We start from the raw sequence: 72,089 nt of genomic DNA on the forward strand, positions 1-72,089 counted from the left end.
CACCACTGCCCATGTTTGGAGTGATGAGTCCTTGTTAGCACCTCTGCAAAAGACTCAGAAAAACAGAGAGGAGGCTCACAGGAGTCCGTTTTGCTACACATCTGCAATTTTTTGTCAAAGGTTGGTTGAAGAAAGAGGTCAAAACTGATTGTGCAATAAAAGAATTCAATCATCTGTTTGGCTCTTTTGTTTATGGACCAGCAAGACCTAGCCTTACACTTAAGATTAAAGTTACTTTGGGTCAAGGGTCCCAGTGAGATGAGCAGGTGAGCAGATGAGAAACACTGTACTTTGCTTTTTATCACATCTCCTCTTTTAGTGTAGATGGTAGAGCAAGAGCTTCTTCATAAAACAATGCATTTGAGTGTCTCCTTTCATCCCAGCCATCCAGTGTGCAGAATAAAATCTCCCATGAAATGACCCCAACTCATCTCGTCCCTCCTCCGGCCTCCCCTGCAGGGCAGCAGCCCTTCCAACTGCACATCGTGAAAGGCCACATCCCAGCATTTCTCTCACTGATTCTTGGTCTTCAAAACCCCTTCCCTATTTGTGGTTTGATCACTCAGTCATGTCCGACTCTTTGCAACCCCATGCACTGTAGCACGCCAGGCTTCCCTGTCCTTCACCATCTCCTGGAGTTTGCTTAGATTCATGTCCATTCAGTCAGTGATGCTATCTAACCATCCCTATGGCTGAGTAATATTCCGTTGTCTATCTGTTCCATATCTTTTTTATCCATCTCTATCAATGGACTTTTTGCAGCAACATGGATAGACCTAGAGACAATTGTTGTAAGTGAAGTAAGTCAGAGAAAGACAAATATCATATGATATCACTTGTATGTGAAATCTAGTTTTTAAAATGGTGCAAAGGAACTTTTACAAGACAGGAACAGACCCACAGATATCAAAAACAAACTTATGGTTACTTAGGCTTCCCTGGTGGCCCAGATGTTAAAGAATCTGCCTGGAATGCAGGAGACACAGGTTTGATCCCTAGGTTGGGAAGCTCCTCTGGAGAAGGGAATGGCAACCCACTCCAGTATTCTTGGTGGACCATGAGGTCGAAAACAGCTGGACACGACTGAATGACTAACACACATCAAGACTTCAGTCCAGTGATCCTCGAGCTTGGACAGTCATCAGGAGCACCTGGAGGGATTCTTAGGATGTGGACCACTGAGCCCTCCCCCATACCCACCCCACAGTCCTGAGTCAGTGAGTAGGAGTAGAGAATTTTCATATCCAGCCGGTCTCCAGGGGGTGAAGCTATGCTAATGCTGCTGCCAGTCAGAACATACTTTGAGAACTGCTGCTGGAGTCCCATGTTGTGGAACTCGCACCCTTAAATTTCATCCTGAGGCTTAAGTGTGGAGCCTTCCCGATCTCCATAGAGATATCAGCCTCAGGATAGTGAGCATATTGACAGAAAGCTAGGGACACCAATGAAAGTGACCCAAAATGAAAACAGGAAGGCAGCCGTGAGAACACTGCCCTGCTCCGCTAGAACTCACAGAGTCTTAAAACTCAGCCCAGGCTCTCAAGATGTTATCGTCCCCAAAAAGGAAAGGAAAAAGCTTTATCAGACTGAATGTCTATACACATAAGCAAAGCTGATCTCCTTCCTTTCAATAAGTAGCTGACAGCTCAGGACACCAGAGGAAGGGAGCGTGGGGCCAGCCTGTGGGTCCTGAGAGCAAAGGCTGTAATTAATCTGGAGGGAGAAGAGGGAATTTGGAGCACACATGCTGTGAAACAAGAGGAATGTGAAAGAAAGAGGGAGAGAGAGAATGAAAGAAGGAGGCATGGAAGGACAAGGGAGAGGGAGGAAGAGAGAGAGCAAATGAAAAAAGGAATGAAAAATTAAGCAAAGAAAAAAAAAGGCTGAGAGCAGCCCTGCGCTCGGTGTCACTCTGAAATAGTTTATCTTCTGACTTAACGGGCCAGAGACCAGTTACAGCAGGTCTAAATGTGACTGCATTTCCCACAGCCCCACAGGGTGGCCCCTATGAACAAAGATGTGGTTCTTTCTCCGAGGAGCTCAGGTGAGCGGTCGACAACAACCACCTGGAGTGGGGGCCCACCGATGGCTTTAAGAGAAAAGGATTTGATTAAAATTCAAAGGCAAAAAAATCAGCCGAGATGATTTAGAAAGCATTATGCATTTATTGAACAAACACTGCTAAAGACATTTCAGCAAACTGTGTGCTTAAAAAGTAATAAATAGCTATTGTGCTTACTTCATAAACTTGTCAGACTGTCTTCATTTTATTTTCCTGAACAAACTGAATTTCTGTACTGCTCATCCCCAGCCAGTTAATAAATACATCACCCTAAAAAGTGCTGTGGTATTAAATTTACAGCAGATAAAATATGGATGAAGGTGCTATGCTTCAGGTATGTCAAGTGTGATTTAATATCTCACACTCCTCTCAGGAGGAGTAAAAGATTACTAGGGCTGCTTCACCCGCCAGGGAGCGACCTTTGCTCCCAGGTAACAGCCACTCAGCAAATAGAGCCAAATGAAGACAGAGAATAGCATATAGATTTGCCATAAGAAAAAATTGATCTAAATCCAAGTATCAAATCTGCTGATCAGAGCTCTGGAGCAAGCTGGAGAAGTGCCTTACAATCTTCATGTGCAATTGAAGAAACGTTGGGTAGAAGGGACACCCTGAAAATGTGTGGGATGATTTGTGGTGCTTCTGAAAATTTTTTCTTTATTACTATTATTATCGGGCTTCCCTGGTGACTCAGAGATCAAGACTCCTCCTGCCAAAGCAGGAGACTCCGGTTCGATCCCTGGATCAGGAAGATCCTCTGGAGAAGGAAATGGCAACCCATTGCAGTATTCTTGCCTAGAGAATCCCTTAGACAAAGGAGCCTGATGGCTACAGTCCATGGGGTCAAGAAAGAGTCAGACATGACTTAGCAATTAAACAACTACTACCGCTGCTATTATTATTACTATTTGCCTGTTGGATCATTGAAATAAAATGTCCTTAGAAGAAAATACTCCTTGACTTCAGGTCTTAGCAAAGAGTGTTTTCTTCTCTCTGTAGGAACTCTAAGCTCTCACTGAGCATTTCAGAGATCAGGAGAGTCTTATAAAAGAAGGCGCTGCTCCCCAGGCAAGTTTCTCAACAAGCTGATTTAATTTATATCTTTTTTTAAAGTTCTGTTTAAATGACAAAAAAAAAAAAATCTCCAAGGAGAACATTTGTTAGCTCAGAAAATAAATTCTTATGATTAACATTTTGCCATCCAAAAGGGCTGGTGACTAAGAGAGTCCTCTTCACTTCAAAGGTAGGAGAGAAATGAGTTTTAAAACAAGGGTAAGAAAGAAGCAAATTGCTGCTGAGCTATTTTTATTTCAAATATATAAAAGTGGAGTTGGTAACTGCCATGTATAAATCTTCAAAGTGCAGATTGCCAAGGGTCTTCCTCTAAAGACTGCTGTGAAAAAATAAACTCGGGCAATTAAAGCAGCTTTTTCCTTTCGCCAGGGAGGTAAGGGAAGTGGCCCTGTGTCCCAGGGGCTCCTGGCTTCCTCTCTGTTCCCAGGGAGCAGTGTGTCTTTGCTCATTTAAAAAAAAAAAAATCTCTCCAGCTCTGGGCCTCTGCAAATAAAAGCTTTTGTTGCTTCCCCCGAAGTGATGGCTCCATGGTTTGAGTTTTTTTTTGTTTGTTTATTTGTTTTTCACTGGGCATATTTGTGCTCAACTGGTAATTGGTTTGAAGGAGCCAGAGGGGGCTGGGGACAAGGTTGTTTATTTCAGATTTCTTCAATGGTAAACAGTGAGGCCTTGGCTCTACCAAATAGGTTTGCACAAAAGCGCTGATTTTTGAAATAGATGGAAGTGGGGGAAATATTTCAAAACACGTGAGAGAAAGGATTGAGCGGGTGGTTGGAGAGGCGTGTGTGTGTGTCTGTGTGCCCATGTACATGTACCATAAACAGGAGACTTCAAAACGAAAACTCTCTTTAAAGTCAGTTATTGAAAAAAAAAAATTTTTAATGGAGCACATTCAAGAATATCCATTTAGCTCTCAGCAAGTGAAAATGAGTTTAAAATTTCTTGTTTGGAAACATTATCATGAAATCTAAACATTTGAAAATATGAGTACATTTTAATTTATTGAGCTGTGACAATAAAGGAAGAAAACTTTAAAAATCAGACAAATGGAGACCCCTGGTTTTCTGAGTTTCTTTTCAGTTATAGACGTTTCTGTGTTGGAATTTTGTTAAAAGCCGTTTTTTATACCAGAAAGGGCACTAGAATTTTTTTATGAAGTCAATTAGTGAGACAGGCCTCCCCACTTCCCACACCAGCCTCATCTCTCAGACAGTCAAATAGGGGTCCTTGCCACATCCTTCTGTTATTCAGTCACTAAGCTGTGTCCAACTCTTTGCGGACCCCATAGATTGCAACACACCATGCTTCCCTGTCCTGCACTATCTCCTAGAGTTTACTCAAACTCATGTCCATGGAGTCAGTGGTGCCATCCAACCATCTCATCCTCTGTCACCCTATTCTCCTCCTGCCCTCAATCTTTCCCCAAATCAGGGTCTTTTCCAGTGAGTCAGCTCTTCGCATCAGGTAGCCAGAGTATTGGAGTTTCAGTCTCAGCATCAGTCCTTCCAATGAATATTCAGGGTTTTTTTTTTTCCCCTTTAGAAGTGACTGGTTTGATCTCCTTGCTGTCCAAGAGACAAACAAACCCTTTTCCCATTCTGACTGTGCCATGGATTGGCCAAGGCAGACCGACATGACTGACAGAGGTGCCTGCCCTGGCGTCAGCGACTCCAGAAGGAGCTGAGACTGTTCCCTTCGTTTGGCTCCGTGGGGAGAGTGGTGAGGTGGGTGGGCTAGGAAGGAGGGAGAGACAGTGACAGGGAAGAGAGAAGAGGGGACACTAACTCTGTTTTCTTGGGGTTATTTTTTTTAATATATATGTGTGTTTTGTGAACTCGGGGAGGAGAGCTGGAAGCAACTGGCAAGGAGGTAGAGGTCGTGCGGGGACAAGAAGGGATGTACAGGCACAGTTTCAAACCTCATGAAAGCTTCCTTATAGGCACCTCTTTCCCCAAATGACCAGACAGGGAAGGGTTAGTGTTTAGCTAACACTTGAAAGGAAAATAATGCCCCAATTTAAGTACCATCATATTTTCCAAAGGCTAATTCCATCTTACAATGCCACTTGTGTGCTTATTCTGTATTTCCCTTCTGTGTCCAATTTATAGATCATTCTGGCAAATTATTTTTCAATATGGAATCTGGTTTTATTTTTAAACGACTGGGAAATGTCTCCCACCCTGCTGAGGGAACTCTGCCTGAGGAGGTGGTAAGGAAGGCTCTTCAATCAAGACCCCTTTTGGGGGTGGTGGTGGGGTTGCGGATTTAGTTGCTCAGTCACGACCGACTCTTGCGATCCCACGGACTGCAGCCCGCCAGGCTCCTCTGTCCATAGGATTGTCCAGGCAAGAGCACTGGAGTGGGTTGCCATTTCCTTCTCCCAAGACCCCTTTGTTTCCACCTAATATCTGTTGAAAAGGTCTCCATATGAGCAATGTCACTATGGGTTTTAAACAGGGTTTGCAAAACTGGAGAAATAAACTTGACTCACTGGAGAGGATCCCAAGGTAATTCACTAGCATTTCAAAACAACTACTAAGTGGCCATTTATTTTCAAATTTTTAAAAAAGCTAACAATACCGTTTACTGTCCAGTTTATGAAAGCTGGTAATAGCTGTTGACTTGCCACACACTACTACCACACCCCCAGGGATGGAGCAGCCCTGCACACCGCTTACTTTTGCCTTCAACAGGCTACCAAGTAGACCCTGAAATTCTCTCAAGAAAAGGGGGTGACACGTGTCACTCAAAATCTTACAGCTCCTGGTGTTTGAGTCACCAGCGTGGATTTCTGTTTCCTGCTGTCCCCTCTGATGGACTCTTTCCTAAGAGGTGCCCCCTTGATGTCCCTGTGTAACTGAGAAGGAATAGTCTTGGCACTCATCTTTCTATCTCAAGCACTTATACCCCATGTCCAGAGCTGAAGTTAAGCTGTAATCATTGTTTTAAATTTAGTTTAGTTTTTTAATTCATATTGAAACCCAGATCACATCCTGGTGCATTTCTTAATAGACTTTATTTTTTTTAGAACCGTTTAAGATTCTTCCTGGATTTGTTTTCTAATATTGTCTTTATGTTTGTAATTCTCATTCAATGAACATCACGAAAAATACTGGGAAATTATAAACCGTGGCTTTTGAGCTGCATGGATTAGCATTTTTTATGCCCTTGAAACAATGCTAAAGAAGGAAATGTCATTCAGAATTGTATTGGTGGTATAACTAAAAATAAATTTACCTGAAATGTTACCAAAAATGAAGACGTAGAGGTAAAGGACATTAGTATTTATAAAGAAACTAGTTAACTAGTTTGTTTAAGTTGTTTTCCTCAGAAAATATATTATAGATGAAATAGCTGGATGAAAAAAATATATATATTCTTAGAGTACTTTTGTTTATGTACACACACACACATTTACATCTGGATACTCCTAAAAGCCTGTACCAATTAATACTCCTCACATTCAATTAGGAGGGACTGTCTTTTTTCCCCAGACATGGAAATGCTGATTATGCTCTTTCTTTTAAATCTGTGATAAATTGCGCCATTTTTGTTTGCAATCCATTGACAGCCACAGTTTGAAATTTTCACATGGTTTTTCCTCTGGTGGATCCTTTATGACCTTCTCATGGGTCTATTGGGATGTTCAGCTTTTTTCTTATTGATACAGTAAAGCTCTTTATTATATGAAGCATGTTAACTTTTATTATTTAGTTGTAAGAATATCCTTCAATTTTGTTGTTTGTTTTCTATTTTTTAATGTTTTAGTTTGTTATAATGATATAGAGCCTGGGAGTGTGTTGCTTAATTTGTGTTTATTTTAACATAATAAGGACCTCCTTGGTGGCTCGGTGGTAAAGAACTTGCCTGCCCATGCAGGAGACTCAAGTTCCATCCCTGGTCTGGGAAGATCCCCTGGAGAAGGAAATGGCAACCCACTGCAGTATTCTTATCTAAATCCCATTGACAGAGGAGCCTGGCAGGCTACAGTCCATGGGGTCCCAAAATAGCTGGACATGACTTAGCAACCAAAGAACAAGATCAAATGGTAAGTGTGTTGTTCCCCTTCACTCTGTTTGTCCTCAATACTCTGCTAAGGTAGATTTTGCACTCACCCCAAAACTGCCTATTTATCTGTATTTTCTTTTAACAGTTTATCTCAATAATCTGATGATGGCTGCACCAGGCCCATACTATCTTCAGCTTTATAGTATATTTTAGTATCTGTTAAAGCAAATCTCTCCTCATTTTTATTTTCCAAATTCCCTTTGCATTCTGGAGTGTTAAGTCTTACCAATGGATTATTTAGAATAATGGTAAATTCCAATCTCTGAGATTTTATTAAAATTTTATTCAATTTACATTTTTTTTTTTTTGCTTTGGAAGAAGTGAATGTTTTTATTATTACTGAGTCTTCCCATCTCAGAGCCCTGCAGTCTTTTCATTTATGCAAGCCTTTTTTTATCATGTCGCTCAGTAGCTTTAGTCTTTCATGTCAGCCACTTACTTTTCTTTCCAAGCATATTTCTGGATATGAGATTATCATTCCATTTTTAATACTTATTATAATTCTAGGAAAAGTTATCGCATTTGATTTTTATTTTCTTACCTGCCAAAGCGTGTTACTAATCCTGATTGCTCGTTGTCCCTGATTGACCCCTTTCAGTTTCACCAGTCCCCAGTCACTGTTGTTGCTACTCAATCACTAAGTCAGGTCTGACTCTTTGCAATCCCGTGGACTGCAGCATGCCAGGCTTCCCTGTCCTTCGCTATCTCTCAGAGTTTATCCAAGTTCATTTCCACTGAACTGGTGATGCCATCCAACCACCTCATCTTCTGCCGCCCCCTTGTCCTTTTGTCATCAATTTTTCCCAGCAGAAGGGTCCATAATCGTATCATCGACAGATAATTTTCTCTCTCCTTTCTTAGTATTTGCATCCCATATTTTGATTTATTACCTAATTGCATTCATTGACTTCTTGTGAAGAATAAAAAACAATGGTACTGGTGGGTAGCCTTGCCTTCTCCTGTGCTTAAAGAAATACTTTCAATTCTTCACCACAGAACACAATGTGTTTTATAGTTTGAGATATTCTATGCGCGTTTTGCTGCAGGTTGTTATAATCAAGCACAGTTCACTGGACCTTGTAAGATAATGTTTCTTCTTCTTCTATGTAGTTGTTATTCTTTAGTTGCTCAGTCGTGTCCGACTCTCTGAGACCCCGAGGACTGTAGCCCGCCAGGCTCCTCTGTCCATGGGATTCTCCAGGCAGGAATGCTAGAGTGGGTTGCCATGTCCTCTGGGGGATCTTACCAACCCACGGATGGAACTCAAGTCTCCTGCCTTGGAAGGTGGGTTCTTTATTGCAGAGCCATCAAAGAAGCCCCTTTCTCCTTCTATAGACATGAGTTATACTAAAACATGTGAAGATATTTTTACATTCCCAGAATAAACCTTAATTGGTCAAGGTGGATATGTTATTTAAATACTGCTGAATTCCTTCTAGTAATAGTGTACTGAGGAGTTTTTCATTTATACTCAAATGTGATATGGATATATTGTTTTCTCTGTTTTGTTCAACTTTGGGCAAGATTTGATTAAAAGGTTATGCTACCTTGATAAAAAGAATTAATAAAAATTTGCTTCATTTTTATTCTATTAATACATAACAGTGTATATAAACTGGAAAATAATTGTTCTTTGAAGTTTTAGCAAGACCCCCTTTGGGCCCAAAACTAGCTTTTTTCCATTCTTTTCCTCTTGGTTACTGACTTTTTTAATATTTCTAATTCTTACTGAATACTCTTTTATAATTTGAACTCTGAAAAAGATATCTACTTTGTTCAGTATTTAAAATATATTTGTATAAAGTTGCACAAATACTCTCTTATAGTTCTTTAATCATCTATAGCCCCTGTTATGTACTGTCTATTCCAAAAAGCCAGCTATTGAGTTCATTTTTCACTTTTATTTTTATTCCATTGAGTTTATTTATAATACTAATGTCTGTGTAAAATGTTTATCATTTATTTACTATACTTTCACATTTTTACTTATGGAAAAGCATAAAAAACTATGAATTTTTACCTGAGTACAATTATGGCTATGTTTTGTAAGAACTGATGTGATGTAATAACGTTATCACCACTATTTTAAGATATTATACACGTTGTTTGATTTTATTCCTCTGACTGCTTTAAAAAACTAACCAGGATAGTTTTTATAGTTTCATTTTTAATTACAAATTTTTATTGTACTCTTATCAGATATAATTAGCAACACTGTTATCCCAAAAATTATTTTTTATGTTGATGTATTTTTTATCTTTATTTGCATTTATACCTCTCTTGTAAGCTCTTTGTGTGAAAAGATAGAAAAATAAGTATACCAATATTCCTTGCTATTACTGTATTTTCTACATTTCTCCTTCAGTTGTTAATAATTTTTTCACATATTTCAGTGCTATGTGATTTTACAAACAAAGGTTCATAATATTTAACATTTCATGTTACATCATATCAAAATTATTATACTTTGTCTCATAATAAATGCATATTTTGGTATATCTTTAGCCATCTTTAACATAACATTTTTTTTTACCACTTTGTATTAGGTATAACTCATAAACAACATACAATTAACATTTTAACCTTTAATTACGGCTTTATTTGTATTAAAATGTGAGTTTTCCCCTCATATTCAAGCCATGACAGATAGACTTACCAACATATTCCTCTTACGTCATATTTTGTATCTTTGGTTTTTTAATGCTTTCTTGATATTTTCCTGCTTTCTGCATTTTTAAAATCTGGTCAGTATTTTCTTTAATTTCTTCCTCTTTATAATTTTGGAATTATGTATCTATCTTTAGCCACTGACACTGTAAAATTTTTAAAAACCCATGTCTGTTTCAGGGATCATTCTCCAGAAAAATAAACTGAGCATTACCGTAGGTCTTCCCACCTCCCCCAGATCCCTTCACAGGTTTTTTTCTCCTCCGAGATTTTTATCCAGACTTATTATGCTTCTATTATTGCATCTTTCTTCTTTCAAGCTTCATAACATTTGTATTCTTCTGTCCCTGATATCAAAATGTGCTGCTCATTGATTTGTTTAGGTGGTATTATGTTTACCACAGGTTCTTATGCATTACAGCTTCTTAATTCACAAGTTTCAAAATGCATCATGTTTAATGTCTCAGTTGACTTTATTATATTCTAAGTACTGTTTTCAGAAATGAAACATTATTGATAAACTTCCTCCTAGGTTCCTTCCACATCTGAGAATGTCTTTCTGTTCCTTTCGTACATAAACACAGTCTGGTTGGTGTAGAATTTAGGAGTCAGATCACTTTTTCCTCAGACTCTGCAGACAAAGCCCTGTTGGTTTTCTGGCCTTTAACATGTGTAGAATATCATGGCTAGACCGAGACTATTCACGTTTTTCCAAACCTCTTTGTATCATATTTTACAATTTTTCCCTGCTTGAATGACTTCTAATGGCCTTAAAATGCAATTGTTTCAGCAAAATGTTTCTAAGTTGTAGTGTTTGTTTGGTATTTCACTTAAGCCTTTTAAAATCAAGATTATTAAAGATGCAGGAGGCTGAAACGCAGACCTTCAAAGCCTCCAATGCCTTTTTCAGTCATCACGGTTCCATTTTAATCATTTGAATCCCTTTTAGGGTTCTGTGTATCATTCCATTTGATGGAAAAATGTCAGCTGAGAAAAAACATTTTTACATCCAGTTTCTGATTAAAACTTTGAACAGTGTTTCCCTTCCAATTCTGCTATTCATTCCATTTCATTTCTTGGCCACCCTTTATATATATAAATTTGTTCTTCATTACCTTGCCTTCATTTGTATCATATTATTTTCATATGGTTGTTCTTTACCTCTGTATCCTGAGGGATTTTCTAAAATTCATCTTCCATAAAACTGATCAATTTTCTGCAATATCAATGTTCTTAGCTGTCCCCCATTCTGCTATGGCTATGGCAGAAAATATTTTCTTCATCTCAATGAAATAACTTTTTAATTCAATGTTTTCTTATTCTCTCATCTTTTACTTCCTATTTTACAGGCACTGTTATTTTTAAATTGCTATTGTTATCCAAACTTTATCTCTATTTCTTGAAAGTATTTTTCTTTTTTCCCAAAATATTCTCTCCTACTATCTCTTGTATAGTCTGATGATCTTCCTTTTTAAGACTGCAGAATTTGTTTAGAGAAAGTCTGATTATTTATCTGTGATATCGTCTTTGTGAAGCTACTTCTGTCACCAAATGTGTGAGGTTTTATCAGACATCAAATACTTGTCATTTTTTCACACCAATTCTCTGACACTAACTAGTGCTCATCCATTCAGTTCAGTTCTGACACTAACTACCCAGACCTCATAGGTTAAGGGCTTAACTCCATAAGACTGACCTCGCTTCAAAAGCCGGTCAAAAGTCCCTGGGGACTTTTGACCCATACTTTTGATTGACTGGCTATAAATTTAAGGGTTTCCTCTACCCTTCCTCAGGTTCCATAGTTCACTAGAACAACTTACGAAATCTCAAGGAAGCATTTTATTTTACTATTAGTGATTTATTACAAAAGATTCAACTCAGAAACAGTGAAATAGAAGAGATACATGGGTCAAGGTACAGAGTGGGGTGGGGTGGGGGTGCAGAACTTTCGTGCCCTCTTGTCCATTGAGTCACCATCCAACCATCTCATGCTCTGTAGCCCCCTTCTCCTCCTGCCCTCTGTCTTTTCCAGCATCAGTGTCTTTTCTGATGAGTCGGCTCTTCACATCAGTTGGCCAAAGTATTAGAGCTTCAACATCAGTTCTTCCAATGAATATTCAGGGTTGATTTCCTTTTGGATTGACTGATTTGATCTTCTTGCTGTCCAAGGGACTCTCAAGACTCTTCTCCAGCACCACAATTTGAAAGCATTAATTCTTCAGTGCTCGGCCTCTTTTCTGGTCCGACTCTCACATCCACACACAAGTACTGAAAAAAAAAAAAAAAAAAGCAGCTTTGACCATACAGACCTTACCAGGCAAAATGACGTTTTTGCTTTTTGACACACCGTCTAGGTTGGTCATAGCTTTCCCTCCAAGGAGCAAGCGTCTTTTAATTTCATGGCTGCAGTCACCGTCCACAGTGATTTTGGAGCCCAAGAAAATAAGATCTGTTGCTGTTTCCACTTTTTCCCCAACTACTTGCCATGAAGTGGTGGGGCAGGATGAGAAATGAGCATGAATGCTAATAATAACATAAGGTAGTGTTATAGAGCAATTATTGTGTACCAGACACTATGTTATATACTTTAAAACCATTATCTCATTGAAACCTCTCAAACTAAGATATAGGTATTATTATCCCTCTTTTTAAAATGAGGAAATGGAGGTTCAGAAATGCTCAGGGTCGTCCCCACAGTAACATAGCAAATTAGCAGAGAAACCAGGTTTCTAACATGTTCACCTTAGCTTGGATCTACGACATCTCTGTGTTTGAAAGAGAAAGACTTTACATCGTTTCCACAAAAACAGAAGCCAGGGTGCGAACCACTGAGATACTGCCTGAGTCTAGTGAAGTGGCGTGGAATAGAAAGTTGGAAAGCACACCCTGAGGCAGGGGCTCAAGGGCACAGTGTTTATTGGGATGTGCAAGAAACATGAGTTGTGGAATGAGGACAGGAGACACAGAGGGCAAGGCAGCCAACAAAATTTTAAATAACCAAACAACCGCCATTATGGCAAATGCAGCTTAATCCAATAGGAAAGAGCTACCCAGGTGGCTCAGTGGTAAAGAACCTGCCTGCCAATGCAGGGTATACAGGAGACACAGGTTCAGTTTCTGGGTTGGGAAGAGCCCTGGAGGAGGAAATGGCAATCCATTACAGTATTCTTGCCTGGAAAGTCCCAGGGACAGACGTGCCTGGTGGGCTACAGGGATCTCAAATAGTCAGACATGACTCAGCATGTGCAAGCACACGTGTGCATGCGCGAGCACACACACACCAATAGGAAAATTATGGAAAAAGAAGTACCTAGAGTTATTTCAACAGAGCAGTGAAGAAGATGGGATATGTATAGACCCATTCCAACCTGGTAGTTGAGGGCTGTTTCTGTGAATTTTAGTTCCCTGGACCTCTGGACAGGAAACTACCATGAGGTGGAAAAAGCACCCAGACAGCGATGCAGATACTGCATGCAGAGCTTAGTAACAGCACCACAGAGTCATGTAGGGCCTTAGACGGATATGAGCGGGCTCCCAAAGGGGCTGCTGTGGAAAGAGCCCGCCAGATGCGCTGACTCTAGTAACAAAAGTAAGGAAAGGTCTGGTAAAGAAGACACGCTTTTCCAGTTCAGAGGGTGCAGGTTCAAGCTCTGGTCAGCCAAAATTAAAAAGAAAAAGAAAACTTTATGGAGACTTCCCTGACAGTCCAGTGGTTAAGACGCCACAGTTCCAAAGCATAAAGTGAGGTTCAATCTGTGTTCGGGGAGCTAAGATCCCATATGCCACTTGGCACGGCCAAAAAATGAATTAAGAATAAATAAGGAAAAGCCTTCGAAAATCTGTTGACATGAAATCTCGCTCTATGAAAGTCACAGGTTCTCAAACTTGATTATACCTGGAAAGGTCTTGAAAAAATGCTAATGGGACTTCAATTCTGGAAAAATCTATTTTTGCTTGCTCAGTAGTGTCCAACTCTTTGTGACCCCATGGACTGTGGCCCACCAGGCTTCTCTGCCCAAGGGATTTCCCAGGAGAGAATATTGGAGTCGGTTGTGATTTCCAGCTTCAGGTATCTTCCTGACCCAGGGATCTTCCTGACCCAGGGATCCTCCTGACCCAGGGATCTTCCTGACCCAGGGATCCTCCTGACCCAGGGATCCACCTGACCCAGGGATCTTCCTGACCCAGGGATTCTCCTGACCCAGGGATCTTCCTGACCCAGGGATCCTCCTGACCCAGGGATCTTCCTGACCCAGGGATCCTCCTGACCCAGGGATCAAATCCACATCTCCTGCATCTCCAGCACTGCCAGTAATCTTTACCTCTAAACCATAAGAGAGGCCCAAGTTACATATGTGTAATGTGTAATAAAATCAGCAAAATTTGTTGTTTTTCAGGTGCTAAATCATGTCCAACTCTTTGCAACCCCATAGACTTCAGCACAGCAGGCTTCCTTTGTAGGATGAAGCTAAAGCAGTTCTTAACATCTGAAAACAATTCAGCTCATGAGAAATATAAAAGACAAGAGATGAAATTCTTCACTGAAAGTCCGATTTCCTACTCTCACTGTCCACTGCCCTTTCTACCTTTCTTTAAACCCAACTTGTCTAGTCAACTTGCTAGAAGTCTGGTCTGAGTCCCACTAAAGGGATAGAAAGTCATTTGGGATAGAAAGTCCAAGGGGGACTCATTTTTCTCATTAGCATTGCTAAGTATTCAAGCGCTCACTCATTTCCCACTAAGTTCAGTGGAACAAGGTCTGAAAGAACTCGAGTGGAGCCAGATAGTCTCTAAGTGTATTTTAAAATCCTAAAATTCGTTGGTCTTGCATTTACCTGATTTAACAAATGAGCTCAACTGATTCTCAAAAACTGAGAAGTGTCTTGAGTGTCTGAGTATACTACCCAAAGCAATCTACATATTCAAGACAATCCCTATCAAGCTACCCATGGTATTTTTCACAGAACTAGAACAAATAATTTCATAATTTGTATGGAAATACAAAAAAAAAACTCAAATAGCCAAAGCAATCTTGAGAAAGAAGAATGAAACTGGAGGAATCAACCTGCCTGACTTCAGACTATACTACAAAGCTACAGTCATCAAGACAGTATGGTGCTGGCCTAAAAACAGAAATATAGATCAATGGAACAAAATAGAAAGCCCAGACATAAACCCATGCAGCTATGGAAATCTTATTTTGACAAAGGAGACAAGAATATACAATGGAGAAAAACTAATCTCTTTAATAAGTCATGCTAGGAAAACTGGTCAACCACTTGTAAAAGAATGAAACTAGAACACTTTTTAACACCATACACAAAAATAAACTCAAAATGGATTAAAGATCTAAATGTAAGACCAGAAACTGTAAAACTCCTAGAGGAGAACATAGGCAAAACACTCTGATGTAAATCACAGCAGGATCCTCTATGACATACCTCCCAGAATACTGGAAATAAAAGCAAAAATAAACAAATGGGACCTAATTAAACTTAAAAGCTTTTGCACAATGAAGGAAACTATCAGCAAGGTGAAAAGACAGCCTTCAGAATGGGAGAAAATAATAGTAAATGAAGCAACTGACAAAGAATTAATCTCAAAAATACACAAGCAGCTCATGCAGCTCAATTCCAGAGAAATAAACAACCCAATCAAAAAATGCACCGAAGAACTAAACAGACATTTCTCCAAAGAAGACTTACAGATGGCTAACAAACACATGAAAAGATGCTCAACATCACTTGTTATCAGAGAAATACAAATCAAAACCACAATGAGGTACAATCTCACACCGGTCAGAATGGCTGCCATCAAAAAGACTACAAACGATAAATGCTGGAGAGGGTGTGGAGAAAAGGGAACCCTCTTACACTGTTAGTGGGAATGCAAACTAGTATAGCCACTATGGAGAACAGTGTGGAGATTCTTTAAAACACTGGAAACACAACTGCCATACAACCCAGCAATCCCACTGCTGGGCATACACACCGAGGAAACCAGAATTGAAAGAGACACCTGTACCCCAATGTTCATCACAGCACTGTTTATTATAGCCAGGACATGGAAGCAACCTAGCTGTCCATCAGCAGATGAGTGGATAAGAAAGTTGTGGTACACATACACAATGGAGCATTACTCAGCCATTAAAAAGAATACATTTGAATCAGTTCTAATGAGGTGGTTGAAACTGGAGCCTATTACACAGAGTGAAGTAAGCGAGAAAGAAAAACACCAATACAGTATATTAATGCATATATATGGAATTTAGAAAGATGGTAACGATGGCCCTATATGCGAGACAGCAAAAGATGCACAGATATAAAGAACAGACTTTTGGACTCTGTGGGAGAAGGCGAGGGTGGGATGATTTGAGAGAAGAGCACTGAAACATGTATATTGCCATATGTGAAACAGATCACTAATCCAGGTTCGATGCATGAGACAGGGTGCTCAGGGTCAGTACACTGGGACAACCCTGAGGGATGGGATGGGGAGGGAGGTGGGAAGTGTGTTCAGGATGGGGAACACAGGTCCACCCATGGCTGATTCATGTCAATGTATGGCAAAAAACAGAGCAGGAAATGGCAACCCAATCCAGTATTCTTGCCTGGAGAATCCCAGGGACAGAGGAGCCTGGCAGGCTACAGTCAATAGCATCGCAAAGAGTCGGACACAATTGACCACGCACACGTGGTAAAAACCACTACAATACTGTAAAGTAATTAGCCTCCAATTAAAATAAAGTAATTAAGAAAAGAAAAAGAAAGACCCTGATGCTGGGAAATACTGAAGACAGAAGAACGGGACAACAGAGGATGAGACAGTTATCTAGCATCACCGACTCAATGGGCATGAGTCTGAGCAAACTGCAAGAGACAGTGAAGGACAGGAAAGCCTGGCATGCTGCAGTCCATGCGGTTGCCAAGAGTCAACACAACTAAGCAACTAAACAACAACAGCAACTGAGCTTGCCTGCTCTCTGCTCCAGACTAAACCACCTTCATTTTAGCACCAGTATTTGTGAAACGCTGGTGGACTAAGCTGTTGGAGGAAATCTCCTTTTCGCTCCAGATGGAGATGCTGTTTGCTCTACAACGTCCTTGAAGAGATGGTCCAGAAGGAAGGCATCAATGCTTTTGTTCACATGATGTCCCAAAACACAAGAGGCCGTGGAGAACTGCTGCCCAGCCTAGATACTCTGAGAACTATGACTTGGAGTTCTAAGCTTTCCATGTGCTCTGAAACTGTTCAGGTTATTTACCTTTTATGGATGAAGAGTGGTTAAAAAAATAACTTGGGAAAATGTTCATTTAGTGTTTTATGTTTGCCTGTTTGAAACTATATAGAAGAGAAATTTGATGGCATTCTCAAAGGAAAATAGGAGAACTGGTTCACATCACTCTGCCAGTTACCAATGGCTATTTCTCAAGCTACCCACAACATAATGACTTAATTTATTGTCGTCTTTCATGGCTCATCTGAATGTCATTCGGAACCTCTCTCATGGTTGCTGCCACGTGGTGGCAAAGGCTGAGTTCTTTAGATGCTTCTTCACTTCCAAGTCTGACACATGAACTGGAATCAGCTATTTCTGTTTGCCTGTGGCCCCTTGATGAGGAGCTAGACTTGCTCCTGGCACGGTGACCTTGGCATGGTCAAACCTCCTTCCAGGAGGCTGCCTAACTTCAGAGCATGGGTACCATGACACTAACGCAGGTCTTCCCAGGATCTCAGAGTGAATGTCCCCCTGCATCATCCCCTCTCCTGCAACGAGTAACACAGGAGTCTATTCTTGGTGGGAGGGACTCACACTGGGTTTGAGAAACAGGATGTATGGCACTTGGGGGCCTTTTCATTTAAATCTGCCGATTTCGTGATGGAGAAGATGCTGTGTCTATTGTTACATTTGTGTTTTCATGGGATCTATTATTCACTCAGGAGGGAAGATCTATTTATCCGAACTCAGAAGCCCCAAGTTTGAATTCTGATTTTTGATACTTAGTGACTGTGAAATCTTTAAACAAGCCATTTGTCTTCTTGAAACCTGTTTCCCTCACTTAAGAGTAGAAATAACATTACCCCACACACAGGTTAACCATGAGGAATGCTTGAAAGCACTTTGAAAACCGAATAAAAATATACTGTTAATGCCGTAGCTTTATACAGACCACATTCCTCTCTTGACTTGCATAGTTTTGAAATTGTGACTTTTTCTTTTTGTAAGATGGAACATTCCCTTCATTCTATGCTCAGTTGCTAAGTCGTGTCTGGCTCTTTGTGACCCCACAGACTGTAGCCCACCAGGCTCATATTCTGTCCATGACAGACAAGAATACTGGAGTGGGTTGCCATTTCCTTATCCAGGGGATCTTCCTGATCCAGGGATCAAACTTGCAACTCCTGCATTGGCAGGCAGATTCTTTACCACTGAGCCACCAGGAAGCCCATGAGGAATTCATACAGGAAATCAAAAGAGGGCGGAAATGCTTTTGGGTTCACAGTAGCTGGAACAGTAACAGATCAGGCTGAGATTTTAACAATGTAACTCACCCCCTCCTCTGATGGCTCAACAGGTAAAGAATCTGCCTGCAATGTGGGAGACAGAGGAGACTTGGGGTTCGATCCCTGGATGGGGAAGATCCCCTGGAGAATGAAATGGCTACCCACTCCAGTATTCTTGCCTGGAGAATCCCATGGACAGAGGAGCCTGGCGGGCTACAGACCAGGGGTTTGGATAGAGTCGGACATGACTGAGTGACTAAGCACACACACAGGTCATCACAGCAGTGTTCTCTGCTAATTCCGACATGTGGCTTCTTAACTGAAAGCTGCACAGCCCTAAGTTGTGTAGTCTTTGTCTTTGCGATGGGACAAACCATTCTACTGTCCCTTCTACTGGACACATCCAAAAGTAGTTCAGAAAGCACGAGTGAACACGAAGATTGCTGTATTTCACAGAGCAGGGATTCTTCCCAGGCCTGAAGAGTCCAAACACAAGCAGGATACACTGCTTTCAAACTGTGGTGCTGGAGAAGACTCTAGAGAGTCCCTTGAACACCAAGAAGATCAAACCAGTCAGTCCTAAAGGAAATCAGTCCTGAATACTCATTGGAAGGACTGGTACTGAAGTTGAAGCTCCAATACTTCGACCACCTGATGCGAAGAACCGACTCATTGGAAAAGACCCTGATGCTGGGAAAGATTGAAGGCAAAAGAAGGGGATGGCAGAGGGTAAGATGGTTGGATGGCATCACCTACTCAATGGACATGAGTTTGAGCAAACTCCGGGAGATGGTGAAGGACAAGGAGGTGTGTCGTGCTGCAGTCCATGGGGTCACAAAGAGTCGGACATGACTTAGTGACTGAACAGCGATAACACAGGCTGAATGGGTGATGTGATGCTGAGCTCTATGAATCCTTGGGCGATGAGAGGGGGCAGCAGAGTACAGGCGGGGTGGCCAGCTCCAAAGATATGCGATCAAATTACGGTCCGTCCTAGGAAAGGGGTCTCTTGTTTCAGCACAAACATGAGTCCCAGAAACTATAAAAACCCCAAGCATTCTAAAATAGGCTGTCACATACAACACCAGAAGCTACTGCAGCCAAATTTTCCATCATCCACTCACTGTAGAACTTCACGCTAAGAAGAGTGGTCTGCCTGAGGGCGGAAAACACAAAACCAAAACCTCGATTCTGATTTCTTTTGATTCCCCCTCTTGCCTGCTTCAGGAGAAGCTAGAAGACAGCTTTATTTAATTATGTAACACCTTTTGAGTTTCAGGTATTTAAAAGCTTCATGGAGCAGCTCAGGATGGAAGAGAAAAGAACCTGTTTTGGGAAAAAGAGGGAGACAACCATGCTTACAGATGACTGTGTCAGAATAGTGAGGAAATCATATATAAAAGAAAATACAGAGAGCGAAAGATATATTTCCACCTTGATTTCTATTATAGTTTCAGGTTTGATTACTCCTGGGAAGTTGATCTAAAATGCAATACGAATCACTTCTTAGAATCTTTCCATCTATTCCAAGGAACACCCTGACTTTACTGCAGTGCCTTCTATGTGCATACAATTCAGCATCTCCTAATAGCTGATCAGATAAATAGCTGGCCCAGGAGACCCTGACACACTCACTAGTGTGACATATTTTACTTGGAGAACTGCCATTTGTTCAGAAGGTCTTAAACACTCTGCCAGGCTTCAGCATAGGAGCCAACAGCAGCCCCATCATTGTTCCCGGTATCCAAAAAAATCCCAAAGCCCAGCTAGCCACCAGGAGGCCACTGTGGACTGAATGTGAACCAAACCACTTCGTTTTCACCCCATGGTTATCAAAGGATCAGGGCTGAGTGAAAGAGTCCCATTATCTGTTTAGAAGAACTTCTTATCAGGGACTTTTTTAACAGCACCCATTAATTTCGATGTTAACTAGAAGAGCCTTTCTAAAATGAGAAACATACCTGCAAAATCATTTCTATAATTCGGAGGGAAGTTTTCATTTATCTTCAACCAGCAAAAAACCCAAGGTAACTATCAGACTGACATACAATTTATGCATGGATAAATAATAAATAGGTAGAAGATAGATATGTATATGGATAGATAATATAGATAATGCATGATAGATAATAGATAAATGATAGATGACAGATGATGATAGATGATAAATAGATAATAGATAGGTGATGGATAGATAATAGATGTGTTTGGGCAGGGGTGTGTGTGTGCTCATTTGTGTCACATTCTTTGCAACCTCATGGACTGTAGCCTGCCAGGCTCCTCTGTCCATGGGGATTCTCCAGGCAAGAATACTGGAGTGGATTACCATTTCCTTCTCCAGGGGATCTTCCCCACCCAGAGCTCAAACCCAAGTCTCCTGCACGCGGAATCTTTAGCCACCAGGGATGCAATATGAATTAAAAAAATAAATAAATAAATATGGTAAGCATTTTGCCATTCTTAAAGATTAAACGCCCTCTTCCAACAACAGAAGAGAAGACTCTACACATGGACATCCCCAGATGGTCAGCACCGAAATCAGATTGATTATATTTTCTGCAGCAAAAGATGGAGAAGCTCTATACAGTCAGCAAAAACAAGACCAGGAGCTGACTGTAGCTCAGATCATGAACTCCTTATTGCCAAATTCAAACTTAAGTTGAAGAAAGTAGGGAAAACCTTTAGACCATTCAGGTATGACCTAAATCAAATCCCTTATGATTATACAGTGGAAGTGAGAAATAGATTTAAGGGACTAGATCTGACAGATAGAGTGCCTGATGAAGTATGGAGGGAGGTTCGTGACATTGTACAGGAGACAGGGATCAAGACCATCCCCATGGAAAAGAAATGCAAAAAAGAAAAATGGCTGTCTGGGGAGGCTTTACAAATAGCTGTGAAAAGAAGAGAAATGAAAAACAAAGGAGAAAATTAAAGATATAAACATCTGAATGCAGAGTTCCAAAGAATAGCAAGGAGAGATAAGAAAGCCTTCCTCAGTGATCAATGCAAAGAAATAGAGGAAAACAACAGAATGGGAAAGACTAGAGATCTCTTCAAGAAAATTAGAGATACCAAGGGAACATTTCATGCAAAGATGGGCACAATAGAGGAAAGAAATGGTCTGGACCTAACAGAAGCAGAAGATATTAAGAAGAGGTGGCAAGAATACACAAAAGAACTGCACAAAAAAGATCTTCATGACCTAGATAATCACAATGGTGTGATCATTCACCTAGAGCCAGACATCCTGGAATGTGAAGTCAAGTGGGCCTTAGAAAGCATCACTACAAACAAAGCTAGTGGAGGTGATAGAATTCCAGTCGAGCTATTTTAAATCCTGAAAGATGATGCTGTGAAAGTGTTGCACTCAATATGCCAGCAAATGTGGAAAACTCAGCAGTGGCCACAGGCCTGGAAAAGGTCAGTTTTCATTCTAATCACAAAGAAAGGCTATGCCAAAGAATGCTCAAACTACCACACAATTAAACTCATCTCACATGCTAGTAAAGTAATGCTCAAAATTCTCCAAGCCAGGCTTCAGCAATACATGAACCATGAACTTCCAGATGTTCATGCTGGTTTTATAAAAGGCAGAGGAACCAGAGATCAAATTGCCAGCATGTGCTGGATCATAGAAAAAGCAAGAGAGTTCCAGAAAAAACATCTATTTCTGCTTTATTGACTATGCCAAAGCCTTTGACTGTGTGGATCACAATAAACTGTGGAAAATTCTGAAAGAGATGGGAATACCAGACCACCTGACCTGCCTCTTGAGAAACCTATATGCAGGTCAGGAAGCAACAGTTAGAACTGGACATGGAACAACAGACTGGTTCCAAATAGGAAAAGGAGTACGTCAAGGCTGTATATTGTCACCCTGCTTATTTAACTTATATGCAGAGTACATCATAAGAAATGCTGGGCTGGAGGACGAACAAGCTGGAATCAAGATTGCCGGGAGAAATATCAATAACCTCAGATATGCCGATGACACCACCCTTATGGCAGAAAGTGAAGAGGAACTAAAGAGCCTTTTGATGAAAGTGAAAGAGGAGAGTGAAAAAGTTGGCTTAAAGCTCAACATTCAGAAAATGAAGATCATGGCATGTGGTCCCATCACTTCATGCGAATTAGATGGGAAAACAGTGGAAACAGTGTCAGACTTAATTTTTTTGAGCTCCAAAATCACTGCAGATGGTGATTGCGGCCATGGAATTAAAAGACGCTTATTCCTTGGAAAGAAAGTTATGACCAACCTAGATAGCATATTTAAAAGCAAAGACATTACTTTGCCAACAAAGGTCCATCTGGTCAAGGCTATGGTTTTTCCTGTGGTCATGTACAGATGTGAAAGTTGGACTGTGAAGAAAGCTGAGCACCGAAGAATTGATGCTTTTGAACTGTGATACTGGAGAAGACTCTTGAAAGTCCCTTGGACTGCAAGGAGATGCAACCAGTCCATCCTAAAGGAGATCAGCCCTGGGATATCTTTGGAGGGAATGATGCTGAAGCTGAAACTCCAGTACTTTGGCCACCTCATGCAAAGAGTTGGTTGACTCACTGGAAAAGACTCTGATGATGGGAGAGATTGGGGGCAGGAGGAGAATGGGACGACAGAGGATGAGATGGTTGGATGGCATCACTGACTCGATGGACGTGAGTTTGAGTGAACTCCAGGAGTTGGTGATGGATAGGGAGGCCTAGCGTGCTGCAGTCTGACATGACTGAGTGACTGAACTGAACTGAAAGATTATTTGTGAATATGATGTTTTCTTTTTAATTTTTATGGCCTGCATTTTTATTATGATAAAGAATTCAGCAATGATGTTGCTTGAAAGTGTAAAATGAGATGAAATTTTAAAGCACATGACTGTCCCAGGCTCAATGTTTCACAGTTCTGTGGACTCCTGCTTTAACTGGCCAAATATAAAAACCATTAAGGCAGCAACAAACCTAGGCTAGTTTTTATCTTCAAGTTAAAGAAAGCTGAGCTGATGAGCTGGTTTTGAAGTCCCAGTGATAACAACAACATTGATAACTTGTGCACCCCACCTTCGCCACCACCACGGTGAATTCAGCATTCACCATGCCAGGCACTGAGCCTACACTCGGCAAGCATCTGTTCAATTATGATATTTTTAGGTTGCATTTTTCTGATTAAAGTAAAACAAATTGATTTGGAAATATTTGAACATATGTCATACATTAGTGTATAAAGATATAAGTAAAATCATTATTAATACATCCATCAATTGGTGAAAAAAGTTAACTTTTGCATATTTTTATAACTACTTAAGGGTTAGATCATGTTACAGCTGCTATTACGCATACCACTTTTTTGTTACACATAGTATCAAAGCCATTTTCTCTGACATCAGGAATGTATCAGTTTTGCTCAGTGGCAGTTTTGTAGCCAATGAAGTTTATTCAAGGTGGGATTATAGCTAAAAGAACATATCAAAAACATATTTTTAACGGTTTCTTCATATCCCATCACAAGCAACCATGTTCTGCTTAATTGTAGTCATTTATATTGTTTCCAATGTTTTTCATTATTTCCTACTAAAATCAACATTTCTTGTACAAACATTCTTAGAAAAATGACCATCATCTCAAATCACTAATATTTTATCCAAATTACCCCAGATAAGAAGAAGCCATGCTTTACCTGTTCAAGTCAGATGTTGTTACTCTAGGTAAGGACATTTTACTATGTCTCCTCCAAAACATGTTTTTCTGAGTTTTCAAAATGCCTACTAGTCCAGTTATCTATTGTCGCATAACAAACCAATGCAAAATTTGCTTAAGGGCAGGAGGAGAAGTGGATGACAGAGGATGAGATGTTTGGATGGCATCACCAACTCAATGGACATGAGTTTGAGCAAACGCCAGGAGATAGTGGAGAACAGAGAAGCCTGGCATGCTGCAGTCCATGGGGTCACAAAGAGTTGGACATGACTTAGTGACTGAACAACAAATTTATATTTATAAACTAATCATTAATTAGTTTGCATTTATGCCTAAATCATCAATTATAACTTTCCCAGGTAAAACAAAGAGAGCCACTGGGGGCCTTCAAACACTTCCATGCAGATGTGACTGTGGCCTGGTCTTCTGGAAGCTTTAGCTCTCACACACCTGGCATGGCCCCACACAGCCTCTTCATGTGGCTGCCTTGGGCTCCCCCACACCATGGCGGTGTTGGGATAATCAGATTTTTGGAGACACTGGCTCCAAATTTATTGCCCTCCGAGACCCAGGCAGAAATCCCAAGGCTTCTTATGACGTGGCCTCCAAAGTTCAGAAATGTCCTCTCTGCTGCATTCCTTGTATCGGTCAGGTCAGAATAGATTTAAGGGAATGGGAACAGACTAGACCTTCCCTCTCAGTAAGAGGAGCATCTAAAAATGTTCACTTCTCTTTCATCCTTCACATCTTCTCTAAGGGAAAAAAAAAAAAAAAAAACGTCTTCAAAAGGCTGGACTTCCTGTGATTGCCACTTACACACTAGTGCTAGATGTACAAAACAGGTAACTAACAAGAACGCACTGTATAGCTCAAGGAACCCTACTCAGTGCGCTTGGTGATCTAAATGTGAAGGAAATTCTAAAAAGAGGAGATATAGGTATACCTCTGGCTGGCTCACTTTGTTGTACAGCAGAAACTAATACAACATTGTACAGTAACTATATTCCAATAAAAATTAATTAAAAAAATAAAGGTTGAACTTATACACCCAACTGAAAGTTTCTTATTGTAATTTAAAGCCATTTCCTTATTCTGTCTTCTTGAAGATACTCAAGACATTAGTAGAAAGCTTTCCTTTGATACCAGTAGTTTCTATAATGAAAGGTGTTTGCATCTTATCTGGATTAGATTTTCCCTACCCACAAAATGAGATGCTAGAACTTAGGTAGTGCCTTTCAATTCCAGTGTTTAAGAGTTATTTGGGACTCTCTACTCATCTTTGTATGTAAAGTCTTGTACAAAAAGTCTAAAACTGCTTCCTAATAAATACTTATTTTCCATGACTGAACCCTAACCCCTCAAATAACTGACAAAAATTCCTTTCCCTTCATATGAACTACCCCTGAATTACTGTTGTCCAGATAGAAACAGTTCTGAATTTACACATAAAAGATAAAGTTATTACAGCACTTGGAAGAAAATCTTTGAAGCTAATTATCTAAAGATTAGAGAAAGGATATCTTTTAATTAATTTCAAACCCTGGATTGAGTACTAAGCAGAAACATGAAAGGAAGATTTCCAATAGGAAGCGGTGGTTATGGAAGAGACTACCTTCCCTTGAGGATTACCATTTAATTTTCAGCATTGATTTGAAATAAATGCTGGTATGATCTCTAAGGAAAGAGCCTCCGTTATAAACCTAATGAAGGAGCACACAGTGAAATAAGCAAAATATATGCTGGGCTCCTTGTTAAACTATCTTCCATAGTCTGTGCTGGTTTCATTGAGGGTACTTAAGTTTACACCTTTGCTGTCCTCTCAGATAAATGGCGTGGAGGCTGAGTCACTGAAAGCTGTGCCTTGGACCTTCACTAACCTTTGTATTTGCTTTCTCTCCACTCAGCATCCAACATGGCCCTTGGCACTTAAAGTTTTGAGAAGTGAGTTGCCACAAATATTTTGCTTTTTCTTCTAATAATGGAAAAACTTAAAATTTTAAAGTATCCAACTTAAATTATGAGAGCAAGGCCCACTCTGTCAGGCTAAGCTTAAAATTGTTATGTGTATCTACTCAGGTGTTCAGTCATCTTTTTGACCCCATGGACTGTAGCCCACCAGGTTCTTCTGTCCATGGGATTCTCCAGGCAGGAATACTGGAGTGAGTTTCCATTTCCTTCTCCAGGGAATTTTGTAGCTTAAAATTATCTACAGGTTATTGTTACAACTCAACAGCAACAATAACTAATAACCTGATTTGAAATGACCAACAAGTACGTAAACATCATTAATCACCGGGGAAATGCAAATCAAGACCACAATGAGCTATCTCCTCACACCTGCCAGAATGGCTGTTATCAAAAACACAAAGGTGAACATGAGGAGAAATTGGAGCTCTCGTGCAGTGTAGGTGTGAATGAAAACTAGTGCAGTCGTTATGAAAAATAGCATCGAGGTTCCTCAAAAAAAAAATTAAAAATTGAACTATCATATGATCCAGCAACTCCTTTCCTGAGTATTTATCCAAAAGAAATGAAATCAAAACTTCAAATGGATGTATACTACAACTACATAGATTTATAAACTCTACAGCAAGATTATGCAAGATTGCATCAAAAAATATAAAAAATTTTTAAAAATAGCCACTGGAAGATAATTCCTCAATTGTCATATTTTGTATCACACAGCAGAGATATTCTTTGGAAGTGCCCCTCATGTTTTGTCAACTTGATTTAAAGGAAACCATTGGCCCCAAAAGACAAGATCAAAGCTAATCCTTTCTTCACATTCCTCAATCTAATGCTGTAATTATTTATTTTTTAAAAAATATAGTCATTCACACTCTCTCACTGGAGACAACCTTGGCTAGTTTGGTATGTTGAGAGTCCAAAAAGTTGTCTTTCTCTCTTTCAACTTCTAAACTTAAAACCAGATCCAAACACTTGTAGAGACATCTGAGGCCAGCAGTAACAAAGACTTCAACATGTGTGCAATCTCCCGAATTCTCCCCAACTTGGAAACTTTAATAAGTAACATAGCTCTGACAATGGTTGATGGCCAAGGTTTTGAGCTGGGGCTTGGCTCTTTCCTTTTGGCCAGAAGTTTATGAAAAAGGAGACCAGTGAGAGTAGGCTCATCTGAGTCCTGAGACATCCTTGTGAAAACCTCTCTCCCCAAGGAGCTTGGTCCATGCCCTTGAGTGTCCCGAAGTCTGCAACTTTCCATACTTCATGTGCCCCATTGACAATTAGCAGTTGTCAAGTGGAAGGACCACACACCCCAGCTGGTCAACTGAGGCCACGTCTAGATGAAATTAATGGACACAGCTCCTGGTCTCCATGCGGCCATTTTGCAGACCAGCCTGGGGCTCATCATCTCTGCAGAGATGGACATGGAGTTCATCAGAGTGGAGTTGACAGTCACCCCGTGGTGCCAGCTGCCAAGGGTGGGCTTCATGCAGAGTGATGACAAAGGAAAGGCCTGAAACCAAAGCCTGTTGTCCACGTCCATCCTGGTCAGTGACTCATTTTGGCCTCAGGTCCCATCACCAAATGGTCCACCTCCAAAAGCATGCTCCTTATGTGATCTCTGAGAGCATCTTGTTAGAAGGATGCTTTAGAAGAAGAAGTTAGAAGAAACTAAATGAACATTACAAAGGCAAGAATCTCCTTATCAAAGATCAGCCATGATAGAAAAGGAATAGTTTTATTTTATTAACTTATTTTTATTGGAGTATAGCAGCTTTACAATAATATTTTTTATAATATTGTATTAGTTCCTACTGTACAGCAAAGTGAATCAGCAATATGTATAAGTGAATCAGCTTACATATACACATACCCCTCCCTTTTGGGTATCCTTTCCATTCAGTTTACCACAGAGCACAGAACAGAGTTTCCTGTTCTGTACAGTAGGTTCTCATTAGTTATCTATTTTATACATAATATCAATAGTGTGTATATGTCAAAGGAATACTTTTTTAAAAGCAGAAAGTAGTGAGTTTTCTCCCAACTGCCATCATGTGACATATACATATTTTTTAAGTTAAAGGATATCTTATTTGCTGACAGATTAAAAACCATAACTCCAGGTAGTTATGGAGTTTGCAAAATACACCACTGAGCCCAACTGCAAAGAACAGATGTTAACGTGGTTGTTGTTCAGTTGTGGCCAATTCTTTGTGACCCCATGGACTGCAGCATACCGGGCTCCCCTGTCCTCCACTATCTCCCAGGGTTTGCTCAAACTCATGTGCATCGAGTAGGTGATGCTGTCTAACTGGTGTTAATACACAAAGTTTAAGCAATGCTATACTTATCACTGGACAAGACCCTGATGCTGGGAAAGATTGAAGGAGGGAGGAGAAGGGAACAACAGAGAATGAGATGGTTGGATGGCATCACTGACTCGATGGACATGAGTTTGAGCAAGCTCCAGGAGTTGGTGATGGACAAGGAAGCCTGGCATGCTGTAGTCCATGGGGTCACAAAGACTCGGACACAACTGAAAGACTGAACTGAACTGACACTTATTTCTGACCAAGTGTTGTATTGTTTAGTTTGTGTATAAAATTGACCATTTATGAACCAATCAATATAAAAATTTTCTGCAAAAACAAAAAAAAATTAAGCTCAAGAAAACAAACAGCCATTTATGCATTTATTATGCATAGGTTGATGTACAGTATATAACCTAATCAAATGTCCCTTCTGAGCTTTCAAGTTGTCAAAAAAAATATTATATTCAGAAACACATCAGAACCTACATAGCACAACCTACAATACTCTTCAATCTCTAGAACTGATGCCCTGACCTTGAAAGTAAATGTGTTCATAATTTTACCTGAGGGAGAGAACAGAAGTCACTTAAAAAAAAAAAAAAAGATGCACAACTACTGATTAAGATTCAAATCTCCTCAGGAAAATACAACCAAAAAGCAAGCAAAACCACTTCTACACGCCAAGCCTGGAAACACACACATTTAATCTCCCCAAGTACTGGTTTAGTTTCTAGAAGTCCACCTAGAAACCAAAGGCTAAAACTTGAGGCAAACACAGCAAAATTGGGCATTTAACAATTACTTAATTTTTAAAAAATGCTTTAAGGAAAATTCTCAGTGACACACAAAACATTATCTACTCAATCTGCCCTCCTTGGGATAGTAATTTCTCCTATATAAAGGATATTATTGCAAATAGAAAAAGATATCCTTATCCGTATACTTTCCAGGATCTGCTTTTCCACCCCAAACCACTTTATTCAAAGTCGTGTCCGACTCTTTGAGACCCCATAGCCTGCAGCACACCAGGCTTCCCTGTTTTTCACTCTCTCTCTGAGTTTACTCAAACCACTTTAGTTGGTGTCCTATATTGAATTTAAAACTACAAAGTGCAATACAGTCACAAACTTAAAATGCCATTGAACAGATCATTCTGCCTTTGACCTAAACTTTACACTACTTAAAAAAAAAAATAACAAATCTCTTTTGAAGGATTTCAAAAATCAACACAAAATCCTCCCCTCATACATAAAATATTTCTGTGTAAACTTATTAGTAATCTAGTGCCAGGCTAGCCTTTGTTATGGATAGAGAAAACTAGTTATCAAAATCTTTTCTGTGAGCTTCCAGGGAGCAAAAGGGGGGAAAAAAAAAAAAAAAAACAGAGGCTGCTACAAAAACCTGCTCCAGGAAACCAAAGTTGTATGACGCCCCTCATCTCCAGGGCGCAGGCGATGAACCTCAAACTCCTCACCAATACACATGGCCCCACGCAGAAATATGCCAAAACAGCACTGTTTGGGCCCATTGTGTCCCAATTAATACTATAATGAGCTTCCTTAGGTAACCAAATCCTTAATCAGCCCTCTCAAAACTATGTCTGCTCCAAGAAAGACTCCTGTTAATTCTACTTAATGCCTGACAGTGGTTAAGCACCATTAAAACTCCATAATTTCATTGTATGTTATTGTAATCATATCAGCATATATCTCAGTGGCCAGGCAACACGCAATAGGCTGCCATGAATTACAGGTCACGTGACTCTGCTTCGGCACGAGACTATCTTCCATCACAGCCAGCCCTCCTCTGCCCTCCCCGCAGTCAGTAGCCTAAGCAGGTATTAATAAAGGTCTCCTTTTTTAAATTGCACAGCTCTAAATGGTCTTTAAGGGACCCAGCAGTAATCTCAAGATCCCTATATTTTAGCAGGAAAGCAGGACAGAGGAATTAATAAGAGCCCTTTCTGTGCAAACTGCTTCCTGCTCTAGGGCTCGAGCGCGATGTCAGGGCGCTAAGAGAATTTTAAATGCACAGGATGGATTGTTTGTGTTGCAAAAGCGAAACAGGGGGCAAAGGCTAAGAGACTTGAGAAAATTGAAAGAGTGCCAGGGAAGCTGGGATGCAAATAGCAACAAAACAGGGATAAATGCTCCTGTTCACATATGCAGGAGTCCTGCAGAAGGGGAGGGGGGGAAAGGTTATTAATTTTCACCAGGCTGTATCTTACAGCTGGTGGCTCAGCATCAGTTTTGGGTGTAATGAAAATGGTCTGAGCAGAAGATAAATGGTTCATAAAGTGGACCATTTAGATGCAATCGAGGCTCAATCTGCCCAGTGACTAATCACGTCCCCCCAGTAAAGCTGAATTCCACTAACAGACTTTTTTTTTTTTTCCCGGCTGTACCAGTGAATTGTAGCCGGGTCTAAGTTCAAGGCAGGCAGAGAATTATCTTGATTTATTAGCACACTCCCTGGCCGTGCCACTCGCCCGGCTGTGCCTTTGTGGGCTTCTGCCCTGTTGCTGTCGGAGCGTAATTTTTACTGTTCCCCTGGGAATGGTACACCGCATCATTGCAGCCGCTAGAAAAATGGGCTGCTTTTGCACCTGTAATTTTTCTTCTTTTGCTGCTGAAGGTATATAATATATCTCTAAAGTGCGTAATAAGTTTCTGAAAAACGTGTTTTTAAAAGAAATTGATTCCAGGGGTTTATAAGCCTGAGCAAGGCCACGTAAGGAAATGTACCAGATTGCAAAGGTATGCCTAGCCTGGTAAGGCAGCCATTTTTCCCTCCCGTTTACTAAATCCTGACTTGGAGTCCAGAGCATAATTTAAGACATTTTTCTATACAGTAGTTGCTTCTCATAATGAACTCTGATCAAATAAAAATGGTGTTTATATTGAGACTTTACAAGTCCTGATTACGTATAAAATGGAGTAGAATCCCTCATAATGACATTTAATTGTGAGAAAGAAAAGATTCCAATAGAAGAGCATTCAGCTGCATTTGTTCAATGTTCCTTTGCATAATGCCGTTTATAGATCGTTCAATTATGACATTATTCTGAGCTGGATAAGAGTAACTCACTGGCTCCCCGTATTTTTAGACCTATGGAAAATCAACTTGGGTGTGATTTTTCATGATTTCAACTGGGAGTTATTCACAGAAGGCCCTTGGTTTTTACAAGGATTGACAATACCCGTTTGGCTGATGAATTCTGATGCTTCACCCTGTAATCTTGGAAGCATCTTCAGATGGGAATTCATGATGCCGGGGACACCAGGAGAAGCCAAATCTCCTGATGGGCTCTCCAAAGTCTCTAAATGAACATTATTAATAACACAACCCATGGCTGAGGGAGGGGTCTGAGCCAGTTTACTCTGAGCCTTGCAAGCTTATTTTTTCTGTTTTCTCTAGGGCCTGATGGATATCACAGGGCAACTAGTAGGCAAAAAGCAGGGGAGGAAACCTCAGTGATCACACGCATCCTTAAAGGAGCCCAGCCTCTCAGATGTCATCCCTTCTATGACATCAGTTTTCTGAAGGCGGCAGAAGGTGTAGACTCATTACTTGCCGAGCAGCCTCTCAGACCTACATTCGTCTCTTTCACAGGGTGAGCTTTCCCCTGCCTTCCTCCATTTCCCATAGAGCTTTGACCGATGCAGCTGTGAACCGGCTTCTGCAGGAAAACAGACAAACCTGTGGGGTGCTGACCACGCCTCCAGGTTTAGCAGCAGAAAAAGGTGGTGGAGCATTGCAGTCGTTCTCTGCAGCCAAATACCTCAGCAGAACACGTCTGTAACAACACAACCCGAACAACCAATGCTTTCTGTCATTCATGTAACAAATATTCACTGCATATTTGGTATGTGTCAAATACTATGATGGCTTTGCGAAACACACAGATGAAGGAGGCAGAGAGCCCTTCCTCAACAACTTGTGATCTTGAATAACTGATGATGAAGGCTGTGAACACATAGATATCTCTAGCCTGGAGGATGCTAATACATCAGAAAGAAAAAGACCGATGGTCACTAACCTCTGCTTCTGACCAGAGCCAATGAGGACCAGTGTTACTTGGAAAAGTCACAGAGCATCTCTGTACTTTTGTTCCATGACTGTAAAATAAAGATCTTTGCTCCATCCATCACTCAAGGTGATTTGGGAAATTAATGTAGGGTATTTGTACAGTTGCTTTGATGCACCACGGAGTGGAAGGAATTATTATTACTATTGCCTGAAAGGTCAGGGGTTGTTGCAGGGTCATGGACACTATATCTGCCTTACCTTTTAAGGGTCTCCGATTGAGGAGGGGGAGGGTAAGTGGAAATACAGCCCCTTCCTGGTTCACAAAGCCATGTGATGGGACAGGGAATAAGGGGTATACTTTCCTCATTTGCACAAAGGCACCACACGAGGAAGCAATAGGGTGTGCAAATGTGCCAACTATGTCAGAACAGCTCTTGGAATCTCTCTTGGTAAATATCACATTGCACTTGAAAATATATGGGTTATTTTCAAACATCTTTTGATATTGATTTCTAACAGAATTCCACAGTGATAAGAGAGTAGACCCTATATTATGTCAATACCTTTAGACCAGGAAATTTTTTGCATCTTGTTTTAAGTCCCTGGATGTGTTCCTGTGTCTCCTAGTTTCTAGTCTATGGGAACTTCGAAAGAATGTGTACCCTGTTGGGTGAAAATTGTATAAATCTTAATTATGTTGAATCGGTTCGTGGTGCTTTTCAGGTCTACTATATCTTTCTACTTTTCTGTGTGTTCATTCTATTATTTTTTGAGAGTCTGATATTGAAACTCCAACTAAAAACTCTTAATTTATCTACTTAAAAAAATAATTGTAATATAAAGTAGAACTATGTGTAACTTTGTTCTGTATTTTCCAAGTCTTCTGTAAAGGTGTTATCATACTTTCATAATTTAAAAAATAAAAAAGAAAGAGAAAAATAAAGAACAGCTTTTGGAATCATCCCATTCCTGAGTGTTTTCCATAAATCCTTGAGATTTTACCCACTTCCATGATACCTTATATTGGCCTTTGACACCAATTTATAATACCTTAGAAAACTGCATCTTGGTTAAAGAACATGATTTTTGTTTGTTTTTATTTCATTAAGAGATAATTTAACTGGAATAGAACATCACTGAGAATGCTATTTCCTATTGCATTTTTTTTTTACTTTTTATTTTACATTGGAGTATAGCCAATTAACAATATCATGGTAGTTTCAGGTGGATAACAAAGGGACTCAGCCACACATTGACATGAACCCATTCTCCCTCAAACTCCCCTCCCATCCAGACTGCCACACAACACTGAGCAGAAGGAACTTGATTTTTAACATATATTTTTAACATGTATTTAGCCCATGGAAACACAGCCTTAAATTTTATTTATTTGTTTTAAGATTTTATTTATTTGTTTACTTTTGGCCACGCCACATTGCATGTGGGACTCTTAGTTTCCCTGACCAGGGATCCAACCTGGGCCCCCTACAGTGGAAGCTCATAGTCTTAACCACTGGATGCCAGGGAAGTCTCTAGCCTTAAATTTTAATTCACAATAATATAAATGTTTACGTGTGAGAAAGTTTTCATAAAGGCAAGTAAAGCTTACACTTTGGTGGGTGGATCAAATTCTTTGGAAATATTTATTGAGTGAATTGCCCCGCTGAGGGTTAAATTGGTCCAATGTAACCGCAACACAGGACCCAGTCAACTGAAAGCCAGAATGATCTATGTGTTCCAAGCTTTCCCCCACAGCCCACACTAATCAACCCCACCCCGTCACTGACTCTGCCCTTGCCCATCTTATTATAACACTGATAAACACTGAAACTGTACTTTGGGGGTTGTTGGCTTCTTTGTTTTCTGTTTCCCCAGGTAGGTGAGCTTGAGCAAGTCTTAAACCTCGGTTCTCTCACCTGTCCAATGGAGATGCCAACACCTTGTTAGACCATTAGGGGAGAGTGAAGATCACGACTCTAATAAAGACTAGATGAGTCTTTGACAGAACTAGCCCAAGAGCCCCCAGAACGCCTAGATCCTGCCTGAAACATAGTAACTCTTCCATAGTAGCTCTTCCGAGTCACTGAGGGACATATGTTTGAGTGACAGTAGCAAATAAAAATAACCCTCCCCCTCCCCACACCCTGTGAGGCTGGAGCTCAAATCCCATCTGTCAGACTAAGCTGCCTCCAAGGAGAGCAGCAGATACAAGAGATGAAGTGAGAAGGCGGAACCAGGTGTGTGTGTGTGTGTGTGTAATGGTGTGGGGGCAGAGTTGGTAGGGAAGGTAGACCAGTTGCCTGAGCACCCTTTCTGCAGCCAGCATGGGTCTCAGCCTTATTAATAATTTACAGTGGCCTTATCTGCTTATTTCATTCTACCATAAGACCAATATCTAACAGCTCCTTCCTGGAGGCAGTGAACTGGGGACAGGGAGGTGGAGGGCCGACGTGGGGGGTGGACCCTTTACCCCTACGCAGAGGTCCCCAGGACCTGACACCTGCAGGTACTCAGGACATGCCCGTGAAGAAATCACAATGATCTCAGTGTATTAATAGAACATTCTCCAAATAAAAGGGATCAAGCGAATTCACTTCTTTGAGCACCCTGAATGAGAGTGACCTTTGGATTACTATATCTGAGAATGTGGATTGTGGTCCTCTGTGAAGGGACTTCTCAACCCAAGCCAAATTTAGCCAGCATCTTAGTCACAAAACCACCCCTTCCTCCAGAGGCTGAGAGACTTCAACCACAGATGTTATTTCTCACAATTCTGGAGGCTGGAGGATTCAGGTAAAAGGCTCAGTTTCCAGTGAGACCCACCTGATGGGTTGAGATGGCTGTCTTCTCATTGCGTCCTCATGTGATGGAGAGAGCAGTCATCTTTCTTATGTGTCTTCTCTTTTTATTGAAATACAGTTGACTTACAATGTAGTTCTAATTTCTGCTATACAGAAAAGTGACTCACTTATATCAGTTCAGTTTAGTTCAGTCACGCAGTCATGTCCGACTCTTTGCGACCCCATGGACTGCAGCACACCAGGCCTCCTTATCCATCATCAACTCCCAGAGTCCACCCAAACCCATGTTCATTGAGTCAGTGATGCCATCCAACCATCTCATTCTCTGTCACCCCCTTCTCCTCCTGCCCTCAATCTTTCCCAGCATAAGGTCTTTTCCAATGAGTCAGCTCTTCACATCAGGTGGCCAAAGTATTGGAGTTTCAGCTTCAGCATCAGTCTTTCCAATGAATATTCAGGACTGAATTCCTTTAAGATGGACTGGTTGGATCTCCTTGCAGTCCAAGGGACTCTCAAGAGTCTTCTCCAACACCACAGTTCAAAAGCATCAGTTCTCCAGTGCTCAGCTTTATTCACAGTCCAACTCTCACATCCGTACATGACTACTGGAAAAATCATACCTTTGATTAGATGGACCTTTGTTGGCAAAGTAATGTCTCTGCTTTTTAATATGCTTTCTAGATTTGTCATAGCATTTCTTCCAAGGAGTAAGCGTCTTTTAATTTCATGGCTGCAGTCACCATCTACAGTGATTTTAGAGCCCCCAAAATAGTCTCTCACTGTTTCCATTGTTTCCCCATCTATTTGCCATGAAGTGACAGGACTGGATGCCGTGACCTAGTTTTCTGAATGTTGAGCTTTTTTTTTTTTTTTTTTTTGCATTTTAAAAATGTATTTATTTATTTTAATTGGAGACTAATCACTTCGCAATATTGTAGTGATTTTTGCCATACATTGACATGAATCAGCCATGGGTGGACATGTGTCCCTCATCCTGAACCCGCCTCCCTACTCCCTCTCCATCCCATCCCTCAGGGTTGTCCCAGTGCACAGGCTTTGAGTGCCCTGTTTCATGTATAGAACTTGGACTGGTGATCTGTTTCACATATGGAAATATACATGTTTCAATGCTATTCTCTCAAATCATCCCACCCTCCCCTTCTCCCACAGAGTCCAAAAGTCTGTTCTTTATATCTGTGTCTCTTTTTCTGTCTCACATATAGGGTCATTGTTACCATCTTTCTAAATTCTGTATATACATGTTAATACACTTTATTGGTGTTTTTCTTTCTGACTTACTTCACTCTGTATAATAGGCTCCAGTTTCATCCACCTCATTAGAACTGATTCAAATGTGTTCATTTTAATAGATGAGTAATATTCCATTGTGTATATGTACCACAGATTTCTTATCCATTAATCTGCTGATGGACATCTAGGTTGCTTCCATGTCCTAGCTATTGTAGACAGTGCTGTGATGAACACTGGGGTACACGTGTCTTTCAATTCTGGTTTCCTCGGTGTGTATGCCCAGCAGTGGGATTGCTGGGTTGTATGGCAATTGTATTTCCAGTTTTTTAAGGAATATCCACACTGTTCTCCATAGTGGCTGTACTAGTTTGCATTCCCACCAACAGTGTAACAGGGCTCCCTTTTCTCCACACCCTTACCAGCATTTATCATTTCTAGACTTTTTGATAACAGCTGTTCTGACCAATGTGAGATGATACCTCATTGTCTGAATGCTAAGTTTTAAGCCAACTTTTTCACTCTCCTCTTTCATTTTCCTCAAGAGGCTCTTTAGTTCTTTTTCACTTTTTGCCATAAGGGGGGGTGTCATCTGCATATCTGAGGTTATTGATATTTCTCCTGGCAATCTTGATTCCAGCTTGTGCTTCATCCAGCCTAGCATTTCGCATGATGCAGTCTGCATATAAGTTAAATAAACAGAGTGACAATATACAGCCTTGATGTACTCCTTTCCCAATTTGTGTGTGTATATGTGCATTCTATTTTAGTATTCTTTTCCATTTTAATTTACCCCATGAGACTGGATATAGTTCCCTGGGTTATACAATAGGATCGAGTTAGTTATCCATTCTGAATGCAATGTGTTTAGTCACTCAGTCATGTCTGACTTTTTCCAACCCCACGGACTGTAGCCCACCAGGCTCCTCTGTCCATGGGATTTCCCAGGCAAGAATACTGGAGTGGGTAGACTTTTCCTCCTCCAGGAGATTTTTCCAACCCAGGGATCGAACCCAGGTCTCCCGCATTGCAGGCAGACTCTCTACCAGCTGAGCCACAAGGGAAGCCCAAGAATTCTGGAGTGGGTAGCCTATCCCTTCACAGGAGGTTACTGACCAGGAATCAAACTGGGGTCTCCTGCATTGCAGGTGGATTCTTTACCAACTAAGCTATCAGGGAAGCCCTCTAAATGCAATAGTCTGAGTTTATTAGTCCTAATTCCATCATGAGGGCTGCACAGTCAGGACCCAGTCACCTTCCCAAGGCCCCACTTCCAAATGCCATCACATTAAGGTTTGCTGTTTCTGTTGTTCGGTCACTAAATCGTGTCCGACTCTTTGCAACCCCATGGACTGCAGCATGCCAGGCTCCCCTGTCCTTTACTATCTCCTGGAGTTTGCTCAAAATCATGTCCATTGAATCAGTGATGCCGTCCAACCATCTCATCCTCTGCTGTCCCCTTCTCCTGCCCTCAATCTTTCCCAGCATCAGGCTCTTCTCCAATGAGTCGGCTCTTTGCATCAGGTGGCCAATGTATTGGAGTTTCAGCTTTAGCATCAGTCTTTGAATGAATATTCAGGATAGATTTCCTTTAGGATGGACTGGTTGGATCTCCTTGCAGTCCAAGGGACTCTCACAATTCAAAAGCATCAATTCTTTGGTTCTCAGCCTTCTTTATGGTTCAGCTGTCACATCCATACATGACTACTGGAAAAAGCCATTGGAGAAGGAAACGGCAACCCACTCCAGTATTCTTGCCTGGGAAATCCCATGGACAGAGGAGCCTGGCAGCTACAGTCCACAGGGTCACAAAGAGTCAGACACGACTGAGTGACTAAAACAACAAACAAGCCTTCAACATATACATTTGGGGTGGGACACAAACATTGAGTCCATAGCATCCAACCTGGGGGTATTTTTTCTAAATAATTGACAAAAAGGAAAGACAAAGCTACACTCTCTCAGAATTCCTACCACTTTTAAGAACATGCAAAGCACAACGGCATAGGAAGTTTTGGCTGGTGTCTGTGTACTTATTATTTCCACTGTGGAAGTCTTAGAAAACTGAATGGCTTACAGGTTCTGTGTTGCAAATAAAATCAACACCTCTCTAGAACATATCAGCTTGTCTCCAAAAACACTTGGATTAATCTAGTATCTCCTTGTCTCCACATTAAGATAATCATGACAACTGGGTAAAATATTTATCAGTAGAAAGTGCAATCCAACGACTCCAAAACACTCACTGAACAACTTTTACAAACTGTTAGGAATTCAGCATAAGATCTCCATTAAAGCAAGCGTCTTCCCATGTTGTAAATATCGGGGACATGTTTGGTAAACTGGGTCTGAGAACAAAAATAAAGAGTAAGAATTCACATTGACAGGGGCTGTCATGTCAGCACTTTACAGGTTCACAGGCTCTGTATGTTTCCAAGAACCACTTTATATATAGTGTGGGACAATATATTTGTCTTGACAGTAGACGTGTGTCTGCAAGCGTGTGTTATGGGGGCTGGGGTGAGGGGGCATGTGTTCTTCACGCTGGGGCACAAATATACTAATTAACTATTTATTGATTAGATAACTAAAGATAATTTTTAAAGCCCAATTGACCACAAATCTTTGACTTTCTCCCCCATACTTAGAAACCCTGTTCTTTCCATAGAAAATCATAATACGAGTAATAATAAAAATAATTAGCATCACTCCAAAAGCTGACATCTCAATTTTGTCTTCACACACGGCCATGTCTAGTTACCCTCACATTGCTTAAAAATGAATTCCTATGTCTTTTCATTTCTTCCAGCTTGACAAATGACATTATCCAGGGTCCACTCTCTCTGTACCTACAATCAAGACTGAAAAGAAGGATTAACTGAACCAGCAGGTGAGAATTTAGGAAAACCTCCAGTTTTCAGGTTCTAGTTCTATTTGCCGTGTCTACCAGAGGAGGACTGACAATTCCATAGGAGTTGTTAGGACAAGAAGTGGGACAACATGGGGATTTTAATCAGATGCGCCTATAGCTGCAACTGTATAGTAATAATAACTGTCTACGCAGTAACAATAGTTAATACATTCAGTATTCTGAGTCCTCCCCTGAGGACAGACCTGGTGAGCAGGGAATCATAGGTGAGGGTCATGCCTTCCCCTCTGTATGTCCTGCAGTCATGCAGCCAGCAGGTTCAAAAACCAAGATGGGTCTTCACCCACCCACCTTGGTCATCCTTGTTTGGGATGTAGTGTTTCCTGTTAAAGCAGCAAAAAAAGGCATAGGTTGCTCAGATAAACTGTTCTTCTACTGAGACTTTGAAAGCACTGATACGGCCTGCACCCTGCATGCCCACACCCTGTTCACGGTTGTGGACCACAGTTGCAAGAGCTGTAGAGGATAAAAACAATCATTCCATTCGCAATCTTCGTTCATGTCTCAAAAATCAAACACTCAGTAGTGTAGGCACTGCCAGACCCTTAGACTGGGACAGGGAAGGACCCAAAGTCATGTGACATCTTAAGAGCATTCAGATCTAGCCCCTGGATACTCTTCCTGGCTTTAAAAGGGTGCATTTCTTTTTTTAAAAAAACCTTTTATAACTTTTTCAATTTTAATTATTTTATTTCTTTTTCTTTGCTATTGCTTTATTTAGAATTCTTGAGTTATTTTTGTGAGAACCCTAAAATGGACTTTCCTAGAACTTTCTTTGATTTTGGCCTTATGGGAATCTTTTTTAAACTTATTTTTAATTGGAGGATAATTATTTTACATAATTTTATTGAGTATAAGTTGGTTTACAATGTTTTAGGTATACAGCAAAGTGATTCAGCTGGTAAAGAACCCGCCTCAATGCAGGAGACCCTGGTTTAATTTCTGGGTTAGGATGATCCCCTGGAGATGGGATAGGCTACCAACCCACTCCAGTATCCTTACCTGGAGAATCCCCATGGACAGAGGAACCTGGCAGGTTACAGTCCATAGGGTCACAAAGAGTCGAACAAGACTGAGCAGCTAACACACAGTCTGATTCTTTTCCCATTACAGGTTATTGCAAGATATTGATTATGGTCCCCCCACCCCCGCCGCTATACAGTAAGAACTTGTTTATCTATTTTATATATGAAAGAGTGCAGTCTTTATTTATTAATTAGCTCATTGAGGACTTGGAGCCTGCAGTTCTCAGACTGAATTTTACTCTACCAGAGCATTCAAATGATGTGTGGGAGGAGCATCAGTGGAAAAAAAAGTAAAAATTCTGGAATCTCTGAGTTGTAGTAAATATTTTTAGGAACCCAGTTGCTACAACCTCACAAGGAACCACCCCCATGAGACTCCAAATTGCATATCTGAGCAGTTGCAAAATGTCCATTCTTTAAAAAGTTAGCAACCAGGAAAGAAAGAACTGAAGTTTTCCCCCTTGTTACCACTCAACTCTCCACATGGGAGAATTTATCAGATACTGACCTGAAACGCCAGTAACCAACGGCCCCTGTGCCTCTTTAGAGATGACTTTCCACAAACAGGGTCAGAAGAGATCTGCCCACATAGGGTTAAGTTCCCTTCTTCTGTACAAAGAGTAAAGGCTCAGCTCTTCTAAAGTCTGAACCAGAAATGTTCAGTTCCCAATTCCCAGCGCAAAGGTGAGTACTGGGGAAAGCGACACTCATAGCTTTGAGGTTGAAAATCACTGTTCAAACAAGGAATTGGACCCTTCCATCACTATGCTGTTAGTTGAGCATGTACTATGTATCCACCTCTGTTCCAGGTGCTTGAGATAAGTCAGTGAACCCAATAGGCAGAAGCTCCTGCTCGTGGAGCAAAAGATATTGGTTTATTGATTTGGTTCCCTGGTGGCTCAGCGGTAAAGAATCTGCCTGTCAATGCAGAAGACACGGGTTCGACCCCTGGGTTGGGAAGACCACCTGGAGAAGGAAATGGCAACTCACTCCAATATTCTTGCCTGGAGAATCCCATGGACAGAGGAGCCTGGCGGGCTATAGTCCACGGGATCGCAAAGAGTCGGACACAACTGAGCGACTAAACAACAACATCCACAACCCCAGCGTTCCTGTGAAGACTGTTACCAAAACAACCCAATTCCTTTTTCACGCAGTGTTGGCCTCCAAAACCTTGCTTACAATCAAAGGCACTTTAATAAGCCCTTCAAGATGTGCTGATTAAAAATGGCAACATGGACAGAGAACACTAGTCTACTATTTCTGTGGGGCTGGAATTGTCAACGCAGTGAACCAGTGAAAATCCCAAATGTTATGTTTGGAGTTGAATTCAGCCAAACCTACCGTGAACCAGTTCCAGGAATGAGGTGCCCAGGTGAGGGTTCAAACCCTCCAGTCAGTCTCCACATGGGGACCAGTTCTGTCCGTCTTCATAGTCGAAAAGCCCGCAGCTCACCTCTGTAGACAACACTCCCAGAAGGGTGGCCTGTAGCTTTTGGGGGTCTCCGAGAGTACCAGCTGGATGCCAGCCAGCCATTCAGAGGTGCAAGCTGTCCTGCCTCCAACTAGCCCCCCAGCCCCCCAGTTCCCGGAGAGGTAGAATGGCTGGCCTGTGCATGCCCATCCTTCTTCCTGCCTTCATTTCTCATTTATCTTTATCAGTGCATGTCTGGAAAACTTAATTGCTGTTATTTCCATCTTGAACAGGCTAATAAGGATCAGGAAAGGGAAAGCTTTTTTTCCCCCCTTCTCCCTAAATTTGCCCACAAAAATAAAATAAATAATTATAATAATAAAAACAATAAAATAAAGGTCCATATTGATTAGGGAACTCTCACTCAATCTTTGGCTTTCGTGAAAACAGGGCGCACAGCCTTGCTCCTAGGTTTCTTTAGGGCGTTGCATTCACCGGCGTAAATAACCCTACCGCTTGTGAGCTGGGAAAGCTGCTATTTTAAAGATGAAAAAATTTCAGCTTCTGGATGGCTGCTTTCATTTAACACAGCTTCAAATGAATTTATGAACTGTTCTATAATGTTTTCTGCATACACCAAATGGCAGGCTTTAGGCAGAAACCCAATATATGTTTAGTTAGTATATAATAAACATAATATTTACATGGGCGATGCACTGTGTTAAGAATCTAGAGGAGATGCTCTATAAACTGTCATTGAATTCTCTAACATAGAGCTCTACACCAAGTGGTCCATCAAGATCCCAGGAGAATTTTGCAGAGAGACATGGCCCACCCCATGTACATACACACACACACACACACATGCATGCACAGACACACACACACGTTTGTTGGCATGTGCATGTAAGCACACAGACCTGGGTCTCTTTCATTTAAAAAAAAGAAAAACTCTAATCAAAATCTTGACAACAATCTCATTTTCTTTGGCCGCTAGAATGACAATGTCATTGAAGATATTGTTTTTAACTTTCAATATATCTCTGTTGTTTTGAAAACTGTTTCAGGGCCTAAATATATATATATACATATATATATATGTATATATATATATATTTAATCCCAGTAGATAGAGAAATTAGTTCATTTCTTAAGCAATAAACAGAGAGCAGGGAGGCACTGCATAAACGTGTTTAGATGGAATTTTTCCTTTGAAAAGCCCACTAGTTAGGCCCTATAACACCTCGGTTGATATTTCTACAGTGCAAACACAATAGTGGAAATTAAGTTGCCCCAGCAAATTCAGTTTAGTGGAAATTTGTTATGAATAAAATACTGCTGTTGGCTCTAGAACATTGAATTTATCCCCCAAATAATATCCCAGAAATACCACTTCAGACGAAATCAACTCTAAATAATTGATAAATTCAGTTTGTTTAGAAACCTTTTGACCTCTGTAATAGAAAGTAAAAACACATTTCAGTTATTAGAGTCACATATATTCCCTCTGGTAAGAGGAGCTTTTAATTTTAAGCTAGGCTCTGTAGGGGCCATTTGATAAAGCTGCAAGAAATTTTTCAACTGCTGCTGTTGGATTTGGGTCAACCTCCTTTGGGAAAATGGAAAAAGATAAATTGGTAGCTTTTCATAACACACAAGGAAACTTCAGAGATTTTAAAAATTAAGACCTATTGGAAGTGAAAGATAGATTTTTGGTAGCCTCCTCAATTTCCCATCCCCTAAATCTCTCTCTTAACTCTCTTTCTCTCTTTTCTTTAAAAATAAGATTTAAATGTTTGTGCTATTAAAATAAACAAACAGGGAATCAGCATTTCCCATTAATATCATGCATTTCTTTTTACATAAGAGCTATCGTTCTTATCTGCCATATTTAATGCAATTCTAAAGTTTCATAGAGAAAATAGCAAGGTACTATTTCAACTATTATTTTAAGATTTTCTTTTTTGATGTGAACCATTTTTAAAGTCTTCAACTGAATTTTTTATAATATTACTTCTGTTTTATGGTTTGGTTTTTTTCGGCCAGGAGGCATGTGAGATCTTAGTTCATCAATGGGGAGTCGAAACACACGCCCTGCCTTGGAAGTCAAAGTCTTAACCACTAGACCACCAGGGAAGTCCTTCAACTATTTTCTTAAACATTTATTATAAGTACACTTATTGAATAATTTTATTGACTATTTCTCTTTGGTGATAAAAGGCATAGCTTGGCAAAAGTTCTCCAACATGGCTCTCCATGTTGAAAAAAATGCACAAACTATAACAAAAGATTTACATTTATAACAGTATTATCAATATCATTCATAAGTATTCAAAAACACAACCTTTCTTTATGATGAAGAAACTGAAATTTTAAAAATTCATCTCTATTGTTACATACATCTATGCTTCAATTACACAACTCAAGGGAGTAGATTTTTATCTGTACTTTCTAAATGTTGTGTGTTAAAAATTTACATGGAAACTAGGTTTTTGTGATCCAGTGTGCCTAGCAAGACACAATTAGATGTGGATGCTTATTTATTACACTGTGGACTTGTGAGGCAAAGGATTATATCTGATCTTTATATGTTCCTTATGAACCCAATTTGCCCTTTTTCATGTAATAGATGATTTAAAGTCTTCATTTTTGGAAACTCTTAACCCTGACTCAAACATCAGAAGCAGGGACAGAGGTCTCTCCCTGGGGGCTTCAGATTCTGTTTCTCAAAGCTCTCCACAAATTTCTTTGCTTCCCCATCAGATTCTACCCCTTCCCTCTGCCTCCTCTCCATCATTTCTTGGACCAGCACATTCTTTTCCAAGTAACGTATTGAATTCCACATGTACCAGGCACCCAGGCTGGTCAGAATGGCTAGATTCCCAGGGTTCCTGGATAAAGATACAGTTGAGACCCAAAAAAATGGAAGAAAGTTTCTTGTTCTGTGGCAAAATACACTGACTTTTGATAGTGAGCTCGTGCTTTGCAGTCATTTGACTGAAAGAATATTGGGAATTGGTACAGAATCATGCAAAGAAAAAAATACACCTAAATAAGGGACTTCGCTGGTGGTCTGTGTCCAAGACTGCATTTCCAATGCAAAGGGCTCCAGGTTCAATCCCTAGTCAGGGAATTAGATCCCACATCCCACAGTAAGACTTGGTGCAGTGGAGGTGTTTGTTGCTCACTCATACCTGACTCTTTGCAACCCCGTGGACTGTAGCCCACCAGCCTCCTCCATCCATGGGATTTTCCAGGAAGAATACTGGAGTGGGTTGCCATTTCCTTCTCTAGAGGATCTTCCCAACCCAGGGATTGAACCCGAGTCTTACACATTGCAGGCAGACTTACCACCTGAGCCACCAGGGAAGCTTCAAGACTCAATACAGTCAAATAAATATATATATAGATATAGGCTTCCCAGGTGTCACTAGCAGTAACGAACCCGCTTGCCAATGAAGAAAAAATGAGACACAGGTTCGATCCCTGGGTCAGGAAGATCCCCTGAAGGAAGGCATCGCAACCCACTCCAGTACTCTTGCCTGGAGAATCCTATGGACAGAGGAGCCTTGTGGGCTACAGTCCATGGGGTCACCAGGAGTCAGACACGACTGAGCAAATAACACTTTCACTCATTTCAGCAACATTACTGACCAGAACCAAAAGGTTAAAACAACCCAAAGTCTGTTGAAAGGTGAATAAATGAACATATGTGTTCCACAGAGTGGAATATTTTTCAGTCTTAAAAAGGAAGAAAATTCTGACACATGTTACAACGTGGATGAACCCTGAAGACCATTGTGTTAAGTGAAATAAGCCAGTCACAAAAGGTTAAATATTGTATGAAGTACCCATGGTAGTCAAATCCACAGAGACAGAAAATAGAAGGGTAGGTGCTAGGGGTTGCAGGAAGGGACATGGAGAGTGTTTAACAGACAGTTTCAATCTGGAAAGACAAAGTGGTTCCCAGATGGATTGTGGTGATGGTTATTCAACAATGTGAATGTCTTTAATGGCACTGAGCTGTATATTTAAACATGATTTAACTGGTACATTTTATGTTATACATATTTCTCCACAATAATAAAGGACCAATGCCACCACTCACTGAAATCTCATGATAAAAATAAATCCAGTGTGAGTAGATTGTCCTATTCGATCCAAATAAAAGTGTGCCCAAGATGATAAGCCCACGTTAGTATTTTTGCCACTTCTGTTTGCTGTTCTCTCTTTGACCACATCTGTCTTGTTGCCTTACCTCCACTAGCAGTGTTGAGAGGGTTCCTGGTCTTGTTCTTGACTCTAAAGAATCTGCCTCTAGACAACCCAAGGGCTAGTTTCTCAAAAGTCCTCCTTAAGTCTGGGATACTTTCTCTACTCCCAATCTACTAAAAATCCACATTAAGCAGGAATGGTTGGTTCCATTAAACTGATGAATCAAAGCATATTTATTCCCCTTTGAGGACCCCAGCGTTCTGTGGATTCACATGATTTCGGTTTTTGATTACAAAGATTCTTCAGATGCTCGTATGACCTAGTTTTCTCACACTTAGAATAAGCTCTAGATTAGTCATATGAAAGTATTTCGGGACTTCCCTGGCGGTCCAGTGGCTAGAACTTCACCTTCTAAACAGGGGGTGTGGGTTCCATCCCTGGTCGGAGAGCTAAGATCCTACATCCCTTGAGGCTAAAAAAGTCAAAACGTAAAACAGAAGCAATATTGCAACAAATTCAATCAAGACTTTAAAAATGGTCCACATCAAAAAAACAACCCTTTTTTTAAAAAGGCGTTGTCAGTTTCCGTAAGTCGAATGTCCTCATCCACTATGTCAGAATTTTAAGTGAATCTGAAACATTTGTCACAGATAAATTGTTCTTTCCTTTTTTCCTTATTCTGGTACTTATATCCATTAGAGCAGGCCTATCATAGCCTTAGTTTCCCCAGCATTAATTGAGAAATGATTTAAAGTTCTGTCACCTAAAACCAGATCAAACCTTCTAGAAAGGAGCAAACTGCCACTTACGATGTTATACATTGGTTTTGCGAAGGGTTTCAAAGTCAATTTTTGTAACTAGTTTATGCTCAGTTCTCAGTTTGCTCAGACGATATCTCTTGTGTCTGTTTTGTGCCACGTCAATTTAAGTCAATTAAAGTATCCTTCACGTGATTGAAAAATAAGTTCACAATTGAGCTGACAATGCTATCAATAGCTAAATTCCTTGTCATTAGAATGTTTGTTACATATAGAGCTTATTTTCTTTATTTTCATAGCTAATTCTGGCAAAGATCAAATTAAAGGTACTATTTGAGAAAAATCTTCCTAGCGCTCCTAAACAAGCCAGCCTTTGACAAGCACCCTGGTGCCCAGTTACATGCTTGAAATTTGTTGCCTGATCATTTGACCCCAAGTCCTGCTTTTATTACATCCATCACTCACTCAACAACTCCTTTTTTCCTCGAAAGATTTTTTTTCAGTGTTCACAAACTCCTGGTTGTGAAACGTGAGTTCCATGTGGAGACCTCGTATGACGTGGCACTTTGTTTACTGGGAAGAGAGGCAGGTTTTTTCACGTTTGTCTGTGCACATATCTTTACGGTTTAAAAAATTATATGTACTGAAATAGAATGAGTTCTTTACTTTCAACAACATCATAAAAAGAATTTGGTCTCAAAACATTTCATTTTACTTATTTTAAATGACAAACATTCTATTTGTGTGCTCCGCTTATGCCCCTTTAATTAGCATACATTATGTTTATAATTAAACATTGAAAGTATGCCACTAAATATATCCCTTTCCCTCTGAAACCCAGAATAAATGCATACAGATACAGCCTACCTTCATGGCTTGTTGAATTTGCCCATTAAAATAAAATCTTTGTGACTCCACATGGGTATCATCTGTCCTAGTCTTTCAACCAAGGTCCAGTCAAATGCTTAACTTCCTGTTGGATATTTTACTGAAAATGGCTACAATTCCTTCCCAATCCATGTCCCAGACTGTGGATATGTTCCGGAACCAAATCAGGAAGTCTATCCCCTCCGAGGACACAACTGTGATCCTAGTCTTCAAATCTTGTGCCATCTTGGATTCATTCCTAATCCTAGTATTAGTCCAATGACATCAGTCTGTCACTGATCCAGTGTACTGTTTAGGGAGTACCAGGCTCATTCTGCCTCTGAAGTTTCTAGAACCCATCTCTTTCTCCTCACTCCTCCTATCATTCTCCTTCAGGTTCCCATTCCCTCTTGCTGGATTCCTGCAATTGTTGCCTCTTCAGCCCCATCCCCCACGCCCCCTCCCCCCACCCCAACACACACCAGGAGGGGAACAGGAACAGGAATGTCAGTCGTGTCCAACTCTTCGAGACCCCAAGGACTGTAGCCTACCAGGCTCCCCTGTCCATGGGATTTTCCAGGCAAGAGTACTGGAGTGGATTGCCATTTCCTTCTCCAGGGGATCTTCCCGACCCAGGGATCGAACTCGGGTCTCCCGCATTGTAGACAGACCTGAGCAGACAGCAAACCCACCTATGTCTAAACAATATCTTGAAAAGGTCTCTTTTGTTAAGTCAGGCTACTACAAGATCCATTGATTCACATTGTACCACGTGGAATCTGAGCTCGTTTACTTAGTCACTGGCCATTTATTAAACATCTGATACACCTACAATTTCTGTCTTTCCAGCCTGCTTCCCATCATGACCCAATAGGTGATATGGACCCCACCATAACATGGATTCAATTGTAATGTGGGCCACCATAAAATAGACATCATCTTAATAAGGGCTCCATCATAATACGGGCTCCACAATAACATGGGCTCTAATAATAGGGCCTCTGGGCCATGTTGAACTCATTTCTGCTTCCAACACCATCTCTTCTACTCTTTCTTCACCTCTAATCCTCTCTATTCTTTGTTTCTTCAATCCAAATCACTTCTACCTGGGAAAACTTCCCTGATAATTCCAAACACTGTTGACATCACACTCCCTGGAAAACATTGAATCATTTCAATCCAGTCTCATATTGACCCTTTATCATCGAGCATACTTTCTTGCCAACCCATTCATAAACTCATTCATTTGAAAGTCTTGTTCTACATTCTTCTTTGGGGCACCCAGAGCACTTTGCTTGTGGAGGAAACACGCTGAGTATCACACATCCCTCAGCTCCCTCCCAACTGTTTTGCTGTATACACTAGGTCCCCCGAGGACAGCAGAGGGCAGCGAATAACGTGAATGATCCTTGAACGAGAACTGACCATCTTCAGGAGAGAGACATAGTTGGATCGCTCCAAGGGAAAGTCATTTGGCATAAGTCAGGCCACGTTTGTAGGTAGTTTGACACCCTCACTCCAGTAGACAATGATGTCTGGCCCAAAAATACATTTTTGGAGCTGCTGAGCTAGAGTTCTGATTATTTGCCTACTTAAGATTGTACGTATCCATACACATTCAAATTATTAGGGTGGATGGGACCGTCTACGACATGCCCATGATTGAGATCTTGGCCTCAGCTCTCGGACTGATTTGCATGGACAGACCCTGTCAATATGTTTCTGGAGAGTCTGGTGAAAAATACAGGAATAGAGATCAGAAATTGCATTTCCTCCTTGGCATCCAAGAGGGGAGATTTGCAGGGTGGGAGCTGGCGTCCCGGTTGGCTGGGAGACAATTGTATCAGAGTGTTCTGTTTTGTTCTGGCTGGATAGTGTCTGCTTATCAAAAGCAGGAAATTGTATTTTAACTTGGATCTGTAGGAAGCCTGCCAGGGTGGGGCTGATCTGGTGAGGGGGGGTGGAAGTGGGAGGCAGACCAGGGCAGAGAACAGTCAGTGCTAGACCACTGCAGGGCCTCAGGCAATGAGAAGCTCAGCAGGAGTAAAAACTGCTTTAAAAAACAAACCAGAAGACCTGAGTTGAAGATGCGAATGAGCTTGTCTTGTCCAGATGGGAAGAAATTGAGGAGCTGTTTTCTGCTCTGGAGGGGAACACGGGTCCCCCTGTAGATCAGGGGCTCCTTACCAGCTACGTCATAGGAGAGCTGACTCAGTTATAGTCCCAAAGAGAAAATAAGCAGAGAAGTTGTTTGATGCCAGATCTCAGGCCTCACAGATACTGAAATAGGAATATCTTTGTGCCAGGAAGGAGCATGCAGGAGAAATGAAGGGAAAGCGGTCTTTTGTTTGTGCTGAATTTCTAATGAATGTGGTAAGAAACTTGAGGACTAATTTTAGCTAATGAAAAGACAATGAGAGCTGTTAGGGAACTTTAATATACAGGAATATGAAAGCAGCACCACATTTATTCACTCCTCTGTAAACAAAAGCAAATAAATACTAACTGGACATTCAGCAATTAAAATTCAGTCTAAGAGAATGAGTAGAACTAGTTGATTCTTACCTTTTAGGTAGGTGTTCAGAAAGAATGGGATTCATCTGCTTTCCGAGTGAAAGGTGTGTGTGTGTATGAGGGTTCTGAAGAAATGAAAAAAGCAAAGTCAGGCTTCAAATATTTTATATATATATAAATATATATATGGGTATCTGATATACATATATACACACATGGACACACATGGAGAGAGATATAAAAATGAATCTGTTAGAAAGCAAAATAGTGTGAGAATATTACTGAAGTCACAGCTAAAAGTCATAGGTAGAAACATGAAATAATTTCTCTTCTTAGACTTTTCATTCTTTTATATTCCCATAACTCAGGACACATTATAATGAGCATTCTGACATTAACTATTTGTGTAAATAGCAAATTAAATACACAAAAACGCTATTATATTTTTCAAAAAAAACTTTTTTTTTCTGTTCACCTTATAACAGTTTTTCAGTAAGGAAACCACTAGAGTGGGTGTTTTCTGTTACTTTACTGTGACTGATATTTCATCTTCTGTAATAATATTAAAGAAATGCAAGTCAGAAAATAAACCAGTTCAACTAAGGTTTATCTTCATTTTTAAAAGTTTTGTATTTGAGAATAGTGCATATAGACTTGGAACCAGACATTCACTAGGTAGATTTTCTGCAGTATATTTAATCTAAAAGTTTAAGCAGAGAATATTTTGAAGGTAAAACTAAAAGAGAGAGGACTCAGATATAAAGAAGCAGTTTGTGTCATTTTTTAAAATGTAAATGTTTATAAATCTATTTAATTGAAATGTTACTAGAAGCCTAGGACTCTATTTTGTTTTAAAGTATTTCTAGCAATTAAGACCAAGATTCAGTGTGTTTAAAAAAATTTTTTTTCACTGTTGCAACAGTTCTTTCACTGTAAGAGCCTAGACTTTCTTTATTTTTTTTATTTTCTTACATCCCAAGCAGCTCTGGTTAAAACATAGTTAATGTACCAACTGCAATTAGCCAACTGTCAAAGGCTCAACCGTTGATAAGCTTCATTTAACTAATTTGAGAAGTGGAAGTTTTAATTTTTTTTTTTTTTCCAGGAAGGTAACTTCTTTCCTTATTTCCTGTCAAGAGAGCCAAGTCCTGTGACCTGTGGTTAAAAGGGCTCTTTGTAATTAAGACAGGGGGTCTCCAAGTGAACCCGTTCTCACAGTAGGAGGGGAAAAGGGAGAGGGAAAGAGAGGGGAAGGGAGGAGATGGAAGAGGAGGAGGAGGAGGAAGAGGCGCAGGCGTGACACCCCTTAACCCGGGATGTGAGCACAGCCAGGGCTGCTCCCCTGAGACCTGAGCCACCCGGCCATCTTCGGGGCCATGGGCTCTGTATCCGTTTATGGAGCAGGAGTCTATTAAGACCTTGGTGAGCTGGCCTGTCGTGGGGAGGTGCCCCCTCTGCAGTGTCCGTGCATAGACAACCAGAAACTGATCAACCGTGTTATATCAATAGCATTCTCACACCAGGTTGTGTAAATTGATCTTTTACAATTTCTCTCGGTGACAGTCTCTGTAACCAACAAGATAAATCATTCCTCCTGTGGCTTTTTTATTGATTGCTGAGACCTGTATAAAAATTACACTGCTCAAGCTGTGAAGTGAACATCCTCATAAAAGAAGACTTTTTATTTACAATCAAAATATGCTTGGACCCAGATCAAGTGCAGATTTACCAGCTCAGAACTACAAGAATGGTGAAATTTAAGAGACTTAGAGAAATCTAAAAATTAAAAAGAAACACTGCCCCACCCACCAAAAAAAATAAAAAAGCCATCACAACTTCAAGAATACACACAATGTGCCTCAATTTAAGACCGTGATTTAAAAAAAAAAAAAAAAAGCTTTACACATTTGACGCTAAGCTTAACAGACAGCCATCTGCTAAAATAGCAAGACAGAAAAACTGCCACAACCAAATTAATCTTTCTATTTTGTCAAGAAAGATTTGGTAGCTTAGACAAAATCATAGAACAAGACACACTTCAAAGATGAGACTTGATCTTTTTTAAGAAGTTTAATTCGCATTATTTTGCAATCATGAAAGTATCTTTAGTTCTGCTTGAGGAATAATTTACAATTCTGGAGTACTTAAGAGTTCTTAAATGTCGTTGAAATACAGACAATTGATATCTTTGAATATATGTTTTACACAAATAGCATCTTGAAATATAAAGTCTTTTTTCTTTTCAATACTAATTTTACATTCTACTACAGGAATAAACCTACTCGCCATTTGAAAACATTGTGTTGAGAAGAGTTTCAAAACGAAAATAGAAACTGCATTTTTTTTCCCTTAAACTTCTTTTCAAGTCAGTTTTCCTTCTGGTGAACAATTTTGAATCACCTGCTAATAAATACAATGACATCCAGAATCTGCCTTTTAGAAAAGTGCAAAAGAAAAATGTCAAATATTTTTGCATCATAGCATGAGTTAATGATGTTTATAAAATAAAATGAATTACCCTAAGTTATCTCGAGCCTGAAACCACTTCCCATGCACGCCCTGTGAGGCGGGTATTGTGTTTCAATTCAAACAGCGTTTCACAGACCTAAGAATCCAAGCATAGCCTTTTGTATACATCTAAGAGGGGACGACAGAGATGGTCCTTTTTGTCCCTTCCCCTTGAGCCTCTGCCCGGTTTCTCTGAAGCTAGGCTCTTTCTTTGCAGTTTTAGAGAAGGCCCTTTCAATGGAGCAGGCCACAGGCGCGGGCGGGGGACCGCGCGGGGAGTGAGTTGGGCTGGTTTCCTCGTTTCCAGGAGGAAAAGTGAAGAGTGTGGCATCTGGGGCCAGGCTCCCTCGCTCCTCTGGGAAACACTCTCACGGGGACAGAACCGCAGCAACACACGTTCCGGACAAACAGTAAGAAGCAGAAAGCTAGTGGCTCCAGAGGCGAGGCTGGAGTGGTACCCTGCTGCCCACAGTTTCGCCTCCTCCTAGAAGCTCTGCAGTCGCGCATCTCCCGGCCAGGCCACCGCTGCTCGCCCCGCCGGGGCCACGGCCCCTCTCCCGCAGAGCGGGACCCAGCCCTCTTCCTATCTGGGCCGCCCTAGCCCTGTGCCCACGTTCACCGGCTGCCTTTCGGTTCTTGGTCCCTCGTGCTTCAGTTCTTTGTAAGGCAGATCTTCGGCGGGCACTGGCACTAAACCCCAGTAAGAACCACCACAGCGGCCAAGTGTCTGGGGTCGGGGGTGGGCAGCCCGCATCCAGACGCGCGGCGCGGGTACACAGCCTCCCGCTCCATCCCCTCTGCGCGCTCGGCCCCGCGCGCCAAGGAAAGATGCCCGCGCGCCTGACCGCCGGGATCAGGGAACAGGGGGCGCGCCGGAGCTGCGGGGGCCCCCACCCCCTCCCGCGCTCGAAATTGGCTGCGCAAAGCCGAGGTCTCGGTGGTCCAGAGGCCAAAAACCGCCGCCGAGGGCATGACTAGGCGAGTCGGGACCCGCTTGCCTGGGAGGCAGCGGCGCTTTTCCAAATAGCCTTCTTGGGACTTAAGAGCAGCAGAGGTTAGACAGGAGGGACAACTGCAGGGTCCAAGAGCGAATTCCCCGGGGGAAGCGGACCCCCTGGGCTCCCAGGTCGAGCAGAATGAAGAGGACAACAGATGAAGTCCAGGGACCAAGGGGGCCATCCTGGCCGCAAAGCCTGGGGTGAGCCTTCTGCGCCACCCCAAGAAAGCTTGGCCCAGTCTAAGCAAGAGAATCCTGCTGCTCAAAGAGGGTTTCTTCTCTTTTCTTTTCTTTTCCTTTCCTTTCTTTCTTTTTTTTTAATCCCCTGTCTTTTTTTGAAAGGTATTTAAGTACAGATCTTGTCAGACAGGGATAAGATGGGAAAAATCACTAGATTGGGTGTTGTATGTGGGGTTTTTTCCCCCCTCATGGAAGATATACATATAATGTGAAGTACCTTTTGAAGTGTTTTTATTTTAAATCAAAACAGTTTTCTAAGGAAAAAATACTGTTTTGTTGTTGTTGCTGTTCAATCTCAGAGAAATATATGACAACAGGTTGCTCATTCTGGTTTTTATTTTGCATCAATAGGGGTCTTTGTTTCTCCAGGGAACAGAAAGAGCAAAAGAAGGAGGAACAGTGGGGAAAGAAGGGGAAGCTTATAGGGAGAGGATTTAAGTGAGATTTTCAACCTATTGAAAAAATGGGTTTTTAAAAACGTTTGCCAAAACAACATCAATAAATGTTGCCAGATAGCTGGTTTAATAAGATGATTCAGGCGTTTCAATCTATTGCTGGCTGGGGAGTGGGGGTGGGAGGAGTTCCAAAATCCTGCACCAGTGATGGCGGTCAGCAAACTCATGAATGTCAGTTAAATGAGTCCAAGAGTTGATTGCTGAACATAGTAACTGTTTATCTCTGAAACTGTGTCTGCATGCTATGGCTAGAGGAGGCATCTTCTTTTATCCCATTCTTTTGGGGATGAGAATATGACCCTTGGAGGACAAAGGGTCAGCTGAGAACTGGACATGGGGATGACAGTATAGCTTTCTTGTACCTTCGTGGTTGTTATTTAGTCGCTAAGTTGTGTCTGACTCTTTTGTGACCCCATGAACTGTAGCCCGCCAGGTTCCTCTGTCCATGGGGTTTCCTGGATAAGAATACTAGAGTGGGTTGCCATTTCCTTCTCCAGGAGATCTTCCCGACTCAGGGATGGAACCCACATCTCCTTCATTGGCAGGTGGATTCTTTACCACTAAGCCACCTGGGAAGCCCAAACACTAAGACTTGGGTGTGAACAACTCAGACCAGTACTGAGCACTGCGCGCCCCCGCCCCCAGCTCCGTGTCTTTTCCCCTGAAAGCGTATAACTCACATCACACATGGCATTGTGCAAGGCCCAAGCTATGCCGCTAAGACATGAGTCTGCAGACACTGACCTCCCTTGTCTCCCTGGTAAAGGGACCCACAGGTTTCCACTGCCCTGGGTCAGGGTGCAGACGATGCCGCAGCTGACCCCTCCCCTGCCCCACCTGCAGCTGCAGGCACCTGCCTTAGCACCAGGACACAGGCAGAGGGGAGACAGACAGAGATGTGATGTCATTTACCCTCCTATCCCCACCACCGTCCCCCCAGAATGAAGGCAGGGGAAACCCACTGGAAACTGCATCTTTCACCTCCCTCCTTTGTCAAGTAGAGAGGATGTGTGGCCATGAAAAGCTAGGAGTGGTGAGGCAAAGAGGCAGAGGGGGATTGGTAGCTAAAGAAGGGAGTTATGCTTTTGTTTTACTGGAATATAATTGCTTTATAATGTTTGTGTTTCTGCTGTACAATGAAGTGAATCAGCTATATGTATACATATATCCCCTCCTTCTTGAGCCTCCTTCCCACCTCCCACCCCCGTCTCACCCTCTAGGTCATCACAGAGCACTGAGATGAGCTTCCTGTACTGTACAACAGCTTCCTATCAGTTATCTGTTTTACATGGCAGTGTATATCTGTCAGTGCTGATCTGCCAGCTCATCCCACCCTCTCCTTCCCCACCTATGTCCACAAGCCTGTTTTCTACATCTGCGTCTCTGTCCCTGCCCTGCAAAGAAGTTCATCAGTACAATTTTTCTAGATCCCACATACATACATCCTTTAATATACAATATTTGTTTTTCTCTTGCTGCCTTACTTCACAATGACAGACTCTAGGTCCATGCACGTCTCTGCAAATGACACTGCTCTCTACCCGTTACTGGCTGAGTAATATTCCGTCTTACATGTGCACCACTTCTTCTTGACTTAGGGATAAGCTGAAGGATGCCTTGCTGGCTTGCTTGCTTGGTTTTCCTATTTTATTACTCTCTGAAATCTAAGGCCTAAGGTTGCTTTGAAAAAAAAAAAAAAGGTGAGTTTTTCTTTCTATCTCCAATTTTGCTGGTGCAGGAAGAGCACTTTGAAATAAAGAGAAAGAGAATTTAGGTGGGAGGAGCTTCGCTAGGAAGAGATGGGCCCTCCTTCTCTCCATACAGAGCCAGGGAATTAGATAAATATGTGTTTGAGTCTTATTTCTGGAAATTTGAAAAAGAAAACTTACTTCCAAGGTAAATAAGATTGGGTTCCCCTCTTAATATGATTACCTTCAAAGACATGGCTGCTTCCTGATAACTGGAATCTTCTCCGGGAAAAGGTTGCTGAAAAAACAGGCAAAAAACAAGGGTTGTGTTCCACATTTGGGCCCTACATGAAGCTGAATAACCATTTTCCTCACTTTCTTCAGGTGCTTTTCAAAGACCCCTATAAAAATCACATTTCCTCATAATGTATGAGGTGCAAGAAACACAGTTCGATCCCTGGGTTGGGAATATACCCTGCAGAAGGAAGTGGGAAGCCACTCCAGTATTCTTGCCTGAGAAATCCCATGGACAGAGGAGCCTGGTGAGCTAAAGTCCATGGAGTCGCAAAGAGTCAGACACAACTGAACACACACATGCCCATTATTTATGAATACAGTATTGATTTCTCCAAAACATACCCAAATGCAGAATTCTCTAACCATGCCCAAAATCTTACACTGAAAGCACTAGTGTTCATTTTAGAAGGACATCGAAAAGGGTCTGTTCTCTGAGACCTGAAGCCAAGAAATCCTTTTCAACTAACAACCTTTATGCAACAGTTTAATAGTATTTCTGTACCCCGGAGTGGCTTTTGAAAACACTATATTACAAAATAAGCCTGAAAGGAAACTTGAAATTCATATTCCTACAGACTTCTGCTGTACATTGTTTAGTTACTCTAAACAGTTAAAAGAACCTTTGAACTCACAGCACTTATTTGTGACACCATTAGTATTCATTCTTCCCCTCTATTATTTAAGCATATGTGAGCAGAGTGCATGTGTAGCTTTCTCACTCAAGTGCGTTTCCCATCTGCTCGGGAAAAAGACTAGAGCCACTTCTGGATTCTTCAATGATTCCATTCGAGCATGCCATGTAAAAAAGCTTGAATGACTTCTCCGTTTCCCACCTACTTCCAAGTTGTTGAAATAATACATTTTAAAAGAGAAAGACAAAATAGAAGAAAGGATATTATTATTCCAACCTTGTATTATAAGCATGTCACGTGTTCTTAAAGAATCCTTGGCAGAGTGAAGGAGTAACAAAACGTGACAGGTGGAAGAAAGGAAACGCAGCCAAGGGGCCCTGCTGCTGCACGTTCTCAACAATAGGGAGCCTCTGAGGATTCCCATCCGCAATCCTGGAGCTGCCGCAGTGCTCTGTATGCCTTTGGGTAAGTCACTTAACCTTTCTGGCTCTCAGGTTCCCCACGGGCAAAATGGCAGTTATTATAATAGCACTCTTACCAGTATTTTGCAAAGAACAATGATTACAAATGAATGCAAATCATCCTGTGGGTGTTAAGAATGACATACAAGGACTAAGAAATAGCATAAGCTTGTAGTTCACAATACACTTTTCCAGAAACAACAAGAGGATGTTGCAAGCGTGGCATGATAACAAGAATAAGGGACCACCAAGCAAATTAGAACCAAGAGGAAATTTTAGAAAGAATTCATGATGAGTCAGTGGTAGGAAAAGGAGAATGAACTCTCATTTCTTTCATGTAAATGATTGTCCAAAAAACAATTTTGCCATAACAAACCATGAGGTATCCTTAATACAGTTAATCTAACATTATTGTGGAAATACTGAATGGGTGTTGTGTGTTTGCATGTGGAAGATACATATGCAATTAGAGAAAGAATTTTATGTTAAAAATATGAGATCTTGTTTAGTACTTATAATGCATATCTAGTCTGTGAGTGAGAAGGGTTTCACATGCAGCTTTTTAAGCGGATGAAGCAGCATTTAATGATTAACTAAATCTTCTGTAATGTTTTACTTGAGTTTACTTCTGAAGAATCAAAATTACCAGATTTAAAGGCAAGTTATATTTAAAAGCACAATGTAAGTCACATATTTCTATTTTTATAAAAACCTCAATTTTGAGGCAAATGACAACTTAGGAACATACAAACTATTTATAACAACTGAAAGTTAACAGCAGGCATACAGGCAGAATTATCACAGACCGATTTTTTTAAATGAATAATGTATTAGGAAAAAAGGGCAACTGACATGAACAAGCAATTAACAAAATAATGTACAACTGTCTAACTCACATGTGAAAAAATGTTAACTTCAATAAGAAATAATTAAAATACTCTGTGCCATGCTTCAGGTGCAAAAGAATACACTGACACCTTCTGAGGACTAACCAGAAGTCGTTATTAAACACTATAAAAAGTGCTAGACCTTTATTCTGACTCCTTCACTTCTAGGAGTTTATGTTAAAAAATATTATTTTGCCCCGAGATTAACTATAAGGATGACTATCACAGCACTGCTTGTTGTACTGTGTAATTGCAAACCACAACTATGACATGTGTATAAATAACTATTATCTAGCGAGAAGAAAAGATGCCATGGTTTTAAAGAATGCATGCTGAGAGGAAGGAGACCTGAAATGTGTTAGATGGGAAACTGGAAAGAAACAAGGCAAAAGGTATAATCCTATTTTGAGGAAAGAAAGAAGGACATCAGCCAGGATAGAGAAGTGAAAAAAGGAGCAGCAACAATTTAAAAGGAAAAATCTAAGACGCACATACACGGGCAGACTTCTGCAGAGAGCTCAGGCTGGTTTGCTGGTGAACTGCTTTTTACCTGGGCAACTCCGCGTAGTATGCCCCACCCTCAGACACCCTGGGGACCGGCTGGCTGATGGACGGGTCCACTTGTCCCAAAGAAAACTTTGTTGTTGCTGTTGTTGTGCAGTCGCTCAGTCATGTTCGACTCTTTTGTGACCCCATGGACTTGCTTTCGCTTTCACCAGCCTCCTCTGTCCATGGGATTCTCTAGACAAGCATACTGGAGTGGCTTGCCATTTCCTTCTCCAGGAGATCTTCCCTACCCAGGGATCAAACTCACCTCTCCTGAATTGGCAGGCAGATTCTTAATCACTGAGCCACCTGGGAAGCCCAAAAGAAAGTTTCAGTTCAGTTCAGTACAGTTGCTCAGGCGTGTCCGACTCTTTGCGACCCCATGAATCGCAGCACGCCAGGCCTCCCTGTCCATCACCATCTCCCGGAGTTCACTCAGACTCACGTCCATCAAGTCCGTGATGCCATCCAGCCATCTCATCCTCGGTCGTCCCCTTCTCCTCCTGCCCCCAATCCCTCCCAGCATCAGAGTCTTTTCCAATGAGTCAACCCTTCTCATGAGGTGGCCAAAGTACTGGAGTTTCAGCTTCAGCATCAGTTCTTCCAATGAACACCCAGGACTGATCCCCTTTAGGATGTACTGGTAAGACTCAGCAAATGTACATCTGTGTTCTGATCGGTCCAAACATACTGAAAAACCTAGAATTACACCCTCCAGAAGCTTTCTTGTCTTCATCACTTGCTAATGGGACCCCATGAGATTTCAAATTCATTCCTTTCACTTATTTTTATTTTCAGATCATCTTTAAGAAAATAATAGTGTTCAAGATTGCCTGCCACATCCTTTGCAAAGGCCTTGAAACTGTATGCAGCCATACTAATTTCAGCTCCAGGACAGCAGGGTAACACACCCAGGGCTCTGGAGGCAGACCACTGGGGTCTGAATTGCTGGCAGATCGATCTTTGACAGGTTGTGTGGCCTCTCTTCCTCTACTGATCCATCTACAAAATGGGGATAATATCCCTATGGACTTCACAGGGCTGTGTGTAAAAATGCAAATCTGTAAAGAAGCAAAACTCCTGTTTTCAAATTCAAAATAAAGACTGAAGTCAGCCAGCTCTGCTCCAATCTCCATCTGATGTTTAGGGAAACGATGGTGTATTTCCTCCATCTTTTCTCATCCCTTCCTCCTTAGAAGAACTCTACCTTGCAGAACGGATTTGTGGACACAGCAGGGGAAGGAGAGAGTGGGATGGACTGAGAGAGTAGCACTGAAACCTGTACATTACCATGTGTAAATGGATAGCTGGTGGGACACTGCCGTATAGCACAGAGGCTCGGCCAGGTGCTCTGTGATGACCTAGAGGGGTGGGAGAACAGGGGAGGCGGTAGGAGGTTCAAGAGAGTGGGGACAGATGGACACACAAGGCTGATTTGCGTTGTCGTGCAGCAGAAATTCAGTCGTGTCCATCTCTTTGGGACTCTCTGTGACCCTATAGACTATAGCCTACCAGGCTCCTCTGCCCATGGAATTCTCCAGGCAAGAATACTGGAGTAGGTTGCCATTCCTTTCTCCAGGGGATCTTTCCAATCCAGGGATCAAACCCAGATCTCCTACACTGCAGGCAAATTCTTTCCCTGGTTTGGGAAGTTCTTCTGGAGGAGGAAATGGCAACCCACTCCAGTATCCCTTGCCTGGAGAATCCCTTGGACAGAGGAGCCTGATGGGGTCGCAAAGAGTTGGCCGCAACTGAGCACAGTAGCACAACAAAGCAGAAACTAGCACAGCATTGTAAAGTCATTATCCTCCAATTAAAAATAAATCAGAAAGACAAAGAACTCTACCTTGGAAATATCCCCTTCCCTTCTTCATATTTGCGCAAGCCACTGATTTGTAAGGAGAAGAATACAAAGACTTTCACATTTTTGCAGCTCTATCTCCCAAATCAACACTCCACTGCTGAATTTAAGAAACCAAGCACCATTCAGTGTTTTAAGAGTGAATAGAATATATAAAAATTAGAATGGCTTTGACAAGTTAACATCAATTTGAATGAGACTAGAGAAATGAAATTCTGTAGATGAGTGTTTTCATTTTAAATGGTTTTACCAGCTTTCAAACGATTAGACAATTTTGTTTCATTCCCTCCAAATTTACAAATTAATATTTTTAAGAGGTGGCATTAATAACCAGTTGCATTAAAACATATTAAAAATAAAGGTTTCCTCAATTGAAGTTTGGAGTTTTGCTATATAAAACCGACTTAGAGTTACAATAAAAATAGCAATATCATGCAAGACTATGTTTGTATTTCTCAGTTCAATTGCTTTTTATTTTCAAACTATAGGCAACTAAGACATGCCTGAGTGAAACTTCCTAGGAGCCAAATAATTAGTCCAACATTTGTCCATGACGCTGAACAAAAGTACAGACTTCTCCAAATGACTATCACACCTTTGATGGTGATATACAAATTGTTTTCAGCCTTAGGCTTAAAAAAAGTGTGTCGTAAAGTTTTCTGATTAATCAAGAACACCTTGTAATTTGTTATGTTTGGAATGTAGGTACCTAACTCCCTGAATATTTTAACAAAATACTTGTAAAAGTACACCACCAGAACTGTACCTCCACGGAGCAAAGAGAGAGGAATAGTGCCAATACCAACAGACGGGATGAGGAGGATAAATCTCAGAAGATTCTAGCAGTTTCTGTGCACCGTGCACCTCAAAGTGAAATCAAGAATTGAAATGGATTATAGGCTTAAAATTCAATTAAAGTAAACACTTTAGACTCAATTATTTTACTATGTGGAATAAAAAAAAATCTGGTCAAATGTTTTGGTTCTCTGCCTCTTTTTTAATTTTTTCATATGTGTGGTCTGATTTTAAAGTTCCACGGAGGCAATACACATACGCCAGCCAGAAAATGCCAATATTACAGGATTTTATTCATAACAGGCTAAATTTGTCTCTTGTGAAAGATAAAAACACTTTAAAGTTGATGAGTCTATGATTTTAAGTAAAATCCTCATTCAAATGTGATTGCTTTATAGGTTTAACTCTGGTCAGAGTAATTTGTGTTCTTTCTATATATATTACTCCAACGATAATAAAGCTGTTTATGCAAATGTGAAATTGTGGCTATTGCAGAATTTTTCCAACCATGTAAGGTTCTAATGTTAAACTCCCATTCAAGATCAAAATTCCACATATTTACAACCTGCAAACATCCAAAATTCACACTTCAACATCTGTGTGGCTGCCAATTTCTACGGCAATCATATCATGCTTTTTCAGAAGTGGAAGGAAAAAAAAACTTGAGGTAAGTACAATTCAATAATTATAGCAAATATTTACCAAATGTTTGCTATGACATACATTTTATTAATTGATAACACTTAGAAACTGCATTAGGGATGCAAAAGCCTTGAAAGTTTGCAGAATTCTAACAACAGACTGTGGTTCATATATTTAAAACCTGGCAAAACCCCACAACGTGTACAACCCTCATACATAAACCTTAAAGGGTGTTTCATCTACACTTACGTAGTTTCTCTAAATTCCTTTTATTAACTTTGACATTTTTCTGATAATGTGCATGTCTGCACTCAATAAAGTATTCATTTTTCCATATTGCCTCCTTTTTAAAAGTCAAAAGTTTCCATCACGTCGGCTAAACACCTCAAAGTGAAAGTGAAAGTCGCTCAGTCGAGTCCAACTCCTTGCAACCCCATGGAGAGCCCATAGAATTCTCCAGGTCAGAATACTGGAGTGGGTTGCCCTCCCCTTCTCCAGGGGATCTTCCCACCCAGGAATCAAACCAGGGTCTCCTGCATTGTTACCAAATGAGCTAGTAGGGAAGCAAAATATCTTCAAAGTCAATCATTTTAAATGATTTCATTTGTAAACTATTGTTCTCGGATCTTCAATACCTTAACCAAGCAGTGAAGATTAAGATCACCAATAATTATTTTACTTCTACACAAGGTGCCTCCCCATATGATACACTGAGAAGGATAACATGTCACTTCTGTGGTATTCTTGAGAAAAATGTATAACCTGAGCTATGAGGATGTATCAGAAAAACCCAGATTGAGAGACATCCTGTCAACTAAGCGGCCAGACTCTTCAAAACTGCTAAGGTTATGAGCAAGTGAGGAACGGTACCAGTTTGGAAAAGACTACAGATGTGAAAGAAAATGCAACGAAGAAACTGGACTAGATACTGGACCTAAAAAGAGCATATATGGGACAGCTGCTGACATCTGAATAATGCTCCTAGGTTAATTGACATTATTATATCAATATTAGTTTCCTGAGTTTGATCATTACAGTGCGTGAAAGGTTAAAATCTGGGTAAGCTCAGCAAAGGATGTACGGAAATGTGTATTCTTTCTGCAACTTTTTTTTTTGTAAATTTTATAGTATTTCAGAGTAAAACAGTTTTTAAAGGAATATAAATGCACTAAAAGTGTACTTTCAAAGCTTTTTTAAAACTGTTTAAAAGATATTAACTTAAAAACGGGTAATGAAAGCCCATCCCATACCACCCATGGGCAACCTGATTTCTCTGCTCATTCTTTACCTTCATCACCTCTGTTATTCCTTCAGTGATAGTATTCTGGTCTCCCTGAATTTGGAATTAAACAAGGAGGGCAGTAGGTTCTGAAGGAGCAGAGAGTAATGTGGTTGGCTGCTCAGACGCAGGAGCCAATGGCTGACTTTGAAGGAGCAGGCATTACAAACTTCATAAGAAAAGTGACTCCACCTTTCTGCCCATATATCTGATCAAACCCAGGTGTCTTATTCACCTTCCATGCTTGAGTCCAGCCATCCTAGCTACTATGGTTCTCCACCTTGGAAGCCTCTCTACTCTTTCGCCTGTTCACCACAAGATTCAACTCATAATGCCACCTCTCTCAAAGCTAACATCTCCTCCCCATCACTGCCTTTCTAGAACCCCTGTCACTTTTTGTTTCCTTTTATTTTGTTTTGAACTTTTTAAAACTTTTTAATTCAAATGTATTTATTTTTAATTGGAGGATATTTGCTTTACGATATTATGTTGGTTTCTGCCATATATCAATATGAATCAGTCATAGATATTCATATGTCCCCTCCCTCCTGAACCTCCCTCCTGAACCTCCCTCCCACCTCCCACCCCATCCCTCCCCTCTAGGTTGTCACAGAGCACTGGGTTTGAGGTCCCTGCATCACAGAGCAAATTCCCACAGGCCATCTAATTTTACTTATGGTCATGTATACATTTCCATGCTACTCTCTCAATCCGCCCGACCCTCTCCTTCCCCAACTGTGTCCACAAGTCTGTTCTCAGTGTCTGCATCTCCACTGCTGCCCTGCAGATAGGATCATCAGTACCATCCTTCTAGATTCCATATATATGTATTAATATACGATATTTGTCTTTCTCTTTATGAACTTACTTCATCCACCTTATTAGTGGATAGGTTCTAGTTTCATCCAACTTATTAGAACTGAGTCAAATGTGTTCCTTTTCATGGCTGAGTAATATTCCACTGTGTATATGCACCGCAGCTGCTTCTGCATTGGTTCTGACATTGTCTCTGTGTGGCTGTTAGTCATTTAGCCTCTCTGAGCCTGAGTTTGCTCGTTGGTAAAACTTTTGTATGCACTGGCAAACCAAAAAATTCATAAGATTCACTGTTTTATAATATTTGATTTATTGCAATAGCCTGCAACAGAATGTGCATAAACAGCCAGTATGATAGTAATAACATCTCCCTTGTTATTTATTTAGTTATTGTTACTTTTGTGATTCCCCTGTACCTCATTCACTGACAGAAGTTAATTTTGTACAATGACTAAATGCACTGAGAACATTTGGAATAGACTATGGTGAGTTTTCTTTATTGTATGATGTGTGTTCCCATATTTTCTAAAGGAACTTTTGCTTAATATATAAATTTACATACTAAGAGCAAATGTTCATGAAATCATAGATAAGCAAAAGAGAAAGGAGGCTCTAGGGGAGGTCTTCCTGCAGAGGAGTGCAGGCCTGAGCAGCCCCAGCTGCATGCTGGTGTCCTGCCTGCCCCAGAGAATGACTCGGGACCCAACAGGACCAGAGGGAGAGAGGGCCCTTATCCTGGAAGGGTGGAGGAGGGTGGGGTTGAGACCATCACTGAAGGCATCTCCTTCCTAGAGAGGAACAGGGACACTCCTCCCAGAGAGAAAGGGCAGATGGATGAAGGGGCTTTGCTCAGAGGCACGGAGTGAGGGTACTGAAGATACGCAGCTCAGGAGAGACGCAGCAGGGACCACTAGCCAGCTTTGGGAACGTCGTCAAGACCCAGCCTCCGGAATGGCAGCTTCTTTCATGTTACAGCCAGGCATTCTCTTTTTGAGTCCCTTCTTCTTCTTCTTCTTCATTTTTTAATTAATTTTTATTGGAGTATGGTTGTTTTACAAAGCTGCGCTGAGCCCCCTCATCTTTCCCTCATCCGAATTTGTCTAGTCATCCATTGAGCAACGGTCACTGTCTGTAGACTGTGCATGGTGCAGGCATGCACAGTGGTCAGAAGACCCCCCTCCTGAAGCGCTCATGTAACAGCTTTTTCGTGAAGGCATGATGGGCAGAATAAGATGGTGGCATTCTCGAACCCCACAGGTGAGCAGCAATCTGCATGTGCTCATGAACTCTGGCTAAATCATAGCTGACGTCTTCAGTGTCTCCTGCCCACAGAGGAGAAGATGCTCTAATTACAAGGTCAACCTCACAGCAGGTTTATCTCCTCTTTCTTCTCAAGAAGATAGCTTCTGAATCTCCTTCACAAACGTATTTGTTTTCCAGTCAAAGAAATACCTCACTTCATTTCTTTAAGTAAACTGCTTCTTCTAAATTTACCTGAATTTTCAAAACAGTCCAGAACTGAAACCTCCACTGTAGCCTGGTAGGAATGGGACTTCCTGAGAGTTTTGCCAGGAGTGCTTGGCCTCAGACAGACCAGGAATACCATAGTGCCCTTTATTACTAGGTTTCAGTATTTCCATTTCAAGCCCTGGTAAATACAGGGCTAGGAGAGAAAAAAAAAATTAATGGGAATATTTTCAAACCTTCGGAAAACTCAGGATTTGATATTTGGCAGGAGGGCTAAGAGGGTGGTTAAAGAAAAAAAGTGCAAATGCTCAAAACTTTCTTGAAGGTTGAGTCGGAGTCCAATTGACTCCGTTCTCTTTTCACACTGGTGCTAGTGAGGGTGCATTTTTTTTTCCCCCTGCTAACAACTCTTCTCTTATTCTATGGAATGTTTAATTTGCCCTTTGAAAGAAAGTATGATTTGTTCCATTTTTCCATGTGCAATTTCTGTGCTATTTACAGACTGAGATAAGAATCAAGAGGGATTCATATGCCAAAAGCAGAATTTCAAGGCTGAGCGAGGAATTCAGAGTCCCGAGTCCCAGCCTGAACCGACTCCGCGATTTCTCCCCAGGACAGGGCCTCTCAGCGCCCCACTGTCACTGGCCTCAGGGACACACAGCGAGCCGACAGGGATGACGGTCCCCGGCGGCCACTGAATCGAAGCACAGTCTACACCAGAATCAAAGTATTTGTCCAAGGGTCACATCTTCTAGAAGATTTGCCATACGAAGCTACCAAAGACGTACAGCAATTGCGGTGTGAACCCAGCCTGCCCTCGTCACTCAGGGATGAAGGTGTGATTGGAAAACAGTGACTGTTTAACGGGTGCAGCATGACTGTCACCAAACCGTTCAAGTCAAAATCCATCCCCACTGAAGGGAGGGAAGGGGAAATGGGGTGATTTGGGAGAATAGCTCTGGCACATATACACTACCATGCGAAACCAACTGCTCAGCCACTCAGCCCTGTTCCACCCTCAGCCCCACGGACCGCAGCCCACCAGGCTCCTCCGTCCATGGGATTCTCCAGGCAAGAACACTGGAGTGGGCTGCCACTTCCTACTCCAGCGGGTCTCCCTGACCCAGGGATCGAACCCATGTCTCTTCTGCCCCTTGCATTGACCGGTAGATTCTTCACTACACACGCCACCTCAGAAGCCCCATGTATAGTTAGTGGGAAGCTGCTGTATAGCACCAGGGAGCTCAGCTGCGTGCTCTGTGATGACCTAGAGGGCTGGAAGGGCGGTCCATGGCGGAGGGGATATATGGATACTTACAGCTGATTCACTTTGTTGTAAGGCAGAAACTAGCACAACGTTGCAAAGCAAATATATTCCCATAAAAAATAAAAAATTCATCCCTGTTGATATAAGACAATATCTAACTGGCGACTTCATCTTCAGAAAAAACTGTAGACTGAAGAAACTCAAACTTGTGACCAAAACAACATGTTACAGAAGTTCAGCAAAGTAGGAAGGAAACCAGGGGAATCTGACTTCACAGCAGCGTTTTGGTAAACCAATCCAGCCCTGAGTTCTGTTTACCCATGCTCTGCCTTCTTCTTGGCGTCTCCTTGGGTTGTTTCGTGGCTTTTCACCCTCCTGAAGAACTCACATTCCAGTGCAGCCTGCTCAGCTGTCAGGTCCAACATGAGTGCTGGCGGCCCCCACGCCAGCCACCCCAACGCCACCCGCTGTCCAGTCGGAGGGGCCAAGGCGCCCATCCCTTCCCACAGCTCAGAGAAACCACTCCTTGTTGGTTCACACAAATGTAGTGATAGCCATCACACTCAGAGCAAAAGGAAGGATTCTCTTTTTTCACCCTGCTCTGTACACAGGCCAAGATTCAACACAAACCTCCATCTCACGGTCCCGTGTGAGTCTTGTCTCTTCTGAACAGTGTTCACTCTTAGGAGATTGAGAGTAATGTGTACACACTGCCAGGTAACTACTAAGGACCTGCTGTATAGCACAGGGAACTCGACTCAACACTCTGTAACAACCTATATGGGATAAGAATCTGAAAAAGGAGGCATATATATATCTACATATATAACTGAATCACTTTGCTGTACACCAGAAACACAACACTGTACGTCAACTATACTCCAATAAAATTTTTTTAAATAAAGCTATAAAAGAATTATATCAGTAATTCAACACACCTACTGTGTGCTAGGCACTGTGAATGTAAAGATCTTCCCTTACCTCAGCTTTAGAATATTTGCTGAATACCTTTAAAAAATATACATCAACAATTAACTTTGAAAAAAAACAATACACACTCTTTCAAACAAACAAACAAAAAGCCCTGGCCGAATAAATGCACAATGTATTGGGTTGGCCAAAAATTTGTTTCTGGTTTTTCCATAACATTCCATAACAACCCAATGAATTTTTTGGCCAACCCAATATACATTTATATAAAATGCACCATCACCATGGTGAATTTAACTTTTCATATTAGCCTGATCAGGTAAAGAGCAGGTGATCAGAGGGACTCAAAAATATCAGAGCCTCTGTAAATAGCAAGTATAGCATCTTATGACAAGGGGCAGTGCTCCTCAATTCAACTACTCTATCTAACACTATTACCAGAATCTTTTCTGCCATGGATTATTGGGAAGCACTGTAAATTTTTTAAAAAGAAGAAGAAGAAAGAAAAAAGAAAAAAAAGATGTCATTTTTGATTCCTATTTAAATTTCAAGAGCAAATTCTTAGGCCAAGCCAATGGCACGGACCCAGAATTGGTACCCAAGCATGAGTGAGATTAAATGGGGGTCTCCGTGTGGCAGAAACCATGCTCCCTAGTTCCTGGGGATGCACTGTTATCCTGCATCTGACAGGGAAGGTGAGACTCCTGGGGCCAAGGGGTGCAGATTAATCACCAAGTGAACGGTACTAGTTCAATAAACATTTTAAAATAATGAAAAAATAAAAAATAAGATAGCTGTTTATAAAATAATTGCAAGCTGCCTTTATTTTTTTCATATTTATACATTTATAGACTTTCAAGTTCATTTTAGTACTCCGGAGTAATTTTCCAAAGGAAACCTGTCCTGAAGGTCTATTCTCCTGAGATCATCCAAAAGTCACTCCTAGAACCAAAACTGACAAATGGAAAGTTCTATCAGGTCTCTCGTCATGAAGAGGATGTGTGTGTGTTTAGTCGCTAAGTTGTGTCTGACGTTTCGTGATGCCATGGTCTGTAACACCCAGGCTCTTCTGCCCATGGAATTTTCCAGGCAAGAATACTGGAGTGGGTTGTCAGTTCCTCCTCCAGGGGATCTCCCCAACCCAGGGATCAAACCAGCATCTCCTGCATTAGCAGGTGGATTCTTTACTGCTGACCCACCAGGGCCTCCAAAATCAGATTCTGTCCATTGTTCATTAACGGTCAAGGTGGGATGAAATAAAAACTCCTCTGTCTTACTGCAGAGAATATAAATTTAGGGCAAACTTCCTGGAACTCAGATTGGCACATGGATCAAGATTCTTACAAATGTTCTGATCCTTTGACCTAATAATTACACTTCTTGGAATTTATCCCAAGGAAATTACCAGAGAAACAAAGAATTATGTACAAGGATGTTCACTGCGATGCTATTTATAATAGCAAAAAATCGTCACTGCCTAATTAACCAACAATAGAGGCTGAGTTAAGGAAATTATACTAAATACATAGAATAGAATGCTATTCCACCATTAAAAGCCACGTGTTCAGAGAGGATGAAATAGCTCAGGGAAATGCTGACAAGATAATATTGAGCTAAAAAGCAGGGCATGGCACATTCACTGCAATGTGGCCCCTCTTTTGTAAATACATACGCATGTATATCATATGCGGTGTGCACACGTAAAAATTGGAAGAAAGGATAAAAATAGCAGACTGAGTTTCCTAAGGGCCAAAGAAGGCGATAAAACTTTGAAGGAATTGTTTCTTTTAGTCATGAAAATAAGTCACAGGAGAGATGCTATTCTGCTTTTTATTTCACCAGTGATGAAAGTCTAGCAAAGAGAGATTCAGTTGTCTAGCATCACACAGCTAATGAGCAGTCAGTGCTGAACACTAGACAATCTGGGCCTTATGTAACCTTCTCCACCCTGGGTTCTAGTGCTTATTTTTTCCCTCCTATTATTTTTGTATCTGTCCAAATTTTCTCAATAAACATTTTACTTTTGTAACCAAAAGTAAATTGGTTACTTTTGTAACCAATTTTTAAAGGTTTATAATAGTGTATAGAGAGTAATTTACACGATGATTGAAATTAGGGCTTCCCAGGTGACACTAGGGGTGAAGAATCCACCTGCCAACGCAGGGGATGCAAAAAGTTGGACATAATTAGAGACTGAATAACAACCAGTCACCAAGCAGACAGAAGCAGATGCCGTGAACCCTGGGCCCTAAACCCACAGAGGGCAGACCTAGCCTCCTCCTCTCCTGAATGCTATAACCTCAAGCAAAATTTCTGGTGAAATATTTATTTTATTTTGCTTTTAAACTTCTTATTTTGTATTGAGCTATATAACCTCTACCTCAAGAGGACCCAACTGAGTGACTGATCTGAACTGAACTGATATAACCTATTAACAATGTTGTGATAGTGTCAAGGGAACAGTGAAGGGACTCAACCATGCATATACATGTATCCATTCCCCCCAGACTCCCTTCCCATTCAGGCTGAAAATTTCTGGCAAAATATTTAAATCTAAAAACTTAGTTTTATTTCCCCACAACCAATTCTTACATCTGTTTTCTCCACAATCAGATCTTAAGCAACCTGAAGCCAAGACAGTCGTGACGATTTCACGGGGGAAGAATTTCACAGAGCATCTTTTGTTACCTACTGCTTAAGAAACTGACTCATTGGAAAAGACCATCATGCTGGGAAAGATTGAGGGCAGGAGGTCAAGGAGGCAGCAGAACATGAGATGGTTGGATGGCATCACCAGCTCAACGGATATGAGTCTGAGCAGACTCCAGGAGATGGTGAAGGACAGGGAAGCCTAGTGTGCTGCAGTCCACGGGCTGCAAAGAGTCAGACACAACTTAGCAACTGAACAGCAACAAGAGCATACAGACCCACACCCCGAAGTACTCCATTCCAGCATCCTCCAGCTGCTCCCGGGGAGGCTATTTAAACACAGGTTATTTTCTAGAGAGCTACACTCTTAATGTGGATCGTTCATCGTATTCATTACAGCCCATTTACACTCGTGTAAACTGATGCTCCCAGAGTAACCAAACTTTAAAATGTTAATATAAACACGATACCTCTTTTAATTGCAATAGACACATTCTTAAGTCATTTAATCCAACAGGACCCATTACCAGTAAACAAAAAGCACATTTTTGGCCGCTTCCCCGGACAGTACAAAGGAAGGAGGAAAGTAAACGGTTTCCCCAGTGAGTGGCCCTGTCCCCTCTGTGTTTTGAGGGGGGATTTGTAGATGTAAACTCTGGTCCCAGGCCAGTGGCATAGGAGATGGAGAAACTCAGGGAAGTCTGTGAACTGGGCTAACTTCAGGCTTGTGGGTGAGATGTGGGAAGGCACAAAGAAGCTCTTCTCCACACCATCAAGGTGTGGAAAAGATGCTTACTGGACCTGTGGCCCAGACGGCACCCAGGTAACCTGCAGCGGAGCCAGCCAGCGGGTAAATCCATCACCCTCCGGGGACCACCAAGCGTAGACTGAGCTGACTGCTGCTCATTTGGAGGGCTTAAATAATGTGCAGTTTCAAGGGAATTTGTTTTTATTAACTAGTTGGATAATTTGATGTGACGGGACTGTGTTCACACATAGAAAACTGAGAGGCATTTTTGCCGTCCACTGAAGAGGCTGTTTGACTTTTTATTGCAATGGATTTCCTTTCTCGAAAGCTAAAAATCTTTTCAACGTACTCCTGTGTCTACATGATTCAATTTAGGTTTTAGTAAACTAATTACCAGACAGTTACCATTAAATTGGTTTCTTCCTTTCCAATCTTGGTAGAATTGTCATTCTCCACCCCACTCCCCACCCAACCCACCCAGACTGTGATGTTGGCACAGGACAGAGATCTTGAAAAATACAGGGCTTTGTTAATACCATTTTTAAACTTTTATTGGAGTATAATTGCTTTACAACGTTGTGTTACTTTCTGCTGTACAACTAAGTGAATCAGTTACACGTGTACATATACCCCCTCTTTTTTAAGGATTTCCTTCCCATTTCAGGGACCACCGAGCATTAGAGTTCCCTGAGCTATACCGTAGGTTCTCATTAGTTATTTATTTTATACATAGTATCAATAGCATATATGTGTCAATTCCAATCCCCCAATTCATTCCAC

This window comes from Budorcas taxicolor, chromosome 11 (assembly GCF_023091745.1).
Source record: "Budorcas taxicolor isolate Tak-1 chromosome 11, Takin1.1, whole genome shotgun sequence".
Lineage (NCBI taxonomy): Eukaryota > Metazoa > Chordata > Mammalia > Artiodactyla > Bovidae > Budorcas > Budorcas taxicolor.